Source organism: Microcebus murinus, chromosome 2 (genome assembly GCF_040939455.1).
Source record: "Microcebus murinus isolate Inina chromosome 2, M.murinus_Inina_mat1.0, whole genome shotgun sequence".
In the NCBI taxonomy this organism is placed as follows: Eukaryota; Metazoa; Chordata; class Mammalia; order Primates; family Cheirogaleidae; genus Microcebus; species Microcebus murinus.
In genome coordinates, this window is record NC_134105.1 from 4,510,489 (window position 1) to 4,580,507 (window position 70,019).

A 70,019-nucleotide genomic window follows, 5' to 3' on the forward strand; every position below is an offset into this window, starting at 1 on the left:
GCCACGTATGAGTCACGTGGGATGAGAGCGTAGTCTGTCTTTGAGTGCTGAGGCTTGATTAGTGAGTGTCCAGCAGAGTGGCCGTTATTTTTACTGGTCAGTTATGTGCCCCCTCCCTGCCCCTCCGGCTGAGCTCATCTGCTCCTGATTTCCTTTATCTGCTCTGTTACCACGTTGCTATTCCATACTGGTCTTTACCATGCCCAAAGCACTTCCACACCTGACTTCATTTAGCCCCGGCGGCCACCCTTGGGGACGTTACACGATCCCCAGCATACGGAAGAAGAGACCCCGATGCAGACTCGCCCCAAGGCCCCCAAGGAGTAGGTAAAAGGCCAGGATTTGAACCCAAGCCTTTTGCATCTGCATTCGTTTGACTGCAGAATTCTTCCTTTTCGTTTACTCAACAGGCTTCGTTGAGCACATGCTATGTGCCAGACATGGTGCTAAGTAGGGGCGTGGAGAGACAGGTGAGGGACGGACGATCCCTACACTCCTGAGCTCAAGTCCAGAGAGCAGCAGGGACATTTAAATAACCAGTCACCCTGCGATGGACAGAACGCCGATGTTTAAAACCTCCATGGGAGGGCTGGTGCTTGGCCTGGGTTTTGCAGGCTGAGAAGGGGTTCACCTCGTGAACCAAGGAGGGGCGGGGTACTCAGGCCAAGGGAGTGGCACGTGCCCGTGGGGAGATACACGGGGAAGTGGACACAGTTTGGTGTGGTCGGATCAACAGGTTCAAGGATGCTGGCAGGAGAGGAGGGGTGGCACCCAGGGGGAGGTCAGGCCGTCACCAGTACCTTCTGTGCCACTAAACGGCTTGGATTTTACCCTGTGGGTGATGGCAGCTATTGCAGGGTTTTAGCTGAGGAATGACATGGTGAGATGCATTCTTTCAGCCAGAAATGAGCATCTCTGATGAATGGGAGACACAACAGTGGACAATACGGCCAAGGAGTTTACATTCCTGTCTGGAGAGAGATACTATAAACAAATAAATGAAATGCTCTTGCCTGCATCCTGGGACCCAGCCCTCTCACCCCAAAACTCTATCCCCCAAAGCCATTAGTGATTGCCCTATTTGCAGCAAAATGCTGCAAACAACACAAAGATCTGTCAGTTGGGATTGGTTGACTAAACCAGAGTCATTCACATAATGGGGAACTGCATAAGGAATAATCTGTAGGTGCTATATATATATATTTTTTTAATTGAATTTTTGTTACTTTTTAGAGGTAGGGTCTTGCTATGTGGCCCAGGTTGGCCTCAAACTCCTGGCCTTAAGCTATCCTCCTGCCTCAGTCTCCTGAGTTGCTGGGAACTATAGGCATGAGCCACCATGCCCAGCTATAGGCTATATTTTTAAGTGGAAAAAGCAATGTATAGGACAGTGTATAGGTATGCATGCAACTTTACAGATGGCATAAGAAAAGTTGAAAATCTGAATATATTTAAGTATTTATTTATGTTTTCAGGCACAAACAAGGGAAAAAGGAACCAAAAATTAATAAAAATAGTTACCTAAAAGGAGTTGTCAGGGGAAAGAGTGGGGAGGGTGGGGTTGGAGGGGGGGTTTCCTGGATGCACCTTGTTTGGTAGTTTTGACTTTGGAAACTTGGGTTTTACATAATTATAGAACAAAATTAAATAAAGAAGGAAAAAAACAATCCCTAAAACTTAAACCTCAAGTTAACTTGGAAACATCAAAATATAGTAAAACAATCGAATAGTTGTACATTGATCTGACGGCACAAACCACGCAGAGAAGGATTTTTCCGTGTTGTTTTAAACACAGTATGTTTACCATACACAGCTGGTGAGGTACATCCTAAGGATGAGACGTACCAAGAAATCTTAAACAGCACTCACAAATCTTGTCAGTAATTATAATGGTATTGTTTCAAAACTCTGTGTGTGTGTGTGTGTGTAATTGCTATATTCTATTACTGTATATGTGTACATAGTTATGTTAATGTCCTTAATCATGAGATTTTTAGCATTAAAAAAAGAGATCCAGGCCGGGCGTGGTGGCTCACGCCTGTAATCCTAGCACTTTGGGAGGCCGAGGCGGGCGGATTGCTCAAGGTCAGGAGTTCGAAACCAGCCTGAGCGAGACCCCGTCTCTACCAAAAATAGAAATAAATTAATTGACCAACTAAAAATATATATACAAAAAATTAGCCGGGCATGGTGGCGCATGCCTGTAGTCCCAGCTACTCGGGAGGCTGAGGCAGTAGGATCGCTGAGCCCCGGAGATTGAGGTTGCTGTGAGCCAGGCTGATGCCACGGCACTCACTCTAGCCTGGGCAACAAAGTGAGACTCTGTCTCAAAAAAAAAAAAAAAAAAAAAAAAAAAGAGATCCAAATAAAAATTAAAAAGCAAGATAATTATACATTGGAATGGCAATATCAATATGCATTTATAAATTTCTGTTTCTAAAAAGCATGAATTTCCTAGGTCTGTCAATGAAAAGCCCTAGCAGCAACAACCTAGAAGCAATGAACACCCTTATAACCAGACAGTGGTCTCTAAACACCATTTTCCACTACAGGGACTCAGGGCTCCTGGGAGAAATAGCTGGTTCCAGATCTGGGGCAAGAATGTATACGATGAACCTGGGCTATCTTTCTTTTTAAGCCAGAAAACAAGAGATCTATCTAAGAGTCACGTGGAAAAAATCACTGGGGCCATCTTTAAGGGGCTGCTGGGACAACTTAAGCATCCAAAAGAACAATATCATAGCAAGAGTAATGACTGCAATGGGTTGAAACCCCAGATATGTCGACATGCACGAGCTCATAAGCGTCCTCAAAAAAAAAAAAAAAGAAAGAAAGCTCACTGGTCAGCTCTGGAGGTTGCTAGAGCAGCCCTTTAGTTTTCTGTAAATGGTCAAATAGAGGGGAAAAAGACAAGCATTTATCCTATGTTTCCTGTCCACATGCATTTCAGATTAATTTCACAGTCGGATGTATTAGTTTCCCATGGCTGCCGTAACAAATGACCACAAACTTCATGGCTTAAAAGAGAGGACATTTATTTTCACACGGTTCTGGACACCAGGAATCTGAAATCAGGTGTCTGGCTGGGCCAAGTTCCCTTCCAAGACTCTGGGGAGGGGATTCTCCCTCCATCTTCCATGCAGCGTCTGTTGGTCCTCGGGCGCTGCTGGCTTGTGGCCGCATCTTCTCTGTGTCTTTCTGCTGCTGTCTTGTAAGGACGCTTGTCGTCGGATTTACAGCCTACTCCATAATCCAGGACAACTGCACCTGGAAACCCTCACTTAATTACGTCTGCAAAGACCCTTTTTTGCAATAAGGTCATCTTCACGGGTTCTGGGTGGACATTCTTTGGGGGCAGCCACCATTCACCCCTCTGCAGTTGGTGAGGGAAGTTCTTGGGGGAATCCCAGCTAGTAAGTGCAGAAGGAATTATTCTGCAGCTTCAGTGGAATGAGGGACGCAGGTGATGATCACGATTGGCTCCTAACTCCACCAGATGGGAGATGCATGGGATTTTTATATTATTAATATAATGGATCATATTATAATGGATGCTTCAGGCTGACAGCCTTTGGAAACGCTGAGTAGTGTTAATGTCACTAAACAGGAAACAAGCTGACATTCTTTTTTTTTTTTTTTTGAAACAAAGTCTCACTCTGTTACCAGGGCTAGAGTACCGTGGCATCAGCCTAGCTCACAGCAGCCTCAAACTCCTGGGCTCAAGCAATCCTCCTGCCTCAGCCTCCCAAGTAGCTGGGACTACAGGCATGGGCCACCACGCCTGGCTAATTTTTTCTATATATATTTTTAGTTTGCCAATTAATTTCTTTCTATTTTTAGTACAGATGGGGTCTCGCTCTTGCTCAGGCTGGTTTCCAACTCCTGACTTTGAGCAATCCTCCCACTCGGCCTCCCAGAGTGCTAGGATTTACAGGCGTGAGCCACCGCGCCCGAACCAAGCTGACATTCTTTGCTTCAGGGAATTCAGGGCATAGAATGATGTGGAATTCGCCATAAAGCAGTTAGCTCCACAAGAACCATAAAATCCAAGTACCTAAGAAGAGTATCTGGGCCAGGGGTGGAGGCTCAGGCCTATAATGCCAGCACTTTGGGAGGCAGAGGCAGGAGGATCACTTGAGTCCAGAAGTTCAAGACCAGCCTGGGCAACATATCAAGACCCCTATCTCTACAAAAAGTTAAAAAATTAGCCAGGAGGCCGGGCGCGGTGGCTCATGCCTGTAATCCTAGCACTCTGGGAGGCCCAGGCGAGCAGATCGCTCAAGGTCAGGAGTTTGAAACCAGCCTGAGCGAGACTCCGTCTCTACTAAAAATAGAAATAAACTAATTGGCCAACTAAAAATATATATACAAAAAATTAGCCGGACATGGTGGCGAGTGCCTGTAGTCTCAGCTACTCAGGAGGCTGAGGCAGAAGGATTGCTTGAGCCCAAGAGATTGAGGTTGCTGTGAGCTAGGCTGATACCACGGCACTCACTCTAGCCTGAGCAACAAAGTGAGACTCTGTTTCAAAAAAAAAAAAAAAAAAATTAGCCAGGCATGGTGGTGAACACATGTAATCCTAGCTACGTGGGAAGATCACCTGAGCCCAGGAGTTCCAGGCTGCAGTGCACTATGATAGCACCACTGCACTCCAGCTTGGGTGACACAATGAGAACCTGTGTCTGAAAAAGAAGAGGAAGAGGAAGAACGAGAAGGAGAAGAAGGAAAAGAAGAAGAAAAATAGTAGTAGTAGTATCTGGCACATAATCAAAACATGCTGAATGAATGGATTAGCATCCACATAAAGAAATCCTAAAAATCAGTAAGAAAACAACTAACAACTCAAGAGAAAAATCATAAAAAGGGACAAACCAACAATTTACAGGAGGAGACACAGGGACGATCAATAAATTAATTCACACAGAGACTCCACCTCAGTGGTAATTAAGGCAATGACGAAACTACAATGAGATACCATTTCACAACCCAGACTGTCAAAAACTTTAAAGTCTGATGATAGGATGATACCAAGTGTCCTGAGCATGTGTTGCAATCTTCACCCAGTGCTGGGAGGAGTATCACCAGGAACAACCACTCCAAATCGGTTTGGCAATAACCTCGTAAAGATGAACAGGTGCATCTCCCATGACCCAGAAATTCCACTCTTAGGTATTTATTTTAGAGAGACGTGTATATACGCATAACAAACAAAAATGTTCACAGCAGCATTACTTGTCATTGAAAAGCACAGGAAACAACATAAAAGTCTGTCAACAGGTTGATGTTAAATAATGATATTTTACAGATCATATTATGTAGTAGTAAAGAATGAGTGAACTAGAATTAGAAATATTGGCATGGTAGAAATGTATGAACATAATGTTGAGCAACAAAAGCAAACAGCAGGAGAAATGGATAGCATAATATTTGTAAAAAGTTGAACAGGCTGGGCGCGGTGCCTCACGCCTATAATCCGGGCACTTTGGGAGACCCAGGTGGGAGGATTGCTTGAGGCCAGGAGTTTGAAACTAGCCTGGACAACAAGCAAGACCTTGTCTGTACAAAAAGTACAAACATTTTTAAAAACTAGCCGGGCGTGGTAGCTCATGCCTGTAGTCCCAGCTGCTAGGGAGGCAGAGGCGGGGGGATCGCTTGAGCCCAGGAGTTTGAGGTTACAGTGAGCTGCCTGGGCAATAGACCGAGACCCTGTCTCAAAATAAAACCCCAAATAATGATATCCTATACAGACCAAACATATGATGGTGGGGCTATAAGATTGTAACACTGTATTTTTACTGTACCTTTTCTGTGTTTGGATATGTTTAGATGCACAAATACTCACCATTGTGCTACAGTTGTCTATAGTACTCAGCACAGGAACGTGCTGTACAGGTTTGTAGCTTAGGAGTAACAGAACACACCTGCTAGCCCAGGTGTGTGTGGACTGTACCATGGAGGTTTGTGTAAGTGCCCATGTATGGTGTTCGCATAAGGATGACATTGCCTAATGATGCATTTCTTAGGACCTATCCCTATGGTTAGGTGACATATGACTGTATAATTTTAAGGTGGCTTAATACATAGCAAAGGTAATTAACACCAAATTCAGAACATTGGCTTACATCCATGATGAGGAGGGACGGAAGGAAACACAATCTTTGTGTCTATAATGACATAGGTTGCTTAAGGTGGGTGATGAATATGTGGGTATTCAGCCTTACAATCACCAGGGCATGGTAGCGTGAATTAAATGGCATATAGCAAGTAGTTTAATTGTGGTGCCTTTCTTTTGGGTTTAAAATGAGGGATTGGGCCAGGCATGGTGGCTCACACCTGTAATCCTAGCACTCTGGGAGGAGGAGGCAGGCAGATCGTTTTAAGGTCAGGAGTTCGAAACCAGCCTAAGCAAGAGCAAGAACCCGTCTCTACTAAAAATAGAAAGAAATTAATTGGCCAACTAAAAATATATAGAAAAAAAATTAGCCAGCATGGTGGCACATGCCTGTAGTCCCAGGTACTCGGGAGGCTGAGGCAGTAGGCTCGCTTGAGCCCAGGAGTTGGAGGTTGCTGTAAGCTAGGCTGATGTCACGGCACTCTAGTCTGGACAACAGAGTGTGTCTCAAAAAAAATAAAAAATAAAAAAATAAAAGGATTGGATGAGGAAGAAAGGCAGTGTCAGAGGCGGCTGACTGGGTGAGGGCCTGAGGTCGTCGGATCGGCCACTCTTTCACCCGCGGTGGGGCCTGGCCTCTCTGCCAAAGCTGGAGTTTACAGGGCTTCTCCACCTGAGCCTGGCGGGCCGTGTGGCCGCCCTGCTGAATCTCTTCTCCCTCCTGGGCTCCAGATCCAAATCTGGGAACCCCTGGGAGCCACAGAGGGAGATTTGCAAGGATATCAGTCCAGCTGTCCGTGGAAGGATTGTTCGGGAAGGGGAGGTGCGCAGTGGAGTGTGCTGTGATGTAGCACGGATGCCAAGGTAAGACAGTCCGGGGACCGGGTTCTGTGGGGCAAGGGGGAGCTGCCCGTGTCTGAGAGGGCCTGGCCTGGGACCTCTGAGAGCATGCGTGCAACGGATCAACCTGTGGACCCCACCTTTCCACCGCAGGAAGAGGGAGCCACACCTGGAACTTCTGAGCACCTACAAGGGCCTCGGGGGCTCTGTAGGTACTATTAGTAAAATAAACATAGAATATAAAACTTCTAAATTGTGGACATAAAAATTAAGCAAAGTTAATTAATATAGCAAAAGACTAGAACATTTTTCGTAATGGCAAGAACATAAGAAACAAAGATTAAAATAAGATGCAGGAGAACAAACATCAATTATAACAAATATGGATGTATTAAACTCTGCTATTCAAGGGCAGAGACTCTCAGACTGGGTCTTTCTGAAATGAGACACACAGAGGTTAAAAATGGGGATGAACAGATAGACACGTCCCAGGCAAATGCAAGCAGAGAATCTTGGTGGCAACATAAATGTTAATGCAGCATCCGAGACTAAAAGCATCAAAGATAAGTTGAAAGAGGAGGTGTGGCACGTATTTGGGATGTTTGAGGTGTGATCAGGTTGGCATTTCAATAGCACTGGGGAGGGTGCCAAGCCTGACCTAGAACACCCCTTCCTTAGGGGTCCATGAGGGGCAGCCACTGCACTTTGCCCTCCGACTCTCAGCCCACATGTTTCAGGTGGGGGTGGGCAGCCTGCTCCCTCCTGTTGGCCACCAGGACTGTTTCCAGGGACAGATGTCATCCAAGTGGCCGGAGCAGACTGAACCCCAGAATTTGGGGGGACTCAATCACAACATGCATAAACCCAAACTCATGGTTTTTCCCAAAAACCCTAGTACTTTTCTTTCCTAGTGACCCCGAGTTCAGGAAGTGGTACCACCATCCATCCAACGAAGGATGGAAAACACAGCAAAAAACAAACATAAGGTTTCTTCTGTTTTTTAAGGAACCGTCGCTGAGAGCAGTTTCTGTTAAAGCGATGTGGCTAAGAGTCTGAGGAGGTGAGGGCCTCTCAGGGGCCTGAGAGTGGAGCAGGGGCCGGCAACAGGTAGAAAAGGGGAGCAAGACATGGGGTCTGGGACCGTCATCATTGGTCACTTCTGTCCCCACATCTGGAAGCCATGAGGCTAACTGTGAGGCTGGGAGGACCCACAGGAGCCCGGACTCCCGTCCTCTCCCCTTCCCACCCTTGGTCAATGCTTGGGGCTTGTCCGTCCCAGAGCCCCTGAGCGCAGGGCCGGGGCCTCAGCCCCACCAGACGCCAGCGGAGCAGCCGCAGACTGTCCCATCGCCCAAGAAAGGATGCTCGGCTCACACGCCCGGCACCCGAGGGTGAGGCTCCCCCAGGGCGACGTGATGACGGTGAAGACGTTATTGCTGAGTGGGGTTGTTCCTTTTCTGCAGCCCCTGGGGACAGCAGGTGGCTGAGATGGCAGTATCTCTGGACATCAAGAAACAGACAAACCGAATAAGAACGGGGTGCGCCACGTCTGGGTCCCTCCCTCCAGAAGCGCGGGGGGACATCTGAGACAGGGCGAGGGAACGGGATGGATGCAGAGCGAGCACCAAAGCGCGGGGTTCTCCGAAGGGAGGTTTGGCGTCAGGCCGGGAAGAGGTTCATCAAGCAACAGCTGCTCGCCCTCGCTGTCCCATGCGGGCGTTCGAGCGGACGCCGGCAAAGTGCTGCACGCGGGGCTTAGTTGGGTTCCCCAGAAACAGAGCCGAGCCAAGGACTCGGGGGCAAGCAGCTTGTCTGGGGAGCGGAAGGAAACACCCGTCGGGGAGTGGAGAAGGAGGCAGGGGCCAGTAAAGGTGCGCTCTCAGGCCACCGCCAACAGGTGCCACCTGGGCACTGGGAGCTTTATCCCCAAAAGGCCCCCGGGGATAGTGTGGGATCCCACTCAGGGGGGCTTTGATAACCAGCCCTCACCGGTGGGTGGTGCAGGCTGTCGCTGGGCGTCCGCTGCCCGCATGACCAGCTCGTCCCAGGCTCGGGCCGGGTGGCCTCTGGCGGCTGCGGACACCTCAGGGAAGACGGGAGGGCAGAGGCGACGTGCACAGAAGCCAGAGCGTGCTGAGGGGTCAGACCGGAAGGATCGGGCCGGACACCCGCTACCTGCCCCACGCCCATGGAAACGTGGTGCCCTTTTGAGAGCCCTAACAGGCAAGTACTAGTGCTGTTGTTATCTATCATCCACAGTTTTCAGACTGGAAAATAAGACAGAGAAGTTAAGGAACTTGCTTAAGTGGCAGAGCCAGCTGTCAAAGCCGGGCAGTTTGGATCCAGAGTCCGTACCGGAATGGGCTGTCCGAGAGGTGATGAACTGCCTGTCAATGGAGGCATTCAAGCCGAGGCCTGATAGAAACCGGGAGAATGTTGAAAGAGGGATTCCCACCAGAGGCAGGGACTACAAGACAGGTAAGTTAGTTCCCTTCCAAGGTTGAAATCCAGGAATTTATGAAGAGGCCATGGGGAGTATCTGAAAAGTTGATCCAGGCAGCCCACCTAAGAGGCTCTGAGGTCAGGAGACGGGGGTTCCCCTAAAAGAAACCTCTACTGAGGGGCTCCAAGAGTTCCAGGAGCAAGTCCCTCCCGAGCTCCACAGAGGACTCGCCGGGCCATTAGCCGACACGCGCCCTGGCTTTGCGAGTGGCCTGCACCGGCCAGGCTGCAGGGACCTGCCTGGGGGACGGCCGGCCCCACACTCCCTCAGAGGCCACCGTGTCCACCCTAGAGCTCGATGTCCGTCAGAGCCGAAACCTGACAGAGCCAGCAGCAGGATCGGCCACCCCCAGCCCCCTGCCCTGCACACCCTCCTGATGACAAGGTGGCCTGTCAGCCTCAGGGGACTGGGGCTGGGACCCCCGAGTCGAAGCCAGCTCAGCCTTCTCATCTGCAAAATGGGATGGTTCCTATGGTCCCTCCACCACCAAAGTTCTGTGGCTGTGGGGTTCAGACCAGGAAGTGGAGGCCAAGCCTGGGCCAATCACTCTCGGTGTAGCTGAGAACAGCACAGGCTGGATTATAATAAAAGCCTGAATTATGGCACAATTACAATACATTGAATGTTTTCTTCATTCAAGTGCACAATATATGACCAGTTAATTGTGGGTTTTTTTTGTTTTTTTTTTGAGACAGAGTCTCACTTTTGTTGCCCTGGCTAGAGTGAGTGCTGTGGCATCAGCCTAGCTCACAGCAACCTCAAACTCCTCCTGGGCTCAAGCGATCCTCCTGCCTCAGCCTCCCAAGTAGCTGGGACTACAGGCATGCACCACCATGCCCGGCTAATTTTTTGTGTATATATTTTTAGTTGGTCAATTAATTTCTTTCTATTTTTAGTAGAGATGGGGTCTCGCTCAGGCTGGTTTCGAACTCCCGACCTCGAGCAATCCGCCCGCCTCGGCCTCCCAGAGTGCTAGGATTACAGGCATGAGCCACCGCGCCCGGCTGACCAGTTAATTGTTAATCAACTATTCGCCAGAAGAGGTCCGGAGTCCTGCATTAATAAATTCATAATTAATGTTCAAATCTGCACTATTTTCTTTCATGCCTGCAGACTGAAATGCTATGGTTTCTCGAGTCGGTTTCCTTAGAGGGCTCTCCACTCATCCTGCAAACCGCCCAACTGGGCACATCAAGTCCAGGTGTCCCTGTGAATTGTGAATGAGTGGGCCCTGATCTCCTGGAATGCCACCATGCCCTACCCTGAGACCTTGGCCCTCACTCTTACTTCCTGGGGACCTTGACCCGTTCATCTTGCCTTATCTGTGCAGTCACATTTTCGAAGCACCTAAGCTGAGGCAGAAAGACTGGTGACTCTTGTAAGACAAGCAAAGTACAAAGACCCGCCTAAGTCTTCATTTCCAAGCTAGACAGGAGCTGGTGGCCCGTGGAGTGACTCAGTCTGACCCCAAACCTGGGCAACAAAGTCTGACGAGTTTGTGCAGGGAGGGGCTGCAACTACTGAACTTGGAGCCTCGAGGTCAGTGGACTCCGAATGGAACCCCATCGAGGAGCATGCACCAAACACCTGCTGGAAATGCTTACGAGGCTCTATAAAGTTGGGGACCATCAGGAACTTTGGTCTCAAAGGCTCCCCGCCTCTGCGGGGCTGATGGAGGGAGTGCTCTCCCCCTGCCACTCACTGCCCAGGAAAGAAATGCCAGAGACAGCCGGGGACTGGCTTTAAGGTCACCATGCCTTTGACAAAGTGGAGACTGGATTTCAGACCTCCTGGTTTTTGGGGTCACATCATCTCCCCACCAGGTGCACAATGGCCACGAGACAGTGTGGCTTACTAATGCGAATTTTTAAAAAGTTTTTATGAGCCATTTCTTATCTTATTTAAAATGTACAATTTGATGTGTTTACATACATATACATTCATGAAATTATCACCACAATCAAGATAATAACCTTTTCTATCACCCCCAAAAGTTCTCCTGGGGAACCACTGATTTGTTTTTTATCACTGCAGATTAGTTTGCATTTTCTAGAATTTTATATAGTTGAAATAATACATCATGCACTTTTTTTTTGGCCTGACTCCTTTCACTCAGCATAATTACTTTAAGATTCATTCATATGGCTGTGTGTCAAAAGTTCATGTCTTTTTATCGCTGAGTACAGTTCTGTCACATGGATAAACTGAAATTTGTTTATCTACTCACTTTGATGCACTTTTGTGTTGCTTCCAAGTTTTTGGCTAAGACAAGTGAAGCTGCTGTGAACATTTTGTGCGCATGCCTTTGTTTAGATATATGTTTTTTTGTTTTTTGTTTTTTGTGTTTTTTTTTTGAGACAGAGTCTCACTTTGTTGCCCAGGCTAGAGTGAGTGCCCTGGCGTCAGCCTAGCTCACAGCAACCTCAAACTCCTGGGCTCAAGCAATCCTCCTGCCTCAGCCTCCCGAGTAGCTGGGACTACAGGCATGCACCACCATGCCCGGCTAATTTTTTCTATATATATTAGTTGTCCAATTAATTTCTTTCTATTTATAGTAGAAACGGGGTCTTGCTCTTGCTCAGGCTGGTTCGGAACTCCTGACCTCGAGCAATCCGCCCGCCTGGGCCTCCCAGAGTGCTAGGATTACAGGCGTGAGCCACCGCGCCTGGCCTAGATATATGCTTTAATTTCTTTGAGTCCATACCTGGAATCGGAACAGCTGGATCACGTGATAGACGTATGCTCAACTGTTTAAGAGACTGGCAAACTGTTTTGGAAAATGGTCGTACCACTTTGCATTTCTACCAGCAGTGCAGGAGCGTTTCAGTTGCTCCACATCCTTATCAGCACTTGGTGTCGTCAGTGTTTTTAATTTCAGGCATTCTAATAGGTGTGCTGTGATATTTTACTGTGGTTTTAATTTGCATTTCTCTAATTACTAATTATGTTGAACATCTTTTCATGTGCTTATTTACCATAACGTATCTTCTTTGGTGAAGTGTCTATTCATATATTTTGCCCTTTTTAATAATTGAGTTGTTTTCTTATTGAGTTTTGAGAGTTTCTTACATATTATACATTTATACATGTAGCTGCATGTCCTTTCTCAGATATATGATTTGCAAATATTTTGTGCTACTCTATGGCTTGTCTTTTCATTCTCATAACATTGTTTTTCAAATAGTGGAAGTTATTACTTTTCTCAAAATCTAACTTATCAATATTTTCTGTTACAGATCGTGCTCTTGGTGTTTCGTATAACCTAAGTTCACAGATTTATCTCCTATGTTCTAACCTATAAGTTTTATAATTTAAGGTTTTAATTTGGGTCTATGATCTGATCTGAATTCATTTTTATATATGATGTGAGGTATGGATAAGAGTTTATTTTTTTGTATATGCATGTAATTGCCCCAGTGCATTTGTTGGACATACTGTCCTTTCATTGTCCAATTGCTTTGGTTGAAAATCAGCTGTCTGTATATGTATGGATCTACTTCTGGATTCTTTGTTGTGTTCCATTGATCTATTTGCCACCGTTGCAGTAATGCCACACTATTTTGATTACTCTAGCTTTATAATAAGTCTTGACATCAGGTAATATTATTCCTCCAACTTCATCCTTCTCAAAGTGGTTTTGGTTATTCTAGGTTTTATGCATTTGCACATAAATAATAGAATCCGATTGTCAATTTCTACACCACCCCCCAAAAACCTATTGGGATTTGGATTGGAATTGGTTTTTATTGAAATAGATCAATCTGGGGAGGATTAAGCCAATGTTGCATTCCTGAGATAAACCCTACTTGGTGAGACTGCAAACCAGTTCAACCTCTGTGGAAAGCAATATGGAGATACCTCAAACCCATATAAGTGGATCTACCATTTGATCCAGCAATTCCACTACTGGGCATCTACTCAAAAGATCAAAAGTCACTTTATGAAAAGGACACCTGCACTTGAATGTTTATAGCAGCACAATTCACAGTTGCAGAGTTATAGAAACAACCCAAGTGCCCATCAATTCATGAGTGGATTAATAAAATGTGGTATATGTATACCATGGAGTACTATTCAGCTTTAAGAAACAATGGTGATATAGCACCTCTTGTATTTTCCTGCATAGAGCTGGAACCCATTCTACTAAGTGAAGTATCTCAAGAAGGGAAAAACAAGCACCACATGTACTCACCAGCAAATTGGTATTAACGGATCAACACCTAAGTGGACATATAGCAATAACATTTATCGGGTGTCGGGCAGGTGGGGGGGAGGAGGGAATGGGTATATATAAACACAATGAGTGAGATGTGCAACGTTTGGGGGATGGTCATGCTTGAAGCTCTGACTCGAGGGGGGAGGAGGGCATGGGCAATATACAGGATGTATAAACCTCATAATACATTATTGGATTCTACTTGCTAAAATATGGTTAATAATTTTTGTGTGTGTGTTCATGAGAGATATTGATTTGCAGTTTTCTTATAATGTCTTAGTGTGCTTTTGGCTTCATGGAATGAGTTGGGAAATATTCCTTCCTCTTCAACTTTCTGGGAGAAAATTGTGTCAAGTTGGCATTATTTCTTCCTTACATGTTGGTAGAATTCATCAGTGAAGCCATAGGGGCCTGGAGTTTTCTTCCATTGTGGGAAGGGTTTTAAACTACAAATTCAATTTTCTAAAATTGATTTAGGACAATTCAGGTTATCTAGTTCTTACTGGGTAAGCTTTGGTGCTTTGTGTTTTGTTCATAGCACCCCCTTGTCATCTGTTCCCAGCTGTATTCTATAGGCGAAGCGAGTCAGACTCGTTCAGGCCCAGAACATGCTTCTGCAGTCATGCCAACCACATAGGCCACCAGACCACCTTCTGTTTTACGCCAGAAAGAAGCAAACGTATTTGAATGACACGGGGTCACACGGCCGCGCTCTGGTTGGTGGCTGCTGCACTGTTTTGCTCTCCAGCCACTGAGGGGACGCAGCACTCTGAGTGGGCCGCAGGAGATGGCCTCCAGCGGGGTGTGTGACCTGCGGGGAGGGCTCCTCATTTGGGAATAGTCACACGGACTCCTGGAATTCCTGAATGAGATACCCGAGCTGGCTCAGCCACTCGACCTGCTAGAGCCACACCTTGGACCTCCCGAAGACTTAGTCATCGGCCCCGGGCTCTGTACAGATCCGGAGGCCTGGCGGGGTCCCTGGGACGGGCACGCAGGGGCCACCGCTGTCACATGTACTCCAATAGTAATCAGGAAAATGACCCGTGGCGTTTGTGAAACGCCATCCAATAGTAATCAGGAAACCCATGGCGTTTGTGAAATGCTTCATAGCCAACCAAGCATTTCCACCTGGTTTATATGAGGCAAATGTTATCAGTCTCAATTTAAGAAATGTAGACAATGACGGTAAAAGCGATTAGGTAACTTACTTGCCTAAGGGCCAGAACAGGTGAAAAAGTTGGGATCAAAAGAAAGATCTTGTGGTGGTTTAAAACTACGTCTGCAAATAAATAAATAAATAAATAAATAAATAAATAAAACGACTCCCGCAGATGCTGCGACACTCTTCTGTTCAAAAAGCTGCAGTGTAATTCCCGTCCCCGGCCCTGCTCCAGCGTGGGCCGGAGTTAGTGACCAGCTTCTACTAACACAGTGCGGCAGAACTGATGCTATTTTATGTGGCTTTCGAAGCTGGGGCGAGTGTGTGTGTGTGAGAGAGAGATAGAGAGAGCGTTTCTGTCTGCCTGGCTCTCCCTCTCCTCACCCCCAGGAATCCAATCCAGCTCCCAAGGTGGTGGTGGTAGGAAGTCACGTGTCTGTTTCAGCTGAGCCCCAGCAATGACCATCGGAAAGTGAATGAGCCTTTGGATGATTCGAGTCTTCCAGCTGAAGCCCCAGATGTCAAGGAGCAGAGACAAGCTGTCCCCACTGAGTCCTGTCTGAATTCCTGACCTCCAGAAACCAGGAGACACAATGACTGTTACTGTTTGAACCGCTACATTGCAGTTTATTTGTTACAGGGCAATAGGCAGACCAATAACTAATATGCAAAGTGACAAATACCTCCAATGGAAGGAGGCACAGTGATTCTGGAGCCCAGAGGTGAGGGGACCTCCCTCCAGGTGGGACAGGGGAGATTCTAAAGGCACATTCATGCTGAGTTTTGAGGGCTGGGTAGGGTTTTGGTTATTTGGATGAGGGGTGTGTGAAAGCACCCAGAAAGAAAGGCACAGACGTTTGAAAGTGCAGGGGGTGGTGGCAGGAAACCATGCTATGCCACGGTTACCATCTGGGGTGACAGAGAGCCAACCAAGGACTGCAGCAGGGAATGGCATGATCAGACAGAACGCAGGTGCTGCACATGCTCGCCTTGCGTTCAAGTAAGATGTCCACTGCCCCAGCCCAGGGAGGGCTATTGACTTGGGACTGTTTTTCTGAAACTGGAAACAAGTCGTGCTCTTTTGCCCAGTTGTCCCTGGGATCAACAGCTGTGAACGCTGGCCAGGACTAGCTGTGCGATCTCCATGGCGTGGAGAGAGGAAGCCACCTCGCCAGGAAGGCAGTGGGATGCAGAGCCTTTGATTCTTTAGCCAACATACTGGCCTCCATATCAACCGCTGAACTTGAAAAGTTTTACTTTAAAAAGCGCATCTGCACATCATGCAAGCTGTGGTGCCAATGCAGAATCAGAGAATCGAGTCTGACCAGTCAATGCTCGTGGACCTGCCTGGCCCTGTCTGTCACCCTCCCAGCTGACCACTCCTCAACTAAATCAGGGATTAAACGTTCCGCCGTCTTCCAGCAGCTGCCACTGGCGGCACAAAAGTCTCAGAGCTGTCACCCTTCCCAGGGGCCTGGGGCAGGGAATCCCCTTTGTCATGGCAGGAAGCCTTGACCATGGGCACACGGACGCCGCGCAGAGCCACTAAAAGGAAGTTTGCCTGGTGGCCATTGTCCCAACATGGGAGGTGTCTTCTTCCTTCTCCTCTGGAATCTCCACCCCATTTCTCTTGGCGAAAATGCGGTTTATCTCCACAAACGTTCGGCCCTTGGTCTCAGGAATGACCATGTAGATGTACACAGCAGTGAGGAGGCAGATGCCCGCAAAGATGATGAAGCTGTAGGCGCCAATGGCCTCCTAGACCGAGAGACGAAGACAGCAGGAGGGGAACAGAAAGACACGACGGGAGGGTTCTGGCTGAGGCTTTTGTGAGTCATAAAGGGGTTTCTTGGTGGGCTGGAGAAATAAAACAGCTAGAAAATTGGATCCCCCCCCCCAATATCAAAAAGGAATCCTTGGCCCTTTGACAATAGGGGCTTATGGCCTCTGGGCCCTGAAAGTGCTGAGGATGCAGAGGTCAAGGTCAAGGTCGTGTGCACATCTCAGCAATAGGAAGCAGGCCTCAGGGGATTTGCTCCCTCTCTGGCTCCAGCTTGCTTTTTATTGCCTCTGACCTTCTGGGATCAGAGCCCCTGAATAATCGGCCCCTCACAGTGGAGTGGGGAGCTCCCTTCAGCGGTGGGAAGCTGGCCTGTTCAGAGGGTTTGGCTGCAGCGGGCTCACCTGACCATGTGCTCACCGGACCACGTGCTCACCTGACCACGTGCTCACCTGACCACGTGCTCACCTGACCACTGTGCTCACCTGACCACGTGCTCACCTGACCACGTGCTCATCTGACCACGTGCTCACCGGACCACGTGCTCACCGGACCACGTGCTCACCTGACCACGTGCTCACCTGACCACGTGCTCACCTGACCACGTGCTCACCGGACCACGTGCTCACCTGACCACGTGCTCACCTGACCACGTGCTCACCTGACCACTGTGCTCACCTGACCACGTGCTCACCTGACCACGTGCTCACCGGACCACGTGCTCACCGGACCACGTGCTCACCTGACCACGTGCTCACCGGACCACGTGCTCACCTGACCACGTGCTCACCTGACCACGTGCTCACCTGACCACGTGGCCTTGAACGCGCCTGAGAGCCAAGCACCCTGGCTGACTTCTCAGAGGTTCTTGGCATGAGGGGGCAGGCTGCAGGTTCCCTGGGGTCCCTCCTGCCACAGGGCTGGGCCGGGCCGGCTGGGACAGGGGTGGGGACAGGGCCCTGGCTCACCTGGACCGACGGGAACACGAAGCCCACGATGAAGTTGGTGAGCCAGTGCACCGCGCCGTCCACCACGAGCGCGGCTGGCCGGGAGGACTGCAGGAAGATCTCGGTCCTCACCACGGCGGGGACGGGACCTGCGGGCAGGGGCCGGGACCAGTGGGGCCGAGAAGGCCGGGCTGGGGCGTCCCGAGGGCTGGCGGGACGCGGCCTGTTCCAGCGCCCAGGGGCTGGGACGAGGGCGGGAAAGGAAGCCCACCCACGCCCACAGGGCCAGGGGCGGAGACGGCAGGGGCTGGAAAGGTGCCCTGGGGCTTGGGCTCCATTGCCACGTTTCCTCAAGGCCAGTGAAGGTGTGTAGCAAAGAAGCGAATGGAAACCGTGCGGGGAGCAGCGGGAGGGGTCGCGGGAGGAATGCGCCCTGGGCTCCCAGGGGCTCCGGGCCGGGGTGCTGCCTCCGTCGGGCGGTCTGGGAACGGCAGCGCCTGCCGTTCTGCCTTTCTTCGAGGCTGAGTCCTTTTCTCAACTGTTTTTTCTTTTTTTTTTTTAAACAGTATCTGTTGCCTGCTCACAGCAACCTCAAACTCCTGGGCTCGAGTGATCTTCCTGCCTCAGCCTCCTGAGTAGCAGGGTCTACAGGCATGAGCCACCATGCCCGGCTAATATATTTATATATATATATTTGTTGTTGTTGTTTGTTTGTTTTTTAGTTGTTCAGCTAATTTCTTTCTATTTGTTTTTTAGTAGAGATGGGGTCTCGCTCTTGATCAGGCCGGTCTTGAATTCCTGAGCTCAAGCAATCCTCCCGCCTCGGCCTCCCAGAGTGCTAGGATTTTATAGCCATGAGCCACCGTGCCTGGCCTCAACTTTCTTTATTGCCCCCTTAAGGAGCTTTGTCTAAAATACCTAAAGCCATTTTTTCCCTCACCGCCATCCCATGAAAATGTATGCTGTATATCTGTTTATGTCGCGTATGTATATCTGTGGCTTTATGCACAAAACGAGTAAGATTCAGCCCCTCCCCGCAGTCTCCCGCCCTCTGCTGATATGGTCACGTTGAAAATGCGCGGCCTTGGGGATGCACATGGAGGGGGATTCGGAGCCCCAGAAGGAAGCTGCCCTGGGGCTGTCAGGTGCAGAAGAGAAGGGTGCCTTCCTCGGGGCTCTGCTCCCCGGAGTGGGTGCTTCAGGAAGCTGACTGTCCTGCCTCCCTTTTCTCCACCAGGACAACTGCAACTAAGTGTCCCTTAGGACCTGGCTGAGGATGTCTCATCTGCCTCTGGTCGCCCCTGGTCACCACGTTCCTCCCGCAGGAGCCCGAGGCCTGCAGAGGCAGGTGGCTTGCTCCAGTGGGGGCGGAGGGTTGAGGACACCCATTCATTCTGCAGACATTCACCGCGCACGGCAGGTGTGCCAGGTCCAGGAAGGACAGGGGTGGGGGAGGGGTGCAGTACTCACTGGGCCCGATGGAATGTCCCGAGATGTAGGCGAAGACACAGAGGACGCCGAGGTAGGACAGCTCAGGGACCGTGCTCTGTGGGGAGAGGCGGGGCTGTCTGGGCTGAGAGGGCCTGGCCTGGGACCTCTGTGAGCCTGGGGCTGGGGGCCCCATGTGCGGATCGGCCCACCTGCAGGGCCACTTTCCTGCCCCACCCGGATTTCTGACACCTCCATGGGGCTCAGAGGCTCTGTGGGCAAGAGAGGAAGATGAGAACAAGGGCTGCCTTCTACCGTTCAAGTTCACGGAGGGCTCCCTCCAACCTCACCTAGCATTGAGTGATGGAGGAGGAGGAATACCTAACTTTGATTTATTTTCATGCCAGGTACCATTTTCTGCACTTCACAGGTTTTTGTTTGTTTGTTTGTTTTTGAGACAGAGTCTCACTTTGTTGCCCAGGCTAGAGTGAGTGCCGTGGCGTCAGCCTAGCTCACAGCAACCTCAAACTCCTGGGCTCAAGCGATCCTCCTGCCTCAGCCTCCCAAGTAGCTGGGACTACAGGCATGCGCCACCATGCCCGGCTAATTTTTTCTATATATTTTTAGTTGGCCAATTAATTTCTTTCTATTTATAGTAGAGATGGGGTCTCACTCTTGCTCAGGCTGGTTTCGAACTCCTGACCTCAAGCAATCCGCCCGCCTCAGCCTCCCAGAGTGCTAGGGTTACAGGCGTGAGCCACCGCGCCCGGCCTTGCACTTCACATCCAATCTTGCTGACAGCCCTCTGGAGGAGCATGTGACTGTTTCCGTCCTGCACATGTGTGGTCAGAGAGCCCGGGCACAGACCATGAGGCCCCTCGGTCCCTCAGGGATCAAGCAATGGCCTGAGTCACCCAATCAACAGGTGACGGGCTTGGGATCCAGACTCACTCTGGGGGGCATCCTTGTAGGAGCTCCGGGCCAGGGGAGCCGCCAGACCACCCTGTCTGTCCCCAAAGTCAGGGGAAGGGCTGGCGCAAAACCAGACCAAACGGGGCATTCCCAGATGAGCTCCCCAGGTGACGTGCTAATGACAGCAGTGATGAATGCTATGAGGGAGCAGTTGGCATTGGGGCTGGAAGACGTGGAGGGTGAAGGGCCCCCCTCAGGCTCCCGAGCAAGGGAGTGACATGACCGAATCCATTTCAACAGGAGGCAGGTGGGGGGGGGGGTCGGGGGCATTTCAACACTTGGAGCAAAAGGGGAGCTGCCTAGGCTGGGGGGCCGCCCTGGACCTGGTGCAAGGGGCCGGCCGCTGGCTGTTTTCAGGCAGAGCCCTGGGTCGGACAGAGAAGTGAATGAGAAAAGCCACCGAGGACGCCGCCAAGGTTTCAGAGACGCGCTGGCAGTGCCCTCGGCAGACGACGCTCGTTTTTTGTCCACCCCTTTCCCTCTTGCCCATAGGCCCCAAAGGTCCTTCTGAAAACTTTACATTTGTTTTAAAATTAGAAAAGAGGCCGGGCGCGGTGGCTCACGCCTGTAATCCTAGCACTCTGGGAGGCTGAGGCGGGAGGATTGCTCAAGGTCAGGAGTTTGAGACCAGCCTAAGCAAGAGCGAGACCCTGTCTCTACTAAAAATAGAAAGAAATTAATTGGCCAACTAATATATATATATAGAAAAAATTAGCTGGGCATGGTGGCGCATGCCTGTAGTCCCAGCTACTGGGGAGGCTGAGGCAGGAGGATCGCTTGAGCCCAGGAGTTGGAGGTTGCTGTGAGCTAGGCTGATGCCATGGCACTCTAGCCCAGGGAAGAAAGTGAGACACTGTCTCAGAAAAAAAAAAAAAAAAAATTAGAAAAGAAAGTTCTTTCAACAGGAAGGTTTAATTAAACAGAATCATGAACGTCATGAAGGAGTTCAGAAAAGTTCGCCCCTCGCTATGACTCCTTGGTATTTTGAATTAAAGGCCCTTCGAGATCAAAAGGCACTGGAAGGGGCTGTCCCTCCAGCTGCATAAACCGGACTGACCTGTCAAAAGCACTCCTTTTGGACTCCCTTCCCTTCTCTTTATCTCACTGTACTGCAGGAAAGAAAATCAAGAATGCAGCTAGACCGGGCCCAGCTCGTTTTAAACATAATACCTGTTTAAGGTTGCAAGTCAATCTGTTTCTCCCCATCCATTCATTCTCTCAAGTATCTATTCATCCTCTTCAGCAACCATTTATTGCCCCTAAACAGAATTTATCTGTACTCCTCATCTCTCCCTCCCTGCTAAAAAGAGAGTAAAAAAATATCTGGATCCCCCTGGGACATTGGGTAGTCATGCTGCTATTCTCCCCATGCGAAGCAGGGTAAATAAACCTCTTCCTCTTATCTCTCTGCCTCTCCCCTGCCCCTGTTTGCCTTGCCTGTCCCTCCACAGGCCCCGGATTGCTGGAGAGCCCCTGGACCCGCCAGCTTCCTCCCACAGAGAGGTCTCTGCACTCTCCCGGCCTTACGGAGAAAGTCGCCAGGGAGGTGTACCCCCATAGTATCCTCAGTTAAAAAAATAAATAAAGACATATAAAGACAAAAAAAGATAGCCATTAGGGAGAGGACAGCTTGGAAGAGAAGGAAAAGAACAAAGACCTCGTCTCTAGATCACAGAGTAAACTCTTCCCACACTCTCGAGCTCATGTGTGTACATGCACGACTGTGCTTGCAGCTACGTATTTTTCATCTGAAAGGGTTTCGGTACAGTGGTGCAGTTACTGCAGGAGCAACAACGGCCAAGAGGTATCCGAGCAGACACAAAATGCTGACTGTTTTAAAGATACTTCCTATTATTTGTATCCACTGTCAGTGGGAACGTAACCTAGTACAGCCACTATGGAAAACAGCGTGGAGATTTCTCAAAAAACTAAAAGCAGAATTACCGTTCAATCCAGCAATCCCACTTCTGGGCATCCACCCAAAGGGAAAGAGATCAGTATATCAAAGGGACACCTGCGCCCCCAGGTGTCACGTTCGCTGCAGCGCCATTCACAACAGCAGAGATAGGGAATCTACCTGTCCTTCCGTGGATGCATGGATAAAGGAAACGTGGCGTCCATACGCAGTGGAATACTATTTGGCCATAAAAAAGGAATGAAATCATGTCATTTGCAGGAGCATGGATGGGACTGGAGGTCATTATCTTAAGAGAAATGAGCCAGGCGCAGAGAGACAAATATTCCATGTTCTCACTTGTATGTGGGAGCTACAGAATTTGATCATAGAGAAACCAGCCTGGAAAAGGTGCGTGGGGGGGGGGGGAGGTGATGAAGAGAAGTGGGTTAAAGGGTACAGACACAGAGAGAAGGAATAAATTCAATGTTTGACAGCAGAGCAGGTGACTACAGTTAAGCAAAAGTGTATCGTACTCGGGAGATAGACACCCTGGACTCTCTGACTTGATCACTTTGCATTATATACATGTAACAAAATTTCACATGTACCCTATACATTTGTACAAATAAAAATAAATTTTTTTTTTTTTTTTGAGACAGAGTCTCGCTTTCTTGCCTAGGCTAGAGTGAGTGCCGTGGCGTCAGCCTAGCTCACAGCAACCTCAGACTCCTGGGCTCAAGCGATCCTCCTGCCTCAGCCTCCCGAGTAGCTGGGACTACAGGCAGGAGCCACCATGCCCGGCTGATTTTTTTTTTTTATATTATATATATTAGTTGGCCAATTAATTTCTTTCTATTTTTATGGTAGAGACGGGGTCTCGCTCAGGCTGGTTTTGAATTCCTGACCTTGAGCAATCCGCCTGCCTCGGCCTCCCAGAGTGCTAGGAAAAAATAAATTTTAAATGTTCACATCGTGGCCATGCTATGTATTTTCTTTCTTTCTTTCTTTTTTTTTTTTTTTTTGAGACAGAGTCTCACTTTGTTGCCCAGGCTAGAGTGAGTGCCGTGGCGTCAGCCTAGCTCACAGCAACCTCAATCTCCTGGGCTCAAGCGATCCTTCTGCCTCAGCCTCCCAAGTAGCTGGGACTACAGGCATGTGCCACCATGCCTGGCTAATTTTTCTATATATATTAGTTGGCCAGTTAATTTCTTTCTATTTTTAGTAGAGATGGGGTCTCGCTCTTGCTCAGGCTGGTTTCGAACTCCTGACCTCGAGCGATCCTCCCACCTCGGCCTCCCAGAGTGCTAGGATTACAGGCATGAGCCACCGCGCCCGGCCCATACTATGTATTTTCATAACTTCTGTAGAACACGGTTAATAAATATAGGCTGCAAAACAATTACAAATTAAAACGGTGTATTTCCTGTTTGGGTGGCCTGATGTGTTTTTCAATCTTACTATGACACGATTCCCAACTTCTTTTTAGCCTCTCCCTTTACCATTTCTTTTCCCAGTTTGTCCCGGTCTGGTCTCCAAGATACTTTTTTTTTTTAATTCTGAGTTCATACAACAATGTAGTCTCTGCGATTCTCTTTTTTTTCTTCTGCATATTATGGGGCTACAAATGTTTAGGTTACGTATGTTGCCTTGTCACCCCCTCCCCAAGATACTTTTAATGCTACAGACTGACGTACACCTTGCCATGGGCAGGGTCTCCTGAGGAGAGCCCTGTCACACTCATTACCTGGGGTGTTATTTTAAGGACACAGTTACAAATCAGCCCTAGCTCAGGTGCGAGAACATCACGTTCCTTCCTCCTTCCCTGTAGCCTGACCCTCCCATTCGTCTTGCGTGTTGCTGTTGCTATTTCAATCGAGATTGTTTTCCTTCCTCTTGTCACAGACAAGAGCGTTGGGTCACTAGTTATTTTCCCTGGATGTTTATTCTGTAGTCCACGCCAACCCCTAGCTGTCACTCCTTCTACTTCTTGAACCGGATGCCTCTTTAGGAACAGGTGTTCTCTTAAATCCACACCTGTTTATTGTCAGTAGGTGTTTTCTAGCACAGTTGTGCCCTCCCATGCACATGTGGACATAATGTATTTTATTGCAAACTGTCCTCTCTGTTTCTCCTTTACGTGACAGCTGGGCCGGCGTGTTTTTTTATTCGTCCGCAGGCCTGGGTGTAGGCGAGCCAAACCACCCCCGGCCTCCATGAACTCCAGGGTGGCGGCATTGCAAAGTACCTGTCTACATCTCTCACCTCCACCCGCCGCCCGACCCCCCACCCGGGGGACAGGGGTGAGTTCAGACCTGGAAGAGGAGTGCCAGAGTCAGCACCAGGCAGGCGGAGCCGCAGATGCCGTAGCCGACCAGCAGGAGGCGCCGCCGCCCCAGCCGCTCCACGAGGAAAGCCTGGGGGGGGGGAGCGTGGGCCTTGAGGAGCCTGCAGGGCACCCGGGATTCTTGGGGCGGCCGAGCCTCCACCCCCTCCTACGGGTGCCCCTTTCTCACCTCCCTGCTTGTGCGTGGGATGCAGGCTGCCCACTTTGACACGTGTTTGACACTCGCGCCCTACACCAAGACCCTTCCTACTTCCCGTCACTCGCAGATCTCCCAACTGGAACGACCACATTCTCTGGTCTCTGAGATGCTTTGACACCTTGGGACCTTGCCCGCCCTGGAGGGACTGCCCCTCCCATAGTTAGCCAATTCCTAGAGGGAGCAAACAACGGTCCCCGAGAGAGTGCCTCTCTCCTGTGCACGCCAACCCAGGCCCACCCCCTCCACCTCCTGGGTGGGGCTCGCTCGCTCCGGCCGCTGTGCACTTGGCCGATCACCCAGGGCCACGTCCCCCGCCACGGCACGTCCGCCCAGAGCCTGCCCAAGCTATTTGCTGTTTACTGAGCTGACGCTAAACCTGCCTGCCCTGCCTCGCCCGTTCCGTTCTGCCCGTCCCGTTCTGCAGGAACCGCAATAAAGCGTCTTGCTCACATTTTCCCCTCCGTTTCTCTGTGCCCGACTGGCCCGGAGCTTCCTGTGAGGCCACCGGTGTGGCATGGCCTGCCCCCTCCTCCTGGGAGCTGTGAGTGGCAAACTATCCTTTCAGCAGCAATTGTCTCACCTGTTGGCCTTGCCTTATCTGAGTAACAACAAAACCTGCGTTTAAAGACAGACTCGCCCCTTCCCCGGTGCTCCAAGCTCCGCCGTGCCCCTTCCGGGGCTAGCATTCCTCTGCGTCTATGATAATCCATTTCTGTGTCTGCTCCATCCCTACACTCCGACCCAGGGCCAGGCCCTGCACAGTCACTGCACTCATGGGACTTCCGAGCCTCCCAGCAACCCTACGGACAGGGATTGTCACTGCCATTCGTTGTGCCAGGAGCACAACGGCAATCCCAGCATTGCACAGAAAGTGTCAGGGAGACAGGTCCACCGCATCTCCTGTGCCTGGCGCCCGGATGCTGCCCCTCCACTTCTCTCTGTCTCGGGATTCTCCGAGTAGGCAGGCTGGAGGAAGGTCCTGTCGTGATCATTTACCCTAGAGGAGGAGGGCTCTGAGGATACAGGGTGGATCCTGCCCCAGGGGAACAAAAGGGAGGGGCCCAGGGGACTCGCAGGAGGAAGGGGTTAACAACTGGGCCCCGGGGCCTCCTGCCTCCTCCCCTAATTCTCTCGTTGTCCTCTCCTGCTGTTTTCCTTCACTTTTCCCTCCCTGTCCCCCTAAATCCTCTGTGAGCTGCTTGGGACTTCAACTAGTTCCTGGGAAAATACAAATAAGCAATAAATAATTTCCTAAAAAGACATTGACTCTCACTGGCAACTCAAGAAATAGGAACCAAAGCGGTGTGCAGTGGCTCACGCCTGTAATCCTAGCACTCCAGGAGGCCGAGGCAGGAGGATGGCTCAAGGTCAGGAGTTTGAAAACAGCCTGAGCAAGAGTGAGACCCTCAACTCTACTAAAAATAGAAAGAAATTATCTGGACAACTAAAAAAAAAAAAAATATATATATATATGTATTAGCCGGGCATGGCGACACGTGCCTATAGTCCCAGCTACTCGGGAGGCTGAAGCAGGAGGATCGTTTTAGCCCAAGAGTTTGAGGTTGCTGTGAGCTAGGTTGATGCCACGTCATTCTAGCCTGGGCAACAAAGCCAGACTCTGTCTCAAAGAAAGAAACAGGAGCCAAAATAGTCAGACGCTGACTCGACAACGTGCCAGGTAAGGAAGCGTGACCATCGGCTTTGAGCGTGAGCGCGCCTCTGCGGAGTCTCGGTGACGCGACACCTGCAACGCAGCAAAAGTGGCTCGGATTTTAAACATTAAACTCTGAACAAATAGTACTGTATCAACAAGAAGCAACGCCTACATCAGAACACAGGGAATTGCAATCACCATCACAATGCTTCTCAGGAAGAAACTTGGATTGGAAAATATTTTGAGTCGCCTGGTCCAGGACACACAGGTGGTTAAGTAGGTGCACATCCAAAAGTGCACGTCCTGCAAGTGACCCCAGGATCAGGGCCACGACACTCAGCTAACTCCGTGGGGCTCCTGTCCACCTGGGGACATCTGCTCCGAGACCCTCCAGCAGGCAGGATGCCGCCCGGCCACTCACCGAGGCGACGGTCATCACTATGTTGATCACGCCGGCGCCCACGGTTACGTACTGGGAGTGAGCGGCCTCCACGCCCGCGGCCACGTAGATGATGTCCGCATAGTAGTTGATCTAGACAAAAACACAGGGCTGTGCAGGGAGGCCTGGGCCACTGGCTCAGCGTTCCTGACTCAAGCAGCAGACAGTCCTGAGAGCCTGGGCTGGGGACCCCTGGCCAGGAAGGAGGGAGCAGCTGATGGGCAAGAGCCATGACTGGGGGTCAGGACAGTGAGGACAGAGCCCAGCCCTGCCCCCCTCTGAGCCTCAGGCTCTGATCTACGAAATGAGAACCGGCCCACACGGCATTTGAGAGCACTTTTCCCTCCGTCGCTTTGCTGTTCTGTGAGCTCAGACCCCACAAAATGATTTCTCAGCTCTTACTTTGGGCCAAGTCAACCCCCAACTCAGCTTATCTTCTGGCCAAGCACCAAGCACATTGGCACAAACAGCACTTCTGATAGCCGTGTCGTGCTGTTCCCCATTTGGTGGCCCCCACCTGGGCTGTCCAGTCCTCCCAAGGTCTCTTGTTAAACATCCACGGATCCCTAAAGGCCCAGAGCCACCTCTCGGGCACTTCCCCGGGGGGCACCAACTGGGTTGCCCACCCAACCTCTGACGTTTCCGGAAGGGACCCTCGGTTTTTCTCAGATCTCCACCCCTCCCTTTGCTATGTCCACAGACACGGGTACAGCGAAAGAACCATGTGCACCAGCGTCACTGCTGGTGGACGCTCCCGACCCAGGCTGGGTCCACTGACCCCTGCCCTGGGGACCCGAGATTGGTCCCAGGAGGTCTCCAGGTCCCCTCAGTCTAGGGGTCTCTCGTAGAGAGGGGAAAGAACTGTCGGCTCGAAGCATTTTCCCTAGGGGACAGGGAAGCAAAGGAAAAGGTTCTGTCGCAAGAGAAAAATAAAGCCTACGTGGGGAGAGGCGGAGCAGACAGAACTCAGGTTTCCTCCGGACACTCTGGTCCTGCTTCGGGCTGTCCCTGGGCCCGGTGACCCCTGGCCTTGTGCTGCGGAATTCACCCATTTGCACATCGGATCTGGCTGGTTCTGCTTTCCCCTCCTCGCCAGGTCCCGCGTACCGCGTTGATGCCGGACAGCTGCTGGCCGGCCATGAGCACCACGACGGACAGCAGCTGCCAGCGCAGCGCCCGGAAGGTGCAGAGGTTGAGCACGGACAGGCGGCCCTCGGCGCGCTCCGCCTGGGCCTCCGCTCGCATGTCCTCCAGCTCGGCCTCCACGTCGGCGTGGCCTCGCAGCCTCTGCAGAGCTGCCGGGAGCAGAGCGCCGTCCCCAGCAGCCCGTCCAGCTCGCTGCGGGCTGGACCTCCAGACCCCACCACGCGGCCCACTCTGACCGCGGGCTCGCCTCGCCGCTCCCCTCCGCCTGACCCCAGCCAGGTCCCCAACACCGTGGTTGTGACCCGATCTCCACCCCCACTCCACCCACCCACCCCGACTCCACTTTTAAGCTGCTGGCTCTCAGCCTCAACCCCCGGTGACTCCTACTCTGACCGCGGGCACAGCCTCCGGGCCGCCCCAGGGTGGAGGGGTTGGCGGAGGGCTTCCACGTACCTTGCCGTGCTGTGGCTTCGTCCCCTTTCTGGATCAGGGTGTAGCGGGGGCTCTCAGGGAAGAAGGGCAGGGAGAGCAGCTGAATTAGGGCAGGCACCCCTGTGAGCGCCAAGAGCACCGGCCAGCCTGCAAGGAGCCAGGTCAAGGGCTGAGGGATCCCCCGGGAGGGCTCCGGGCACCCCCTGGCTGGCTCCCTCCCCTGGAAGGGTCGCTGGCCCCTGGTGTTCCTACCCTTGGAGAGAACCCAGGTCCCACCCACAAAGGGGTTCCACATGAAAAATGGAGAAAATAATTATAATTTTAAAAGTACATGTTATTATTTTGCAGGATGAGCACTTTTCTCTTAGGGGTAGGATATGATTTAAAAGTTTGAGCCCTAGGCCGGGCGCGGTGGCTCACGCCTGTAATCCTAACGCTCTGGGAGGCTGAGGCAGGTGGATCATTTGAGCTCAGGAGTTCGAGATTCGCCTGAGCAAGAGCCAGACCCCGTCTCTACCAAAAAATAGAAAGAAATTAGCTGGACAACTAAAAATATATAGATAAAATTAGCCAGGCATGGTGGCGCATGCCTGTAGTCCCAGCTACTCGGGAGGCTGAGGCAGAAGGATTGCTTGAGACCAGGAGTTTGAGGCTGCTGTGAGCTAGGCTGACGCCATGGCACTCTAGCCTGGGCAACAGAGACTTTGTCTCAATAAAAAATAAAAATAAAATAAAATAAAAGTTTGAGCCTTAGAGAAAATGAAACTACGTCTTGTTCCTAATTTTATGGCTGGAATGGACATTAACCTCTGCCCCTCTGGTTGAGGAGCGGGTGGACCCATCATGTGCTGTGTGAGTTCCTTCTGGGAGGCTGGGGTGAAGGGGGGACCCTGAGATCCCACAAAGAGAGCAGGGTCTGCACCTACCACCTCCCGCCCCTGCCGGTAGTGGGGCCTGGACAAGTTGTTCAAGCTCTCTGAGCCTCAGTCTTCTCATCAGTAAAATAAAGATAATAATACTAATAACAGTGTTAACAAATAGCAGGCACGGGGTGGCGAGGGTGGAAGAGGTGCCACGCACCCGCATCAGTGCAGGGCGGCTTTTCCCAGTCGATGCTGCCTAGTTAGTGTGCTTAATATTCAGCTGCAGTGGGCGGTTTGGGAGTCGTTCGTTATTCCTAACGAGTTTTCGTTGCAAGCCCCCGGAGTCTCCTCCCTGTCCCTTCTGGGTCCCATGGGGAATGCAAGGACACAGACCCACCCACTCAGGCATCTGTGGAATGTGGGTCATTTGAGAATGAGTGTGAACCACCCCCCACCCCGTGTTCCCGAGCCCCAAGCCCTGTCTGCTGCGCCCTCTTCTTACTCAGCCCTGCGTGATTGTGTCACACTCTGTCCTAAACCTCCACCCTGTCCCCCACCCTCGCTCTCAGGCAACCACCCCGTCTCCTGTTCCCTGAGAAAATAGAAACCACCAGAAGAAAACGTCTGTAGGCATCAGGAGCCACGCCCGCCCAGGTAATGGTGCACGTGGCTGCACCCGCTCGGCCCATCGGCCCATCAACCCCCTCCCTAGGGACCGTTCCTACAGCAGCCGAATGTGCCAATACTGTTCCTGGCTTGAAGAAAAACCCCTCTTCCCTTGACCCCACATCCCCTTTCAGCTACCACCCACCTTCTCTCCTTCCCTAGGCTGCAAAACTCCTAAGAGCTGTCTACACTGCTCGTCTCCAAGCCTTTGCCTCCCATTCGGGAGCACAGTGTGTCCCCACCACTCCCCAGAACAGCCCTCACCAGGGTCGCCCACCGCGCTGCACACTGCCCAGCCCGAAGGTCACCTCTCAGGTGACCCCCATCCGACCCGATCCATCGGTAACGTCGGGCACAGCCGAGTCCAAGCCTGGACCCCGTGTGCCGTGGCCCCGGCCGTCCCCCGGGACTCCCGTGTGCTGCTGGTCACCTGTGGGGTTGCCCAGGATGGCGTCGAGGCTGAAGATCTGCGCTAGGAAGACTCCGAGGATGACGAAGACCTCGGTCATGGTCCCCAGTGTGCCCCGCAGGTTCTTGGGGGCCAGTTCCCCCAGGTACATGGGGAGGGCGCTGTAGGAGATGCCTGGTTCGGGCAAAGCAGAAATCAGGGGGGCGAGGAGCAGACCCGGCCTCCCGCCGCAGGGGCCTGAGGGTCCATCCAACCCCACTTCCGAACCCCGGAGCGTCTCTGCACTGCCTGCCCCTCTGTGGAGATAGAAATGGGCCCGCCGAGACCGCCCGGCAACAAATCCCTCCAGAATGCTCGGTGACGTCCTGGGGACATCACCACGGTGAGAAGAGGACACCGTTTCCTTTCTAGCTGCGGGGCTGGGCCACTTCCACAGGGGGGGACGCCGAGCTTCCGGGTGTCCCTGGGTAGCGGGGCACGAAGGTAACGTTTTTGCTCCTGTTTATTTTCTGATTTTTCTAAAGCACAGACAGACTACTTGTGTAACTTTTTTTTTTTTAAATAGGAGAAACTGCTCCAGTTAAGCAACCTCGCTCACCTGCTGCCTGAGACCCCAAATTCTGTATTCCTTTCACTTGAAGCCCCTTATCCTCAGTTTAAACTGTTTGTCCTCTCACGCCTGTAATCCTAGCACGCTGGGAGGCCCAGGCAGGCGGATTGGGAGGCCCAGGCGGGCGGGTCAGGAGTTCGAAACCAGCCTGAGCAAGAGCAAGACCCCGTCTCTACTATAAATAGAAAGAAATCAATTGGCCAACTAATATATGTAGAAAAAATTAGCTGGGCATGGTGTTGCGTGCCTGTTGTCCCAGCTACTTGGGAGGCTGAGGCAGCAGGATTGCTTGAGCCCAGGAGTTTGAAGTTGCTGTGAGCTAGGCTGACGCCATGGCACTCACTCTAGCCTGGGCAACAAAGTGAGACTCTGTTTTAAATAAATAAATAAATCAGTAAGTAAATAAATAAATAAATAAAAATAAACTGTATGTCCTTGGAAGATACCTTGTGAGACCTTACTGGTGATACGTACTTCAAGGTAAAAGTGTGTATTTTTTATTTACTTATATTTTTTGAGACAGAGTCTTGCTTTGTTGCCCAGGCTAGAGTGAGTGCTGTGGCGTCAGCCTAGGTCACAGCAACCTCAGACTCCTGGGCTCAGCCGATCCTCCTGCCTCAGCCTCCCGAGTAGCTGGGACTACAGGCATGTGCCACGAAGCCTGGCCAATTTTTTCTATGTATAGTTTTAGTTGGCCAATTAATTTCTATTTTTAGTAGAGATAGTGTCTTACTCTTGCTCAGACTGGTCTCGAACTCCTGAGCTCCAATGATCTACCCGCCTGGGCCTCCCAGAGTGCTAGGATTACAGGCTTGAGCCACTGTGCCCAGCCCGAAAGTGTGTTTTCAAAGGTCATTCCCCGATAAATTTTGTTAAGGGAAGGGAAGGGCTGGAAAGCGTATGGCTTGCAAGGGCCTGGGAAGGGAGACAGGAGGATGCGGCGACAGGCAGTGCCAGCCGGACTCTGTCCACCCTGCCTCTGGCCGAGGAGCCCCTTCCCCCGCGGGTGAGCCTGCGCTGGGCCCCGCCACCTGCACAGACGCCCAGCACCACGCGGGAGCAGATGATCAGCTCGAAAGCCTTGGCCGCCTTGCTGGCCCCCATCAGGACGGCAGGGACGACGGCGAAGACGTTGTTGATCAGCAGGGCGCCCTTCCTGCAAAGACAGCAGGACAGACGCGGCTCATGCTCTCCAGACCCGGCCTCGGCGGGCGGGCGGGGGTGTGTCTGCGCGAGGGCTGGCGGGCCCGGCTGCGCACTGTGTCCCGGATTCATCTGTGGAAGCCCTAGATCCTGATGTGATGGCGACAGGAGGGGGTTGATTAGGTCATAGTGGGAGGATGCCCTCGTGATGGGATTAGTGCCCTCGTACGAAGAGACATGCGAGAAATCTCCTTTTCTGCCCCGTGAGGACACAGCAGCAAGAGGAAGGCCGTCTGTAAGCCAGGGAGCGGCCCCTCACCAGGGACCAAATCCGTCGGCACCTTGATCTTGGGTTTCTGGCCTCCAGAACTGGGAGGAATAAAGGTGTGCTGTGCAAGCCACCTGCCTGTGCTGTTTCGCTACGGCAGCCTGAGCTGGTCAGGACAGGTGGGAAGCGTGAACCGGGAAGCAAGGACAAAAGGAGGGGAGAGTTGGGGTGGCTGGGAGTAGGGCTGGCGGAGGGCATCTTCCTAACAATCGGAGCTGCCGAGAGACGGTAGGGAAGGAAAGAGGAATGGGCTGCCTCAGAAGGTAGGGAGGCTCCCGTCACCGGGGGTAGTCAAGCTGTCACTGGTGGTGTCTATACCATACACGATGATTGGTAGGAATGTTAAGCCGGGGTTCCCACAGCAGGTGGGATGCAGAGCTGGACTAGGTCATTCCCAAGATCCTGTCCGAGGCTGAAAAACCGTTAGCCTCTAGAAGGAAGGGAGGAAAATAGAACTATGTGGGGTGCATCCGGCGCCTTTGTGACCCATCCCATCGTCCTGACTCTGTGCTCTATCCCGATGCGGGTGGCACCAACAGTTCCCTGGCTCCTGCCACCTCGCCTTCGGCTTGGGCTTTGCCCAAGGAGAAGGGCGTGGGCCCGGAGGGAAGAGGGCTCCCAGCTGTGGGGGTGCTGGTGTCTTCTCCCTCCCTCCCTCCTTCCACCTCTCTCTCTCTCTCTCTCCACCTCCGGGCGGTGGTGACTGCTTCTCCCCTCACCCCTTCAGGTCAGGAGGTGCTGAAGCTGCCAGCAGCCCAGGCACGACCTTTGTGATCCCCCTGAGGCCCCCGGGACCCTGACTGATGCAGGTGCCCCGGGTGAGCCGACGGGGAGGCAGGGCCCTGGCGCCAAGAGCAGGGAGTGGGTGGTGGGGTCTCCCTGGCTCAGCCACACTGACAACTTACCAGGGAGTCCACAGACCCGGGAGCCCTACCAGGGAGTCCACCAATGCAGATTGGTGTTCCCAGGCCACTTTTGTCTCCTGGGGCTGCCACACCCCAGAGAGCAGTGGCCAGAGCCCCAACATGGAGAGCGGAGAGTCAGCCAGCAAGAGAATAAGCAGCCCCCATGCGTTCCCACCCTCCTCTGGACCTCCAACCCTGCCGACCAGGAGGCTGTCAGCCTGGGGGAGGGGGGGCGGGCTGGGACCCTCTGGTAAGGAAGGGTCTACCAGATTCCTGGGCTCAGCTTTCTCATCTGCAAAATGGAATGTCCCTATGATCCCTCCACCACCAAAGCTCTGTGACTGTGGGGTTCAGACAGGGAAGTGGAGGCCAAGCCTGGGCTTCTAAAACAGTCCAATCACTCTCAGTGTAGCTGAGAACAGCTCGTAAGCCTGCATTGTGGCATAATTACTAACACAATACATTAAATGTTTTCTTCATTCAAGTGCACACATATGACAAATTAACTGTTTTTTTTTTTTTTTTTTTTGAGACAGAGTCTCACTTTGTTGTCCAGGCTAGAGTGAGTGCCGTGGCGTCAGCCTAGCTCACAGCAACCTCAAACTCCTGGGCTCAAGCGATCCTCCTGCCTCAGCCTCCCGAGTAGCTGGGACTACAGGCATGCGCCACCATGTCTGGCTAATTTTTTCTTTATATATCAGTTGGCCAATTAATTTCTTTCTATTTATGGTAGAGACAGGGTCTCACTCTTGCTCAGGCTGGTTTTGAACTCCTGACCTTGAGCGATCCACCTGCCTCGGCCTCCCAGAGTGCTAGGATTACAGGCGTGAGCCACGGTGCCTGGCCAATAAGTTAGATTTTGAGAAAAAGTAATAACCACAGGCCCGGCCTCATAATTAATTTTCAAATCTGCACTATTTTCTTTCATGCCTGCAGACTGAAATGCTATGGTTTCTCGAGTCGGTTTCCTTAGAGGGCTCTCCACTCATCCTGCAAACCACCCAACTGGGCACATCAAGTCCAGGTGTCCCTGTGAATTGTGAATGAGTGGGGCCTGATCTCCTGGAATGCCACCGTGCCCCACCCTGAGACCTTGGCCCTCACTCTTACTTCCTGGGGACCTTGACCCGTTCATCTTGCCTTATCTGTTCAGTCACGTTTTTGAAGCACCTGAGCAGAAAGGCAGAAAGATTGGTGACTCTGTGTAAGACAAGCAAAGTACAAAGACCCGCCTAAGTCTTCATTTCCAAGCTAGACAGGAGCTGGTGGCCCGTGGAGTGACTCAGTCTGGCCCCAAACCTGGGCAACAAAGTCTGACGAGTTTGTGCAGGGAGGGGCTGCAGCTACTGGAACTTGGAGCCACAAGGTCAGTGGACCCCGAATGGAACCCCATCGAGGAGCATGCACCAAACACCTGCTGGAAGTGCTTACCAGGCTCTATAAAGTTGGGGACCATCAGGAACTTTGGTCTCAAAGGCTGCCCCGCCTCTGCGGGGCTGATGGAGGGAATGCTCTCCCCCTGCCACTCGCTGCCCAGGAAAGAAATGCCAGAGACAGCCGGGGCCTGGCTTTAAGGTCACCATGCCTTTGACAAAGTGGAGACTGGATTTCAGACCTGGCTTTTGGGGTCACATCATCTCCCCACCAGGTGCACAATGGCCACGAGACAGTGTGGCTCACTGACGCGAATTTCAAGTGAGAGCAGCGAACCTTCTGTTTACCTGCCACACTGGTCAGCCAGCAGGCTGACTATCAGCGATCCCAGCAAGCCGCCCAGAGGAAACACGGACACGGTGCAAGACCACAGGAGCAGCATGACGTTCTCGTCCATGAAGGTGGCGTGTCGCTCGAAGTAGGTTTCATTGTAGAACGACTTCAAGACCTGGAAAACATTGCCCCACCCACAGCCAAGAACACTGTGCAACTCATGAGAAACGATGACATGTGCGTTGTCATTGGCCACTTCTCATCGTGCAGAGGGGTATTTCTGCTAATACCTCTGGGACACGATCGAATCTGTTAATTTCCTGCTGTGACCTGACAGTAAACAAATCTACCGTGTGATGGGTTGAGCTGAAGAACCACCACAATGCACAAAGAAAAAATTGTTAAAAAATTCACTGTTAGGGCCGGGCACAGTGGCTCACGCCTGTAATCCCAGCACTCTGGGAGGCCGAGGCGGGCGGGTCGTTTGAGCTAAGGAGTTCGAGACCAGCCTGAGCAAGAGTGAGACCTGGTCTCTACTATAAATAAAGAGTGCAACCCCATCTCTACCAGAAATAGAAAAAATTAGCCGGGCACGGTGGCGTGCCTCTGTAGTCCCAGCTACTCGGGAGGCTGAGGCAGGAGGATCGCTTGAGCCCAGGAGTTTGAGGTTGCTGTGAGCCAGGCTGATGCCACGGCACTCTAGCTGGGACAACAGAGTGAGACTCTGTCTCAAAAAAAAAAAAAAAAAAGAAATTCACTGTTAGAAAATTCACTTTTAGAGCCTTGCTCTGCCAGAGGCAACATAGGAAATATTCTTACTAACTGCATGACTTTAGGCAACTTTACACGGCCTATAAAGCCTTAATTTCCTCATCAGTTATAGAACTATATCTCATAGGGAATTTGTGAGCATTAACTGTGATAAAGAGGTGGGACAATGCTTGACTCAGAAAAGACATTCCATCAATGGTAATAATCATGAGTACACTAATTTATGTACATATGTAATACACTCATATGTGTATGTATACATGTTAATATATGCATATAAGTATATTGGTATGTGCCATGAGCAATTACTGCAGTAGCTCCTATAAAGCAGTAGCTGTAAATTAATGACATTGATTTTTTAAAATACTTAAAAATACAGCAGGACTCAAGTAGCCCCATAAACGATTACTCCACCTGCCCCACCTGGAGGCTAGCTCCCAACCCCTCTGCCCCTTCAGAGACCTCCTCCCTGTGGTTGTCCCCATCTGCCCTGCATCCCTGGCCTTTCCCTCTCTGCTGCTCCCCTCCCATGAGTTCACAACCCGGCTCCTGCCCTAGAAAGACCTAATGTGACCCCTCATCTCCCTCCACTAAGCGTCATTCATTTTTTTTTTTTTTTTTGAGACAGGGTCTCACTCTGTTGCCCAGGCTGGAGTGTAGTGGTGTGATCATAGCTCACAGCAACCTCGAACTCCTGGGCTCAAGTGCCCCTCTTGCCTCAGCCTCCCCAGTAGCTGGGACTATAGGCACTCACCACCGTGCCCAGCTAATCTAAAAATTTTTTGTAGAGACAGGTGTCTTGCTATTGTTCAGGCTGGTCTCAAACTTCTGGCCTCAAGCAATCCTCCTGCCTCAGCCTCCCATGCCCGGCCTAAGTGTCGTTAGTCTCTCCGTGCGGTGGAACTCCTCGGAAAGGCTGCCCGTTTGTCTCTGCTCCTCCCTCCTGTTCTCTCTTGACCCCCCTCCAGCTGAGCTTCTGTCCTCAGCTCTCCCCTCGGCTGACCTTGTGAGGGTCACTCACACCCTGCACAAGGTCAAAGCCGTGGTCAGTCCTCGGTCCCCGCCTGGACTCATCAGCACAGCCACCCCCCCCACACGTTAGTGGGCTGTGGATGCTCCGCCCTCAGGCCCCCACCTGCCTCGGGCCTCTTCTCTTTCCCTTCACTCCCCAGCCCCTGTCTCAATCCCTAAATGCCATGGAGTTCAACCTTTGACCCCATTCTCTTTGTCGTCTCTGAGGGCCTTCCCAGGGTGAGAGCGGTGGGGCTGAGGACGGAAGATGCTGGGCAGGGACTCGAGGTCCCCCTGGGGTCCCAGTGTGCCAGGAGAGGACAACACTCCTGGGAGCAGCACCTCCGGTCACGCCCCGGTCCCCAGAGATGGTCATCCAGGAGGCCAGGGGAAGACGGTGGCCTCCCACCCCGCCAGCCTTGCCCAGCTGCCCGCCGGCCGCCTGTGCCCACCTTGTGCGGCGTGTTGACCACGGCGATGTTGTAGCCGTACTGGAAGGCCGAGCCGAAGGCCGCGCTCAGGGTGGCCAGCACCAGCGTGGGCTGCAGCCGCTGCGGGAGGTGAAGGCCAAGGTCGGCACATGCGGGGTCCACCGTGGTGGAGGCGGGTGGGGAGCCCTGTCCGCGCCCCAGGAAGGAGGAGGCGTTGGCTGGGTGGGGGAGGCGGCCCAGGTGGGAGGTGCTGTGTGGCATGGGGGGTGTTTTAGGGGACATGCCCAGCAGGGCGCTGCCCTTGGGAAACCTATTTTCCAGCGAGGGAGGCCAAAAAAAAAAAAAGACAGGCCGGGCGCGGTGGCTCACGCCTGTAATCCTAGCTCTCTGGGAGGCCGAGGCGGGCGGATTGCTCGAGGTCGGGAGTTCGAAACCAGCCTGAGCAAAAGTGAGACCTCGTCTCTACTAAAAATAGAAAGAAATTAATTGGCCAACTAATATATATAGAAAAAATTAGCCGGGCATTGTGGCACATGCCTGTAGTCCCAGCTACTCGGGAGGCTGAGGCAGGAGGATCGCTTGAGCCCAGGAGTTTGAGGTTGCTGTGAGCTCTGACGCCACGGCACTCACTCTAGCCTGGGCAACAAAGCGAGACTCTGTCTCAAAAAAAAAAAAAAAAAAAGACAAATATGATGATTCTAAACAGTGAGACGCTGTGAGGACAACGAAGCAGGGTGACAGTGGGGTCACAGCCAGTGGGGGCCGGGGCTGTGTTCAGTGGGGGGCAGGGAGGCCTCTCTGAGAAGGTGCCCTGGAGCTGAGCCTGGGCAGTGAGATGAGCAGCCGTGTGGGTGTCTATGGGGAGAACATTCTAGACCCGGAGCAACGTGCAGAGCCTTGAAGACCCACCACCTGCCTTTGGCTCTAGAAAAAGGAGGCTGAGCTCAGGGACGGGGGCTTTCATGGCTACCAGACACCTGGGGCAGCTCAGAGAGGGCTGAGCCCAAGGGCCAAGGTGTGAGGAGGGGCCGGGAGGGCTCGGTGGCTGCCTCCCAGAGCAGAGAAACCAGCTGGTGCCCAGCCACAGCGCTGCACCGGCAGGCCACCCTCTCCCTGCTTGCGCTGCACCATCAGCTGCCTGCCCTGAGCCCGCACTCCCTGTACCGGCCAGACAGAGAAGGATTCGGGCATCGTTCAAAGGCCGAGTCCCCTGTGCCTTTAGGGGAGGGGACAGCTGGGGGAGGGCAGAGGGAGGTGCGTCTGCAGTGCCATCCAGCCCCCACGTCCACTAAGCTCTGGGGTTTGGGGACAGCTGCTTCCCTACACTGCTCTCCCAGGGCGCACTTGCTAGAAGCATCTCCGGGGCCTTCACCTCCCTCCACAGGTTCCCATACCTGCTGGGAAAGGGACGGGGACAGTGACAGTTTCCTTGACTTGGCACTTACCCCCTCCCTGGGTGGGGTGGGCAGAGGGGTTCCGGCCTCTTTGTTCTCCATCCTTGCTCAGGTGGGAGAACAGGTGCGCTCTACCTGCCAAATGACACCTTAGTCCTGCTGTGGGCTGGCCACCTACAGGACCTGCTGTTTCTCCCCTGAGCCCTCCTGGCTTTATGACCCTTCTGCCCTCTGGACTTGCCAACGTTTCCCAGGAGCAAATCTTAAACATGTTGATAAGAAACAGGCTGGTGTTTTGCCAGTGCGCAAATCACACACAGTGTGGATTTCGTCTTTGCCTCCCCCAAGCCCCACACCAGAACCTCCCCAGTCGCACCAAGGAGGGAAGAAACATCATCTGACATTGGTCCCTAGAGATCAGGAGTTTTGGAAATCAAGTCCGGCTGTGGCCTGGATCTGGGAGGCTTCTGTCCTGCCATTTCTCCATACACGCCTTCTCTCTTGCGTTGGGATGAATCGTCCATGGGGGGAAAGAGAAAACTAGGTGGTTTTAAAGAAACACAGTTTTATTATTTCTAATTACACTTAATAGCATTAAATAAGTCCATAAAATATTGGGAAAAGGTGCTTGTTTCAGAATCGTCTCTACAAGCATTAAAAAAGGAGGGAGTGGCCGGGCGCGGTGGCTCACGCCTGTAATCCTAGCACTCTGGGAGGCCGAGGCGGGCGATCGCTCGAAGTCAGGAGTTCACCAGCCTGAGCAAGAGCAAGACCCCGTTTCTACTAAAAATAGAAAAAATTAGCTGGGTGTGGTAGCATGGGCCTGTAGTCCCAGCTACATGGGAGGCTGAGGCAGAAGGATCTCGAGCCCAGGAGTTCAAGGTTGCTGTGAGCAAGACTGACACCATGGCACTCTAGCCCGGACAACAGAGTGAGACTCTGTCTCAAAAAATAAAATAAAATAAAATAAAAAAGAAGGGAGTGAGCGAATTAATTATGACAAGTGAACTGATTGGAACACCAGGCGGCTGTGTCAACGGATAATCATGAAAATCATGTAGGAACCTGCAAACATTATGTGTCGTGTCTTGCATTAACATGGACTTTATGTGAAGGGACAGAAGCAGAGCACACTCAGTGCCATGGATGGTGGCCGGAGGGCCATTGCACGGCAAGGAGGAAGTGAGGTTCTTATTACTCCTGGGCGCCCCTGACCTCTCGGTGTTCTCTTAGGGGATCTGTGTTTTGCCCCTCACTCCCTCCAGAGTCCTCCGCAGCAAGATCATTAACACTCCTGTTTCCACTAACCTCAATCTAGACTTTCCAGAGCTCGTCTCGAAATTCTTCCAGCCTCTTCCCATTGCCCAGTGCTCATGCCATTTCCCTATTTTGAGGTATCTAGATGTTTCAGCAGCACCCACTTCAATACCCAGTAGCAAAATCTCCATCAGTTTTCTGTTTCTGCCATAACAAATCATCACAAACTTAGTGGCTTAACACAACACAAATTTATTCTCTGAGGGCTTTGCATGTCATAAATCTGACACGGTCTCGCTGAGCTAAAATCAAGGTGTTGGGGCTGGACAAGGTGGCTCACGCCCGTAACCCTAGCACTCTGGGAGGCCGAGGCGGGAGGATCATCGCTTGAGGTCAGGAGTTTAAGACCCGCCTGAGCAAGAGCGAGACCCCGTCTCTACTAAAAATAGAAAAAATTAGCGGGGCGTGGTGGCACATGCCTTTAGTCCCAGCTACTCGGGAGGCTGAAGCAGGAGGATCGCTTGAGCCCAGGAGTTTGAGGTTGCTGTGAGCTAGGCTGACGCCACAGCACTCTAGCCCAGGTAACAGAGCAAGACTCTGTCTCAACGACAACGAATAAAAGGTGTCGGCACCCTGCCGTTCTGGAGGGGGAAGAATCCGTTTCTCGCCTTTCTCAGCATCCAGAGGCACCTGAGTTTGTTGGCTGGTGGCCCGGGGCTGTCTTCAAAGCCAGCAGCAGCAGACCGGGTCTTTCTCATGCTGCCCCCTCGCTGGTTCCCTTCCCTGTGATAACACTGGGCCCCCGGATAATCCGGATAATCTCCCCGCAGGGTCAGCTCGTCAGCAAGCTTGATTCCATCTGCACATTTCATTCTCCTCCGCCACGTGACTCCGCATTTTCACAGGTTCTGGGAATGAGGACAGGGACGCACTGGGGACACCATTGTTCTACCAGCCGCAATTGTCTTCCAGTTTGTTTCTAAAGACAACGAATGCCAGTCCAGCAGATCTTTCAGCTTTATCAGCCAGTTCTTTGTTCTTCCGCATGCTTTCCGCACAGCGCAGTGCTCAAGCTGTTCTGGTGACACCGAGCAGGCTCGGCGAGCCTCCTCCGCCTTTCTCTGAGTCCGCCTCAGCGCAGCCAAGCTCGTGGCAAAACCAAGCTCCTTCCCGCTGCTCCTTCTGCTTAGAATACTCTTTCCTCTGGTCCCAGGCCAAATGTCACCTCCTTGGGGAGGACCCGAGAAGGACCACCCTTTCTAAAGCCACCCTCCCATCCTAGCACTCTGGGAGGCCGAGGCGGGAGGATCGCTTGAGGTCAGGAGTTCGAGACCAGCCTGACCAAGAGCGAGACCTTGTCTCTACTAAAAAAATAATAAAAAAGAAATTAATTGGCCGACTAAAAATATATATAGAAAAAATTAGCCGGGCATGGTGGCGCATGCCTGTAGTCCCATCTACTCTGGAGGCTGAGGCAGGAGGATCGCTTCAGCCCAGGAATTTGAGGTTGCTGTGAGCTAGGCTGACGCCACGGCACTCTAGCCCGGGCAACAGAGTGAGTCTCTGTGTCAAAAAAATAAAATAAAAATAAAGCCACCCTCTCATTTGGCCCAGCACTCTCTAATACTGTCCCTGAGAGTTATCTAAAATGGTCTTAAGTATTGGTTTACTTGTCTTTTTGACCATTAGATTCACTACCTGGCACACAGTAGGTGCTCAATAAATATTTGTTGAATAGATGCATGTCCTTAATTCATGATGCCTTCTCCTCTGCTGCCCTCCAGAACACCTTCCCTCCATTCCTGTGCAAATCCCACCCAATCCTGAAGACTCAGTTCACAGTGGACCTCTTCCTTGAAGACCATTCCAGTTACATTCATTCATCCAACATGTGTTAAGTGCCAACAAGGGCCAGCCTCCCTGCCAGGCACTGGAGCTGCTCGGGTGATTAAAATGTGCACAGCAGACCTCCAAACCGTACACAATGTTGGGTCAATTCTTACTTCCCCGTGGTTTCTTTTTGCATGTGGCACTTTTTTTTTTTAAATGTACAAAGAGCAGATGTCATTGGGCAGATCCCTTGGATATCCATTCAAGGAACATCAGTTAGCGCAACATGATGAAGCCTAAGTCCTTCATGTACTGGCAGAAACACTGGCCGTATTTCCAGATCAGATCATGCCAGGTTTGAGCAGAACTGGTGCTATGTATGGCTTGACTGTGTCCCCCAAAGTTCATGCTGGAAAGTGAATCCCCACTGGGACAGTGTTGAGAGGTTGAGCCTTTAAGAGGTGATTAGGTCACATGGCTCTGCCCTCTTGAGTAGATTAATGCTGTCATTGCAGGAGTCGGGCCACTATCTTGAGAGTGGGGTCCTTATGAAGGATGAGTCTGGCCCCCTCTCCCGCTGTCTCGCCCATGTGATGCCCTCTGCCCTATCAGGATGCAGCAGGAAGGCCCTCACCAGACGCGGCCCCTCAGGCACTGGCACTTCCCTGCCTCCAGAACCATGAGCCGAATAAACTTCTACTGCGTGTCAATTGCCCAGGCTGCAGGGTTCTGTCATAGCAGCACGAAATGGACTAAAAGACACCTGGCAAGAGCAGGAACCCTGGCCACATTTTCACACATGGCTCTGGTGAGCCACTCTACTTTTGGGGGTGCAGTGTAACAGAGTAGTCACCCCTCCTCTGATAGATAGAGAAGGGAAATATTGACAGTGGGGAATATGTAACTCAGGGAATGGCCTGAAAAAAAAAAAGGCAGAAAGGTTGTGTGTCTTTTTAAAACACCCCCCACTCCTTTTTGAGAACTAAAACCTGCATCCCTGCCTCAGGCCAGTGGTCAGGAGGGGCAGGGGAATGTCTCGTTCTTTGTGATAGAGGAGATGGCTCAGCCCAGTCCTGCAACGGAGGTCCTGGTGGAGGTCACAGGATTGTCTTCAGTGAGATGAGACTGAGATGGAAGATGGGACGATTGGTGTCATTAACTGCAGTTGAACAGCCATTACCCGAAGCTCAGAACCTGCCCTTTAAAAGCTCGGTATTTCTGCTTGTTATTAGGATGATCGCATTGCAGACAAGAGCCTCCATCCTTCTCATTTGCTGGCAAATGAATAAAACTTTTCTTTCCTTCTCCTCAAACCACTTGTTCTTGTTTTCCTGATGCGGCCTCAAGGACAAGTGCTGAACTTCCCGTGGTAACACAGGGATGCAAAAGGCGCGTGCTCTCCCCGGCCACGCTGCAAGTTCCCGAAGACAGAGACGCCGTGATGTATCGCTTCTGCGTTCCGGGGCAAGGCAGGATGTGGGACGACCAAAGCAAGCACTCAACCCACCGGCTGAGGAATACTAGGAGAGGAAAGGTTCACAGGTAAGAGAATCAGATCTCTCCTATTTTTACCATGGAAGTCGTGCAAATGTGGGTGTCAGGACACCAGCTTCCTGCTTCCTCATTCTTCCCCCAGGAATTTGGGGACAGCCTTGGAGAAAGCAGACCGAAGGCGACAAGACTCTGTCTCACTAACGTTCCGGATTAGAACGTCAGATCTCCATTCCTCCCGTAAGGGAAACAGCCAATGCGCTGCCAGCCCTGCTCCCGGGGTCTCTGCCCCGGTGAGCGGAGCAACGCCAGGATGCAGGCAATGCAGTGAGGTTTCGCAAAGAACAATCTGTTCAATTTAAAGGACTGAAATGCATTCTGCAGTTACATCCTTCCTAGACAGGAAAATGCTCTTTCTTTTTCAATATCTTTTTTCTCATTTTGATCGTTAATGGGAGTCGATTTGCTCTTCGTGTTCTTATTTGCAAAATAAAAAGGAGGCAGCTCTAGGTCACTCCACCACATTTCTGTCTAGTGAAATCCGGAAATGTGGAAACCGCTGGTCAAACCTACCTTCCGACTGCCAGATTTGGGTTGCGAGCCTGTCGCCTCGGGGCTGGCACGGCCTCCCCAGCTCTGCTCTTTCCTGCTCTGCTGCGAACCTTTAAAATCCTCCCAGCGGAGACTCTTCATTCAAAAACCATTTAATGAGCCACTGCTACGTGCTGGCCGCTGTTCCAGACACCGTGAATACAGCGGTGAGCCACGGGTCTGTGACCCTGCAGGGCCCCATCGCTGTCGCCGGCCAACACCCTGACCTTGACCCCGAGGCGGATCTCATCCAGTTCTCCCGAAGTGTCATTTCTCCTCTGCCTTCGCTTATCTTTGCAGCCTGCTTGGCCCCCGATGGTCTCCCAACTTTTCCAATCACGCCTCCTCACTGGTCAGAGAATTTTGACCGCAAACCTCCATTGCACGCATACTTACTTTTTTATATGTAACACACATGTACATGTTTCGTATGTGACAAACACAGGCTGAAACAGGAATAGTACCGGGAGGGAGGGAGTGCTTCAACAACTGGAGCTTCTAATCCATCTTCCTGCCGTGCCCGCGGTCTCCGCCCCAGCAAATGCCCTGCCTGGCCCCTCACACTGCTCTCCCTGGGGCCACCGAGTCATTGAACCCAAGGGGTGCTCCTTTCTGGTCCCAACCAATGGTAGGGCTGGTGGCTCCGTCCTCTCCCGGGGCCCCTTGTTGGATGGTGCGCCACCTCCCACCTCTCATCCTGCCGGTCTGGTCTGTCTGCAAGTGTGGGTCTTTCCCCTCGGCTCAGTCTGGGAAGGATCTGACTTTCTTGCTCCCTCCTGGGCTCCCCAGACTCTTCCCCAGGGAAGCTGAGAATGATGCTTTAAATCGCAGATCAGCTCAGGACACTTTGGCTCAAATCAGCCAGTGGCTTTCTTTCCATCACACTTGAGACCGAATCCGCCACCTGCCAGGCCGCCCTGCTAAGTGTCTGAACAGGGCCGCCATCCTCTGTCCCCAGCCCCTTTCTGCTCCAGCCACTTGCCTCCTATCGTCCCCTGAACCATGGCCAGCCCTCCTCCACCCCGAGACACTGCGCCTGCTGTCCCCCGGCTGTCTGGGCTGGCTCCTGCCCTCCATGCAGGCAGTTCCCCCACCTGCCACCCGAGGCTAATCTATACATTTCTTTACCGTGCCTCTCAGGAGACATGGTTTTCTTCATTGCTGCAGCCTGGAGCAGTGCTGGCACACAGGAAGTGCTGAAGAATTTATGGTTTCCCCCCAAACCTACGTCCCTGCTCCCCTGAGCTCTAGAGCCACACGCCAACTTCCTGGTGGACACCTTTAACGTGTCCCATGAGCTCCTCCATCTCAACATGTCCAAAAATTATATGAACTTTTCTCCCCAAACCTGCCGTCCAGCTCCTTAAGCTACTGCCCATGGGCCCACATTAGAGACCTGGCAGGGTCCCCAGACTCCTCACCTCCAGGGCTGAGTGGTCCTCGAATCCTCCTGTCACTCTGAGTGCCCCTCATGTTTGGTCCCGACCACCACTGGCTTTATCGGACCCTCACCGTTTCTTACCGACGGGTGTCCCTGCCAGGCCCTGCCCTCCATGCCACCGCCAGGCACTCCCCAGACACCAGGACTACTGTCTTGATGATCAAGTCCAACTCAGCTTGGCCCACGAGGACCTGCAGGATCTAGACAGCACTCCCACCTTTCTGACTTCACTTTCAGACCTGACTGCTTGGAGCACCCCCAAAGCTCTCCGCATCTCTGTGCTGTCTCTCAGCCAGAACACTCATGCCTCACCTGCCTACTGCATCTCCTCCAACTGGGCAAATCTTGTCTTTCTGAATTCCTCACCTCCCTTCTATATTCCCATACCCCTCTCCTCCTGCTGGATTTTACTAACCCAGGTATGGACGCTTATCTATAAACATTTCTTTCTTTTTTTTTTTTTTTTTTGAGACAGAGTCTCACTCTGTTGCCCAGGCTAGAGTGCCATGGCGTCAGCCTAGCTCACAGCAACCTCAAACTCCTGGGCTCAAGCGATCCTCCTGCCTCAGTCTCCTCCCGAGTAGCTGGGACTACAGGCATACGCCACCATGCCTGGCTAATTTTTTCTATATATATTAGTTGGCCAATTAATTTCTTTCTACTTATAGTAGAGACAGGGGTCTCGCCTTTGCTCAGGCTAGTTTTGAACTCCTGACCTCGAGCAATCCACCCACCTCGGCCCTCCAGAGTGCTAGGATTACAGGCGGGAGCCACCGCGCCCGGCCTCTAATATAGTTTTCACTTTATCCAAGCACATAGTTTTGGTGAACTGAAAAATACACACCAGTGTTGTGTACAATAAAGATGAATAGTCCCTCCTGAGTAGCAGGGACTACAGACATGCACCACCATGCCTGGCTAATTTTTTCTGCATATATTGTTAGTTGGTCAATTAATTTCTTTCTATTTCTTAGTAGAGGCGGAGTCTTGCTCAGGCTGGTTTCAAGCTCCTGACCTTGAGCGATCCACCCGCCTTGGCCTCCCAGAGTGCTAGGATTACAGGCGTGAGCCACCACGCCTGGTCTCTACAAACATTTCTATATGTAGCCCTCTGAATCTATATTAAGCTGCATGAGTTCATCCCAATGTCTCCAAGTCTAATCTGTTACCATGTGGATCATTCTAGACTCCTTCTTGTTGGTTGTCTGTAACCTCCCATGGCAACAGTGAGGTGGCTCCCACCATGTGCCACTCACCTACCTGACTGTTCCATCCCAGGGTGCCTGCACATGGTCTCTTGCCGAGTCTGACTTGCAGGTTTGTCTTCAGTTGAATGCACATTCCCAAGCCCTTATAAATACCTAAGAGCACCTAATACACGCCAATAATCTCAACACTGTAAACATATAAAGTCATTTAATTCTTACAACAGCCATATGAGACATTTATTAGGTCCATTTAACAGAAAACTGAGGTACAGAAAAGCTAAGTAATTAACTTGCCCAAGTTGCACAAGTATTATGTGGCAGAACCAAGGTTTGAACCTGGGGTTAGATGCCCAGAATCACCAACTCCACAGCCTCCCCATGTTCGAGGTGCTGCAGTCCCTTGCCTTCCGATACCCTCACCTGGCCGCTCCTCAGGGACCACATCTCTGGCTGTTTCTGTGCCCCTTCCACATGGCAGACCCCTGCCTCAGAAGGTCAAGGATGGTTCAACCGCAGTGTTACACCATTTACTCCCTCTGGGCCTTCACTGCTCTTGTGAGTTATTTAACTTGCTGCTGGTGGAGTCCCCATTCCACACCCACAAAAGGTGCTCCCAAGTCCCACTGCCGTCCTGCCCAGCCCCTGGCTTCTGCCTCCCAACTCTAGGAGATGCCACTTCCCACCTTAGGCCATTTGGCACTTTCAAGGTTTTCTCTGTATTTTTGTACACACCATCCTCTTCTCTGTCTGTCACACACACATCCCTTTATTTACATCTCTAAGAAAAGCCTCCAGCTCTGCCATACTCGTGGCGGCCGGGGGTGGGGTGGGGGCGGGGCAACTGTTCCTTCTCCTCTCCCCATCCCCCAGTCTCACCTTCAGGACCCTCAATACTCACCACACACCTGAGGATGTGCAGAGACCTCCCCAGTCTTAAACTCAGAAACTCGCGGCTTTGCTACCACCTCACCTCTCACTCTACCCCTCCTGCAGTGGAGATGCCCGAGAGCCCTGCCAGGCCGGGCCCCTTCCGGGCACTGGAGTTCAGGGATGAACAAAACGGGCCAAGCCCTGTCCCACAAGGAGCTGGCACCCGCAGGAGCAAGGACCCACCTGCCTTCCACCTGCTCCAGGAAAGAGGCACACCTGAGTGAAAAGTGATCAGCTTTCTTTTATTGGCTGTACAGAAGCAATTCCATTTCCCACAGACTATATAATTTAGAATTCTGACTCAGTTACTACCCCACAGGGACCTGCTCCCCAGATTTCTAGATGTCGTTAATTCCGTCCGACCTCGCGGTTTCCAAAACAGGTGTTTCTGGAGAAGGATGTGATACGAGGACGAATGTGGCTCTAAACACATGTCTGTGGCCTCAGAAGTTTCTCTGGTGAAACTGAAATCCTATTTTTGTTATAAAAGCTGTGTCATCGGGAGCCACAGCCAGGCGGTGCGGGAGCCGTTGGCCCGGCTGGGGCGGGCGGGGCCGGTCCGGAGCGAGGCGGCCCGGCTCCCGCAACACACCACGGACGCCCCGGGCAGTCGCGGCCGGGGCTGAGGCCTGCGGTCTGCGCCAGCCTTGGCTTATTTCTGGACGCTCGCAGACAACGAGAAAGTCAGAAGAAAAAACAGGGAGGCCCCGCGCAGGCTCGCTGCGCAGGCTGCTCCTGCCCTGAGTTACTGCTCCGAGCTGACCGGCGGAAGGTTCTTCAGCTCCTCCTTTTCAGGGTGGATGTCTGACACCTTGTTCATCTTGATGAAGATCTGGTTGATCTCCATGAAGGTCTTGCCCTTGGTCTCGGGGACGATCATGAAGGTGTAGATGGTGGTGAGGAGGCAGATCACCGCGAAGACGATGAAGCTGTAGGGGCCCAGCCCCTCCTGCGGGGAGAGGCGGGCAGGGGGTCGGGGCTTGGTGACCGGTCCCCGCTCTACCGAGCTGGGGTGTCAGTCTGGGGCCTGGGGCACACTCACCTGGATGAACGGGAAGATCAGGCCCACCACGAAGTTGCAGAGCCAGTGGACGCTGCCGCCCACCATGAAGGCGGACGGGCGGGAGGACTGCAGGAAGATCTCCGTGATGAGCAGCGCGGGGATCGGGCCTGGGGGGAACGGTGTGGGCGCCAGTCAGCCTGTGCCGGGGCCGAGGCACCCAGGCGACGCCCCTCGCGGCCCCGGACGTGGCCAGGGACCCCCTGCGGGGCCCGCTCTGCCAGGGCACAGGCCGCATGTTTCCCATGCTGTTTTCCCCCCAGTTGTGCTCCGCCAGCCCGCTGCCCCCCGGGAGGGGAGAGAAGCCAGTTCGGGGCTGCGCTGGGGCTGTAGGGGGAGGGGTGCAGCTTTGGTACGTACTGGGCCCGAGGGCGTGTCCCACGACATAGGAGATGACGCAGACGATGCTGACGTAAGGCATCCAGGATATCGTGTCCTGGGGGAGGAGACGGGCGGTTCACACCTGGCCCAGCGAGGGCGACCGGGACGGGGCCCTCAGGACCCTCGGCCCTCTGGGGCAGCCGACCTGCCCTGCTGGGGGGAGGACGGCGCCTGGCCCCTCCTCGGCTGCGCCGCCTCCACCAGCCACGGGGAAATCTGCGGAAAGTGGGCCCTGGGCCACTAGCGGGTGGACACCCCAGACATCTGACTGGTGGTATTTGCTGCAACAAACCCATTCTGATTCCTCTTTCTTTAACAGGGCGGGAGCGGCGCCCCTCACCTGCAGCGCCAGCGCCACCGTCAGCACGCAGCAGGCCAAGAAGCACACGGAGAAGCCCAGGAGCAGCAGCAGCCTCCTGCCCAGCAGCTCCACCACGAACACCTGCGGGGACACTTGCTCAGGGGAAGCCCCTCGCCTGGTCCTTCTGACAGGGCCACGGAGAGGAGAGCTGGGTGGGCCACACGCACCCGCCAGAACGTGCCCCTGGTGGCCAGCGGGGCATCTGGCTGTGCCTCTGGGCCCAGCTGCCCAGACCTGAATGAGACTCCACCCCTAGGGGCTGCTAACGCCTCCAGCCCCAAATCTTAGGGTCCCCACAACACCTGGAAGCCACACACCGGATGCACTTAAGAGTCCAGCCCTCGGGGGCCTGGCTTCCTCGGGGGTGGCCTAGCCTCACTCCAGGTCCTGCCCAGGCTCTGCGCCCAGTGCCGGGGCCCCCAACACCCCTGTCACACTGTGGCCCCCAGCTTGGGTACTTGGGCCCTGCACAGCTGGGCAGCTCCAAATGTGAGACGCCAGAGCAGAGCCACCTTACTGGGCGGGAACATCTGGGGTGGGGGCCACAGGTGACCCCACAGGAGAGCTCAGAGGCAGGGGCGTGGGGCCCTCCATCCGGCCCCCTCCTTGGTCCAACCCTCTCCTCCTTGGTCCAGACAGGCCCTCAGCCCCCGGGGACACTCACAGCGACGATGGTCATCACCACGTTGACGGCCCCCGTGCCGGCCGTCACGTACTGGACCTGATCCTCGGCCACGCCTGCACTCTGGTAGATCTTGTCTGCGTAGTAGTAGATCTGGAAGGACAAGGCAGGGGCTGGGAAGGGGGTGCCGCGGGAGGGCGCTGCCGTCTGCGCCTGGACACCCCCTCTGCCCCAGGGCCCGCGGCCACCCCCGTACCGCGTTGACTCCCGACAGCTGCTGGCCGGCCATGAGGGCGATGATGGACAGCAGCTGCCAGCGCAGGGACCGCATGCGGAACAGCTTCAGCACGGAGATGAAGCCCGCGGCCTTCTCCGCCTCGTCCTCCTGCCGGATCTCCTCCACCTCCGCGTCCACGGAGTCCCAGCCGCGCAGCCTCTTCAGGGCTGAGGGTGGCAACGCAGGGTGTCATGTCGGAGCCTCTGGGCACAGCCCTGCGGCCCTGAGCCCGCCCGCCCACCCGCCCAGGCCTACGTTACCGTTTTTGGCGCCCTCTTCGTCTTTCTTCTGGATCAGCAGGTAGCGCGGGCTCTCGGGGAAGAAGGGCAGCAGGAGCAGCTGCAGCGCCGCGGGCACCCCGGTCAGCCCCAGGAGGACGGGCCAGCCTGGGAGGAAGGCAGCCGCTGGCACGAGAGGCCCCCGCCCAGCCAGCCACTCTCTGCCCCGTGACGCGAGTCCCGACACAGCCTGCGTGAGGGCAGACTTGTCCTCCTCAGCCCGGACCCAGAACAGCGCCTCACGCCTAACGGGCACTCGGGAACACAGCTCCGCCGGGTGGGAACGACCACCCCACACCCGCCGGGCGGACAAGGTGGAAAAGGCTGACAACACCAGCGTGGGCAGAGGGGAAGTCTCCACGTGTCGCTGAGCAGACACGTGGTGTCCCTTACGGCTGCGGCCCACAACCCCCGGGGGCGGACCAGGAGGTGAGCAGCGAGCGGAGCTTCATCTGTATTTGCAGCCGCTCCCCAGCGCTGGCATCACCGCACAAGCTCTGCCTCGTGTCAGGCCGGCGAGGGCGTTGGATTCCCATGGGAGCGCGAGCCCCGCTGTTCACTGCCCACGCAGGGATCTCGGTCGCGGCTCTTATGAGAATCCAATGCCTGATGAGCTGAGGCGGAGATGCTGGGGAGCGGCTGCAAATGCAGATCGTCATTAGCAGAGAGGCCTCACTGCACAGTAAATGTGATGCACTTGAATCATCCCAAACCATCCCTACCTCGCCCAGCCCCAATCCGTGGAAAAACTGTCTTCCATGAGACCAGACCCTGGTGCCAAAAAGACTGGGGACCGCTGCGTTAGAGGACAGCCTGGCAGGGCTGAGGAGCTGGGCGCACTTCCTGCCATGCCCAGAGATGCTTGTGCCCGGGCCGCCAGGACACCGGTCCTGGAACGGTCACAGCGGCACTGGCTACAGAATGAGCAGCAGAGACCACGCAGACGTGCACAGCAACAGTCCGTGCAGGGTGACACCGGGGTCGTGGGGTGCTCATAGAACGGAATTCGATGCTGCGGCGAAAGCAAAGCCTGCCACGGCAGGGACACAGCTCATGCACGCGATGCGGCGTGCAACACTCTACTGCACGATTCCGTTACCCAAAGTGCAGAAATGGGTAAAATTAACCCCATCACTGCCAAAGGTGAAATGGAGGCCAAAGCAAGGAAATGACTGGCGGCACAGAGCTGCACACTCCCAGGGCTCTGAGTCCCGCTGGGGGTGACCCCCTGGGACCTCGACAGGAATCTAGCTTATTCTCTTCTGGTCCACACCGTCTTAAGGTGTGGGTGAGGATGTGGCACCTGAATGTGTGCATGAGTGACAGATGGAAAGTGACGGGAAGGGAGGCCCGGACCCAGGCCTCAGCCGCCGGGCTAGTATCCTAATGAGACTGTTGGCACATTCCCCGGCCCCTCCATGCCCCAGGGCCTGCATCTGTGAGCTGGGTGTCCTGATAGCACAGGCTTTGCAGGGCACGAATCAATATAAAGCCCTGGCACCTGGCCCGTGACAAGCACTTTGTCTGTCTCGCCTGGTGCGATGGTTAATGATGGTTTCCCTGTCTGAGGTTTGAGACTCGAGACAAAGAAAGGTGAGGCCACACAAAACAATGCCAGGTGCGAGTTCCCATGAGCCCAATCCGTGCCAGGCCCCGGCCCTCTTGGGAAGGTGCAGGCAGAGTCTGGGCTGTACTGACCGCCTCACCCACGGGGGCAGCAGTGGTGCTGGAGGTTCCTGTGCACCGTGCCAGGGACGCCCTAAGCTCAGAGCCTGGCACACCGGTGGCTGTCACTACTATGCCGTGGACTTCCGTATGGACAGCCACTGAGCAGTGCCAGAGAAGCCGAATCATTTAAGGCCTCCTCATCCATCTCCTGGGAAGGACTAGAAGACACCAGCCAAGCTATTGCTGCGCTTGTGCGGGGCCTGCCTCCTGCCAGACAGCACCTGGCACTGCAGACTCAGGGCAGTGGGGGGGCCCCAAGGACAGCCAGCCTATCAGAGAGGACAGAGCAGCCCGCAGGAACGCCCCGCCCTGGGGCAGTGGCTTTGGAGCAAGAGGAGGGGCCGAGGAGGGAGGGCCGGGGGTCCCGAAGTGTCCCGAACCCACCTTCTTCGCTTGCGAGGAGATTCCGGAGACCGAAGATCTGGGCCACGAGGATGCCCACGGTGATGAAGAGCTGCGGCACCACGCCGAGAGCCCCCCGCAGGTTTTTAGGGGCCAGCTCTCCCAGGTACATGGGGACAACGTTGGAAGACAGACCTGGGAGGGTTGAAAGAAAAACACCATCAGGAACAATTAGTCTGGCAGGAGCCAGCTGTGTCTTCAAATGTATTTATTCCTCCTTAGCAGTCACGTTATTTGGGCCAGAACTCTCTCAAGACTGCAAACGCCTCTTTTAATTCTTAGCCCTTTTTGCCTCCAGGGAAGAGAAAACGGACCAAAGAAGCCCATGAACAGGGCTCCTTGCTGCCGCACCCATGCTACCTGGGGCACAGGCCAGCCAGAGCTCAGGTCCTCCCCCTGCCTGGCCTGCGTCTCAGAGAGGGGAAGCCCAGCTGTGGTCCAGACACACTCGCTCCTGTCTTGCTCCCTGGGGAAGTCTGTTCATAACAGGCCACGGGGCCTGCCCACAGCCTCGCCTCGTAGGGACAGCAGGAATAGTACCTTACACGACAAGCTAATGCAGAGATGCCTTCATACGCATTTAAGGACAAGCTATGTTTATCAATAAACATTAAACATTTCAACACATATTGTGGCATATCTGCATTTCTGGGATTTATGTAATGCCTGGACTCCTTCTGAACAACTTGTAAATTTTCCGATCATACTAGAATCTGACCCCTTTAAGAACAGGCGGAATTTAATTTTACAGACTCCGAAGCCTTTGCATGTATATTGTCCCATTCCATCCTCCAAAAAGCACACGGAGAGTCTGGGGGGTCTCTGGGCAAGAGCAGAGGGGATGTTACCAGGTACACTACGGTACACCTAGTCTCGGGCCAAGCCGACGTTCAGAAAGACATGGAGGCCCCGAGAGGGAGGCTCCAGCCACCCAGGGAGACTTCGGGGGACAGAGTGTGGGCTGGGGGTGGGTGTTTGACTACACTGAGACAGGAGGGACCGAAGGCCGGGTTTTCCTGCTTGGCAATTCTGCCCAAGGACATCTCTGCTTAGCGTTAGAAGAGACAGCACAGCTCCTTAATACCGACTTTCCCCCCTATTTTTCAGAGCAAAGATGGGAAGTGTCTAAAGCAGCCCGTAGTATGTCCTGGGGGTGGGAGGCCCAGGGCTGCAGAGGAAGGGCAATGCCTTCTGGAAGCACAGAGCCTGGGGGGTGCCAGCTCAGTCCCGGGCACGTGACAACGCTTCTTCATGGCATGTGCGTCTTGCCTTGATCAGGGACATAAATAAAGGGGCAAACCTTGATCAAGGACACAAAGGGGCAAACCTCCGGAGGTTTGTGAAGAGACACGATGGCCTTTATGTTGGTGGACAGCAGTCTCTACTTTTACTTAAAAATGACTCCACCGGGCTCTCCAGCCAGCTTGTTCTGACACTAGAGTCACAGCACAGTGGCTTTTCAAGTTTAAATTCCTTCGAGCCAGTGAATGCCCTCAGTTTTCTGCCCAAGAAGTTGACTAATAACAGACCAGTGAACCGTGAGCCCCGGCCTGGAAGGCCGAGTCGAAGTCGCCCCTGCGCCCCCATCAGGGCAGCTGCTTGCTTCAGTGGGAGGGCGGCCTGGTGGCCCCCGGTAACGTGGGTGGCTTTAACAGGCGCGTCCAGCTCGTCGCGGGGCTTGGTGATCCGCTCCACTGACTTTTAGGACCGACTGCCCGTGGACTTTGCACCCAACGACTCGTGTTCTCGAAGCACAATCTGAGAACCTGGGGGCTCCTGAGACCTTTTAGATGTGTCTGTGAGAGCAAAACTATCTCCGAATGTGCCCGAGATGTTTTCCGCCCTTTTCATTTGTGTTCTCTTATAAGCATGCAGGAGAGTTTTCCAGAAACCACCTGCCAGGTGATGTCACGACTGACTGAACACAGAAGCTGGCCTGCTGACCCAGTTGCCTTCTATCAAGTTAGACATTAAAGAGATTTGCAAAACTGTAACGGGCTGATTTTGTAAGATGAATTGCTACATCTCTCGGCTGCCACTTCTAATGTGGTACCCGCCGGATTGGTGTAACCCACCTGCGCAGCTCTTTGGAGCCCCCATCGTTTCCAGTCTGCGAAATTCTGAGAACCACAGACTGGGAGCCACGCTTACCTAACAGCACAGGTTAGGGTTTCTAACTGAGATTTGTTATCTCTTGGAGCCTGAGATTCCTCTGTGGCAACCAATTCTGAATTATTGGTGGTCAAAGAAAAGTGGCTGGGCCTGCTCACTGCTGACAACTTTTAGGAATCATCCAGTGTTTCAAAAACCTGAGCCCCCTGCGGGGAGAACTGGAAGGCAGAGCCCCCTCTCTGGGAAAGGCCAGCACTATGTGAAGTTGGGGGCCCACCAGCCCCCCTTGCAATGACTTGGTCTCTATTCGGGAAACACTTTCTCTTCTCGCTCTCACTTCTCCGTTACTGCCCATTAACTCCAGCTGAGGGGTTTGCTGATACCTGATTGTCCCCCATCCCAGCATTAGGAAGGAGCACATGAGAGTTCCTTGGCAGTGCTGGGACCTTGGCTGGAGGCAGGCAGGTGAGGTGGCCCAGGTGCCAGTCTCAGCAGGGGCTCACTCCCAGCCGCCCAGCCTGTACCTGCAGGCCCTGAGGTTCGCACCCTAGATGCCTCTCTGCGTCTGGCGCTGGGAAGCACTGCCTCCCGACACCAACTCGGGGGAGAGCCACGAGCGTGGCTTTAACCTCCTCTCTCTTAAAAGAGATCATGGGAGAGTTTTCTAAAACCTGGGCGGCTGCACAGAGCATTCATTAGGTGAGACCTCAGTAAGGAATGCGTATTCTCTTAAAAGCCCTTCGCAAACTTTAAATTGTCCTGTACGTTTGAGTTCGTTGAATTGAAGGGTTGGTGGAGCACAGACAGGGGCGGGGGTGGAGCACAGAAGGGAGGAGCAATGAGAGGCGGGAGGGCTGGCTGAGTGTCCCCAGGGTGAGGGGCATGGGCTCAGGCCAGTGGGGCGGCCTGCCCAGGACTGGCGCTGGCTGTGGGCTTAAATTGTCCTATAAAAGTTGAGAAGTTGCTACTGTTAACACGTCCCTGGTAGAGGGATTCATATATTAGATTGTTTCTCAAGTTTTTTTGACCACGGCCCACAGTAAAAAAAAAAAATACAGAAATGCATTTTACACCGCAACCTGGTTGTCCCCATACATATACAGATAATAGCTGAAATAAAAGTTTCAAAAGACAATACCTATGACACAGTGTGTTCTATTTTTAACAAGAAAATGCTGCTCACTATACAGAGGCCACCACCCACTAACTGGTCTCCACCTGCAGTTTTGAAGTCTTGCACTTCCGAAACTACTGAGATGAAGGAGTGGATTGGAAGGACCCTTCCCAATTTGAGGTTCTGTCTTTTCAGTCTTTCAAAGAACAGCTTTCTTTGCAGCAAACCTCGCAGCAAAGAATGGCAGTAGTAGCGCGGGGCACTCTTTACCTGCACATATCCCCACCAGAAGCCTGGAAACAATGATGAGCTCAAATGACTTCGCGACTTTGCTGCATCCCATTAAGATCGCAGGCACGATGGAAAATATGTTGTTGAACAGCAAGGCCCCTTTCCTGCAGAGGACAAAATATCAGTTAGTTCGGCTTAAGGATTCACTCATCCATTCAGAGGTCCGCGGAGTGTCTGCTGGGTGCCGTCCCCGCCAGTCGCAGCCGTGGGCTTCACTGCTGTGCGTTTAGCACTCTGGGACCTAAGACTGACAGAGGTCAAATGACACGGGAATATTTCCTGCGTGGGAGCAAGTTAAAACGACCAAAGCCCGGGAGGGTGAGAATGGAGGGGAAGTGATCCATATTCAAATACAGTAGAAGGTTTTTTATACTTGGTCTTAGCCAAAAGGCCGAGAAGCGATTGTTACTAAAAGGTTTTTTAAATCATAAGCTAATTCATAATTTTCATGTAATCTTGAAACCCAAACCCAAAATTGTCCTGGGTAAGGACATTAGAAGGAGAAAAAAAAAAAAAAAAAAGCGTGGGCCAATCTCACTTATGGCAACACAGATGCAAAAATCCTAAATGAAATATTAGCAGATTGAATTTAACAGCACATATAAAAATATTTCAATATTTCAATATTTCACCATATTAAAGATCATACTGGGGAAAAATATAGGACTAGCTCAATGGAGGTAGCAAAAATAAGTCAATAAAATTTAATGCTACTATGATTTAAAAAAAAAAAAAAACAGCCTTAACAAAACAGAGGAACTTAGAGGGAATCTATTAAAAACCTATGGCCAGGCGCGGTGGTTCAAGTCTGTAATCCTAGCACTCTGGGAGGCCAAGGCAGGCGGATTGCTCGAGGTCAGGAGTTCGAAACCAGCCTAAGCAAGAGCAAGACCCCGTCTCTACTATAAATAGAAAGAAATTAATTGGCCAACTAATATATATAGAAAAAATTAGCTGGGCATGGTGGCGCATGCCTGTAGTCCCAGCTACTCGGGAGGCTAAGGCAGCAGTATTGCTTGAGCCCAGGAGTTTGAGGTTGCTGTGAGCTAGGCTGACGCCATGGCACTCTAGCCTGGGCAAGAGAGTGAGACTCTCTCAAAATAAATAAATAAATAAATAAATGGAATAGTAAAGGAACAGGAATAATCTAAGATAAATTTGAGAGCAATGGACTTTTCACTTGGAAAAAATTAACTTAGTGCTCTCTCTCATCATTCAGTATATACAAAATAAAATTCCAAATCTGGGAAAAAACAAAATTGTAAAATTAACTTTAAAAATATAGAAGCACTGCATGTACTATTAGTCCTCTATAAATAGGTATGTTTAAAGTAAAGCAACTCGAAACTCTACACAGGGCTTGTTTTCCAAAGAAGAAGTATTGTTTAGAGGAGCAAAATTATAAGCCCTATACCCCTATGTGTTGTAAAACTGTTTTGAAAAGTGAGGCTTGTGAATAGAAATGTAGTGCCCGAGTCACAATCCACTTAAAACTTGTATCAAATACAGATAAGTTAAAAAAAAAAAAAAGTATAGAAGCATATCCTTAAGACTCTAGGAAGGCTGTCTTAAAACACAAAAAGCAAAAAACATAAATTTGAGCACTTAAAATATTAAAATTTTTGCATAAAAAGATGCTGTATGTATGATTAAAAAATAAAGCAATATATTGTGAAGATATATGCCCAAAATAACAGAAGTACAGTGTAGAGTTCACTTCTATGCATGTACAAGTAACATCTACAATCTGCTTATGAACAAGTTGCTCTGTGACGTTCATGGAATTTACACTAGGGAGTGTCATGCCTTAAGAAAACTTTCTTGGAATAAAATACAGAATTTCTAATATTTCTAAAAATAGAGGCAAATATAGCCCTGACTCCGCTGTTTGCTCAGGACACAGAGAGACGTCCTAGGATGACACTGAGTCACACCAAAGTGCCTGACATTAATCTCAGACCTTTCAGAGATTTATAGGAATTCAGTTTGGGCTACACTTTGCATATTACCTGGTCCTAAGGTAAAAGAGAGCAGGAGAGAAGATCATTGTGTTAGTAGTCTATATTGAGCGTTCAAGAACACTAGGTCACGATCTGCACTGTGACAAACACTTTGGCCAAGCTTTTCAGTGTCTGAGAATTTGTAAAGGCAGAAAAATCAAGAAAACAACTGGCTCCTGGTTTTGGTAAGGAAAGTACCTTCGGGGTGAAAGAGCAGAGAGCTTCAAAGTGAGTCCTGGGTCTTGGTAAGTACCGTGTTTCCCCGAAAATAAGACAGGGTCTTATATTTATTTTTCCTCAAGAAGACACCTTAGGGCTTATTTTCAGGGGATGTGTTATTTTTTTTTAAGTACAGTACAACAATCTACATTTATTCAGATATAGTCAAGTCGTCTTCTTCTGGAACATCATCATAACTCTCCAAACCCCGAATTCCATCCTGAATTTCTTGCGACTCTATTTCCTTTAGAACCACTGGCCCCAATCTCTCATGTTGGGCAATAGAGCTCTCATGGGGCAGATGAGAAGGGCTGCTCATCTTCTTTCCCGCTCAGTGACGACATGCACGGGTTGTGCAGATGTGCCGCGTGGCCACGCCCACCACTAGGTCTTATTTTCAGGGTAGGGCTTCTATTGCGCAAATGCTTAGAAATCCTGCTGGGGCTTGTTTTATGGGTAGGTCTTATTTTCGGGGAAATACGGTACGTGGGGATCTTCCCACTTCTGCGTGAGAGCTGGGGATCTTCGGCCACCCCTGCTTCTAACCCCTGAGACTTTGCCTCGGTCCCCAAACACCTAGTCAACGTCTGGCCCTCTTTTTATGACCCCATTAGATAATAAACATGACCACAGTGATTGGTTATTGCCCTAGCGTCACGATGAAGATTTCATTTTTTTTTTTTTTTTTTATATTTTTATTTTTTATTTTTTAAAAGGAGGACCGCAGGGTGAGCAGGTGACAGCAGGGCTGCCACCACCTCCCAGGGCCCCCCAGATTTCAGTTTTAGGTCTACATTTAAATCTCCGATGAGTTTCAGGGAGTTAAAAACTTCACTTTCCCTCACCTGCCAAATGTATTCACCAGGGGGCCGACTAGGAGGGATCCCACGAGGCCTCCGGCGGGAAACATGGACACGGTTAAAGACCACAGCAGCATCAAGGGGAAGGACTCCATGTACTGGCCGGTTCTGTCATAGTGGGTTTTGTTGTAAAATTGTTGCATGAACTAGGGAACAAAGCAAAACAGGACACCAAGATGATTTGATCTCGCAGAAAGAGTAACGTAAACTGCCAGGCCACCCGGTGGGATGACCTGGGCACATAAAAGATTGGTGTCGCTAGCCGGGCGCGGTGGCTCACTCCTGGAATCCTAGCACTCTGGGAGGCCGAGGCGGGCGGATCGCTCAAGGTCAGGAGTGCAAAACCAGCCTGAGCAAGATCGAGACCCCATCTCTACTAAAAATGGAAAGAAATTAATTGGCCAACTAAAAATATACAAAACAAATTAGCTGGGCATGGTGGCACATGCCTGTAGTCCCAGCTACTCGGGAGGCTGAGGCAGGAGGATCGCTTGAGCCCAGGAGTTTGAGGTTGCTATGAGATACACTGACGCCATGGCACTCTAGCCCAGGCAACAGAGTGATAACTCTGTCAAAAAAAAAAAAGATCGGTGTTGCTAAATAGGGGAAAGGGAGTCAGGACGAAGCTTCGAGAGCAGCAGGTTAGCCACAGAACCCATGGGGAAAGCTGCGAGGCCTCAGATTGGCAAACCGCCCAGCGCATTTCTCAATCCAGAAAGGAAGGACTCCAATTTTCCCGTTAGCTGGGAGGGGGGGAGGGCGGGGATCCCTGCTCCCTCCAGACTCTTCTAGCAATTGCAAGGCCACAGGTCAGAGCCCTCTCCTGGAGTCCAGCCCACCATGTGTCCAGCCGGACATGTCCCGGGTGCCCTCCAGGAGAAGCTCAAGTCTGGGGACCTGGGTCTCCCCAAGGGCCCTGTGCCTGCAATGAGCATGTCTCCCTCTCCCTCCACCCGAACATCCCCGGTGTGCACTCACTGTATACACAGCCACATGTTGGCCCGCCACGCCTGGCCACGGGCTGCTCCAAACCTCCCTCCCTGTTTATTCAGGAGCTGAATCTCACTCACCATAGCAACTTACCTCTGCTGGGGAGTTGACAGCGGCCACATTGTACCCATACTGGAAGGACGAGCCAAAGGCAGCGATCAGGGTTGCCAAGGCAAGCACAAGTGTCAGCCTCTGCAGAGAGATTATGCGCTTTGGTCAGGAAGCGGCCCCAGGGGTCCAGGGACCTCCCGCTTTCCTTCAAAGTCTGGCAGGAAGCTGCGATCGAATCTGAAGATCTGTAGTCGTTCAATGACTCCCTACCCACCGTGGGTTTCTCGACCATGGCAGGTTTGACATTTGGGATCTGACAATTCCTTGTTATGGGAGGCCGTCCTGTGCCTCGTAGGATGTTTGCAGCATCTCTGGCCTCTACTCACTGGATGCACTAGCATCCCTCTCCCTGCCTGTGACAACCCAAATGTCTGCGGACATTGCTCATGTCCCTGCTGGGGAACTGCCCTCAGTTGAGAAACACAGGGCCAGAAAAAAACGGAAACCTACCACTCCAATACTCCATATAATGCTTGAAGAGTTTCAGTGACATCCTGCTACACCGCTGTATGTGCTAACTACAGCAAACGGGCTCAAAGGTACACTCCAACAAGTCTTAAAAATTTTAAACAAGTCCAAAAAAATCTTTAAAATTTTAATTATTTAGAGCCACTGACAAATCTCATTTAGCCCCTGCACCCTTGCCTCTAAGAGGTACAGGGCACACTGGAAAAAATATTTGAATATAGATCTCTGGGGACTCTTAACTCAAACAATCTGTGTTATCAGTAATATCGTCCTTGCACAAGAAGGAATTCGTTAGTAAAGTAATGAAAAGAGGGAGAAAAATAGGCCCAGAAAGGTCTTTGCCCTTAGCATCTGCACATCTCATTTGGGGCTTGCCCACGGCCGCTTTCTAGCTTAATTTCTATGCTCTTCAGTTTCCTCATCTCCAAAGTGGACAGTCACACTTGGTCAGAGTCATTGAAGGATTGAGTGTGAGCATGTCCAGCCGTATAGAGTTGGATCTGCTGCGGGGAGTGGGGGGGGCGAGCTTGGGGTGCTGCTCGCTGAGTCCCCCATTGAAGCCCCTTGGTTCACCACTCTGGACGAGACCTCCTTCACGCGGGACAAGGGCTCGTGCTCAACCCTTCCGGGCCCCTCCGATGGCAAGCTGGGGTCCTCACATCTTCGTCTGGGTACTGTACCACTGCAGCTAAGAGGACCTCTCGAGAGGGGCACATGAGGAGGCAGGACAGGAGAGAAACAGGGGTCCTTCCTGCCACAGGGCAGGATGGAGGTGGTGCTGGCAGAGTGGCCCCGGCAGAGTGGCCCCGGCAGAGAGCAGCCCCCAATCCCCAACCAGCTTAACTGTGACTATCATCTCACAATGCATATGCATATCAAAACATCATGTTGTACACTGTGTATACACACAGTTTTTATGTCGATGGCATCTCACAAAAAGCTGCTAAAAAAAGAGCAAAAACATAAGTGAAGCTTTACCCTTCTCCTTTGACTGTGACATTCTTCTCCTTCCATCAAACGAATTAACAAATGGTTAATTCATTAACAATTCATTAATTAACTTATTAAGGACTGAACTGGGGGCTGATTCAGCAGGAATGAGGTTTCTTGGTGAGGAAGATGGCAGCCTCGGAGGCAGCCCCCAAGGGGCGGCGAACTTGGGCCTCAGTGTCTCTGGGGGCCGCAGGGGAACAGGTGAAGGGGCACAGGGGATACACATGCGAACAAAATAGACAAAATCCCTCCCCTACAGCTGTTTTATGGCTTGATTTTGTTAGAAAGAAAGAACAAACAAAAGTAAAGGAGAGAAAGAGATATATAAAATGTTGATTAAAAAGTTCTCATCTTCTAATTCTCTTTCCAGCAAGACAAAAATGCAACAGGTGAAAATACAACAGGTTTTGTTCCTACAGCCAAGAAGATCAACTCCTGACCACTCTCTCAGTACTTGCTTGCTTTGTCTTTTTTTTTTTTTTAACTTTCCAGGATGGGGAAGAGAATTTGGTACTGGGCTGGGTGGGGGGAGGGGAGCGGTGGGGCTGGGGGGAGGGGCGGGGCTGAGGAGGACGTGCAGGTCTCCAGTCAGTTTGCCAAAATGAGAAGCCCTGGAGCTTCCCCCAGATGTGAGCAGTTGGGGCTCTTCTCCCAGGCTAAGGGGAGGGGTCCCGACCCTGAGCCCTGCCCTCAGTAAACCGGCTTCCTCCTCACAATGCAGAGAATCTCATGAGACTTTAGTCAATCAACCACCTTGAGAAACAGAAGAAACGTCTTATCAGAGGAATGCAAGGCCCCTCTAAACGACCAGGACCCGAGCAGCGCTGAAATGTGACAGCCGTCACGTCCCACTCCACCCTCAAGCTCAGAAACCCACTTGCTCTGCGGGCTCTGAGTGTCACCGAGTGGCCAAGCAGTCACCGCCCAGAGCCACACTAGACACCGAAACTCACACCCTGCAGCTCAACAACGCACAGCCAATCACGGATCAGTGCTATTCCCGGAAACCAGTGCCAATTCCTGCCACACTACTTTGGGCATCCCTCCTCTCCTGACTTGTCCTTTTTTCTTAAAAACAAACAAACAAACAAACAAAAAAAAAACCAAAAAAACTCAGCCTCTCCTTCCCATTGTTTCCCAGGCTTCAATCCTCAATTTCGGCCCAGATAAACTCTGCACTGATTTGCCCCCTCGGGAACCTGCCTCTCAGTTTCCGCCCTCAGAGAGACGTTCTGTTCCAGACTTTTCTTCCTCAGGGGTCTCGGGTCAGACTGCCAATATCCCTGGGAAGATGAGCTCTTATGAATCTTAACACTTTAGTCACTTGATCACACGACCGAACTCAAAGTTTCACAAACTGGCAGCGAGGAGAGATAAACGTCACAACATTTTAGAGCTAGAGGTGTGTTAGAGGCCAGCAGTACCCAGCAGGCTCTTATCTTGTCACTGGGGTGGTTTAGAGCACAGCTCTGGAGCCCAGGGCTATGTGGCCTTGTGCAACTTACTGGGCTTCTCTGTGCCTCAGTCCCTTCTCTTTTATTTATTTGTTTAGTTATTTTTTTGAGACAGAGTCTCGCTTTGTTGCCCAGGCTAGAGTGAGTGCCGTGGCGTCAGCCCAGCTCACAGCAACCTCAAACTCCTGGGCTCGAGCAATCCTCCTGCCTCAGCCTCCCGAGTAGCTGGGGCTACAGGCACGCACCACCATGCCCGGCTAATTTTTTATACATATATTATTTGGCCAATTAATTTCTTTCTATTTATAGTAGAAATGGGGTCTCACTCTTGCTCAGGCTGGTTTCGAACTCCTGGCCTCGAGCAATCCGCCCGCCTCGGCCTCCCAGAGTGCTAGGATTACAGGCGTGAGCCACCGCGCCCGGCCTGGAGAGGGGGACTTTATCCAACAATTCTTACGTGGCTGTAGAGTGCTTTGTTGTCTATCTTTTTATTTTTTCCCCACCCATTTTATTTTCTTTCTGGCCAAAAGTCTCTTTTCCTGTTAGAAAGTCCCTGATGCGCATCTGACAGATACCGGGTTTTTTTTCTCTCTACATGTGAGAAGAGCAAAGGCCAGTGAGGCCACGGTCACACAGCCACTGAGGGACAGAGGGACAGTGAGCTGGGCCCTCCCACTGCCTGGCAGCCTCCTCACCAGACCGTGCAGCCTCCGCACGCCCCTCCTTTCTCCTCGGCTGCTAAATCCCCTGCCAGCTTCACTTAATGACCCTCCAGATTCCCACAAGCCACTGGACAGCTTTGTTTTGAAGTCCCCCGAGAAGTCCGGCGTGTGCCCTGGCTCTCTTCCCAAGGGGCAGGCTGCCTTCAGGAAGGGGAAGCTCATCTCCGATTTCACCTTGCCTGGCCGGGCAGAAGGCTTCCCTCCCCAGAGAGCCGAGTGAGCCCAGGATCAGCCCGCATCTCTGCAGATGGCCATTTGAATCGTTTCCTTTCAGGGCTTGCCGCACGTGGGCATTTCCTTTCCTTTCTGCAGCTGCACCGGGGGGCCTGGTGGTCACTGCCCTTCTGTCTGGCAGAGACCAGACCAGGACCTCCCAAACACCTGAGTCTCATCATCTCAGTTTCTTTTCTATAGAGTAGAGGAGATAACACTTCATCTAGCACTTTCCTAGTTGCCAGACTCAAACAAGATAATCCAAGTGAAGGTGCTCAGTAAGCCCTAAGGCAGTGGATTCTGCCCTCTAGGGGACATTTGGTTGTCACACCTTGGGGAAGGTGCTACTGGCATCTACTGGGTAGAGGCCAGGGATGCTGCTAAACATCCACAATGTGCAGGGCAGGCCCCCCCCCCCCAGCTGAGAATTATCCAGCGACAAGTGTCAACAGTGTCTCTAAAGGGTAATGGTGAAGTAAGATTCACAGGAGAATTCACTATGTGCTAGGCACTTCGCATACATTATTTCATTTCATTGTGCCAGCACTCAGTGAGGTGATATGGCTATTATTCCCACTCTACAGACGAGAAAACTGAGGCACAGAGGAGTTAAAGAAGTTGCCCAAGTTCTGGAGCTAGAATAGGATGGAGCAGGGATGAATCCTAGGCGATCCTACCTCCCAGACTCACTCTTCACCTGTGCCCTGCAGAGCGTGTTTCCAGCCTGCCCATGGCCTGGGTCTCACGTCCATGCCTGAATAAGGACTATTTTGCACAAATGTATATTCCTCTTCCCCCACTCTAAATATAAGCCGATGCTATCAGGATGAATAAATTGTCAATAAATCCCTTAAAGCGTTCATAAATCCACGTTGCCTTTCTGTCATTATCCATTTCCCTCAATCAAGAGCATCTAAAAAGTAAACTGCAATTATATGGTGGGAGGTCCACAAAAATCTTTGGTCTCTAAAAAAAAAAGGGTAGCCTCATCATCTAAAAGGTAGGGAAGCTCTGAGACAGATTCAAACTGAATTAAAGTCTAGCAGCACCTTTTCTGAGTTTATCTTGTTTTCATGCAGCTCAGCTATGTTACTTGCTGAAAAGTTTAATGCTCTGAAGCCAAAATCAAAACAAAACAAAACAAAACAAATCTCTCCAAATGTGTAAGCATTTTGTCACCAAACACATTTGGTCGAAGTTGGGACAAATTAACAATTTGAGTCTCTTTAATTCGGTGACAGGTACTGCTTTTAAAGGATGTTCCAGTAGAACGATTCCCAAAAGAGCACTTGTCTCTAAACCTCTCCTCTCCCCTCTGTACAAGTCCAGCTGCTGGGTGGACTCTGAGGGGCAGGTCCCCTGAAATGACCCCTTCTAGCACAGAGCTCCCTCTGCAACACCAGGAGCCCCCAGGGACTCTCCAGGAAGGCTGCACAGGCCCTGGCAGTGGGGGCTGCTCTCGGCCCCTTCACTGGGCAACGCACTCACCCCATCCGTCTTGAACTGAGGCTGTTGCTCCATCTTTGCTCTGGAAGAGCAGAGTGCTGTGTGCCTCCTTCTAGCCAAAGTAACAAACTCGCTAGATGGAGGGAGAAGACATTCTGGGTGCACTTTGGCCACGCGGAGTAACAGCCAATAGCATTTTTATAGCCAGTCCAAGTCAGAATAACCCTTTCAGGAACCTTGTCTTCCTTTCGCTTCTGCTTTTCAATTAAATGTCTGGGGTTTGACTAAGCAAGTGGGTGCCCCCTGGAGACTGCAGGCCCGGCCCCGTCCTATTGGAACAGTCTGCGGCATTTCCTCATTGCTGAAGCCTCCACCCGACAGGCTCGTGGTGAGTGAGTGGAAGAGTTATTTCTGACAGCAACAAGTGGAAAGCAACAGCTGTGTTGTCACTGACCCTACCCCACTAGGTAACACCGGGACAGCAGACGGGGTCAACTGAGACTTCATAGAGGCTGTCCCTGCCAGGAAGCCTGCAGCCAGATCTCCCTAGTGGGGACTCAGGTTTTGCCCAAATAACGTGCAACTGGGAGAGTTTCCTGCTTTCCTTTTTAAGGAACTCAGAGTGGCCCAGAGATGCTATTTTCTGTGTATGCATCACTACTGGGAAATTAGTAAATACTACCTCCAGCTCCCTGGAGAAAGTGAGTCACAGATGCTGGTCCCGGTCCGGCCAGCTCGGGGACCGGCCAGCACCAGCCAGCACCAGCCGCCTGATCTCGGCACATGTTTGGCTGCCCTGGGGCACGCCAGGTCAAGTGGCCAAAATCTAGAGCAACATCTCACAAGTTCCACACGTTTTCATCTTGATAGGACACACTCCCTGTTTTATTTGCTGTGGCACCAGTCCAGGCAATTGAGTGATTCAGTCCTCTCATTCATAGTCAGTGCCTGGGAGCGCACGACGTGTTCGGTACTGTTCCTGGCAACCCCAGCAAACTCCAGAATCACGGCCAGGGCTCCTGGGTGCGGGAGACAGCGAGGATGACGTGCACCAGCCTCTGTGCGTGTGCGCTGGGGGGCGGGGGCTGTCCCTATTCACAAGGGAGGACCCAGCATTTATTTCCTTTCACCAAGTTCGCTTGCTGTCTTGCTGCTTCTGTGTCACGGCCCTAAGACCGTGCTTTGCAAAGAAGATGCAGCAAGACCAGAGATTTCCAATTATTCCAAAGACTTTGAAAAAGTCTCCAAAGAAAATGCACTTTAATGGGGGGGGGGTAGGGGTAGGTCAACTATTGGGGGTGAAAGGCAGGGGACGGGTTGGGCAACCAACCAACCAACCGTTGATTGGTTGACCAATCAACCAATCAACGTGCAGAGTTTGCAATCATCAGTCTTGCCAAATGCAGAGAAATCAAGAGACCGGCTTCTTGGCCCAGATCCCCCACTTCTCCCTGCTTTTGGGCGATGAGAACTGAGGTGTCCGTAGCGGACGCCGCCCTCCCAGCCCCTGACTCGACTTCCCGGATGTGCGGGGGTGGGGGAGGGGGGAGTGGTCGGGCCCACAGGCCAGGAGGTGGGGCCGCAGTACCTGGGGCTTGCCGGGCTCAGGCACAGCCATGGCGGCGTCACCAACGCTCGCCCGGCAGTTTTCGGGGCCTCAGCGCTGGAGGCCGCGGAGCGTGCGGCGGGGAGCGCGGCGGCCCTCGTGTGTCCCTCCGCCTGGCGGGCCTGGGACAGCCCCCACCTGGGCCTGTTTCCTCCGCCCGCCCGGCTCCTCCCGTCAGGCCGGGCCCTTTGCGCTCCACACGGACCTGGGAGCTCGGCCGGTGGGGAGCGGCCCAGGGCGGGGGGCGGGCACCGTCCCTGCCGGGGTCCTTCCCCCGCCTGGATCCCCAGACCCTAGGTGTGCGGCCTAGGCCCTCGCCCACTGCAGGCGACCTTTCTTTAGGTTTTCAGGGCTTCCATATTTATGTGTCACCCACCAGCGCTGCCGCGGGGGTCCACAGCGATGGCAGATTCTGGTGCTGAGCCTCGCCCCAGCCCTGCCCTGCCCTGCCCTGCCCTGCCCTGCCCTGCCCTGCCCTGCCCTGCCCTGCCCTGCCCTGCCCTGCCCTGCCCTGCTTCTGCCCGGGGCCAGGCGGGGCACCTGCCCCGGGAAGCCTATTTTCCCTGCGGGGTATTACATGACAATAATAAACTGATTAACCCAAGGACTTTTTGGTTAATTAAAGATAGCAGGCTGGGGTGTGTCTTGGGAGCACGTACGTTTCCAAGAAGCTGATGTGTTTTGAAACCACTTCTGGTGAAAGCCAAAAAATCACTTTAAAAGGAAAAGCAGTTACAGGACCAGTGCTGAGTGCTGACAGGCTCTCTCTCCCCTGACTCTTCCCCGCTCTACAGTTTGGTTTCTCATGGGGAAATGACATTAGGATTTTGTCATTGTGGGAAAGAAGTTCCGGAAGAGAGCCAATTTTCCTCCTCCTCCTCCTCCCCCCCTTGGGCCACAGCTTTGGTCCTCTTAACCTCTCGGGTTAGATCGAGTTTGAATGGGGAAAGTGCTTGGCCAAGAGATCCCAGTTCTAATATCATCACCACTAACACAAAATGTAAACATGAATGTCAACACACAATTTTAGAACACTTAGGATCTGGAAACATGAGATTATGGATAATTCTGGAATGTGAGATAATTTTAATTTCAGCAATATATTAATATTTCCATTTATTGAACCTCCTGCTGTATTCGAGGGGAAATACAACAGGGTGCAAAAATAGTCTTGGCCTCGTGGGGCTTAGACTCTAGTTGGGGAAACAGAATTTAGTCCAATCAGTAAAGTACAGTGATGAATTTATTATTATTATTATTTTTTTATCCAGCATATTGCGGGGGTACAAATGTTAAGGTTAGGTATATTGCCCTTGCCCCCCTCCTCCCTACTGATGAATTTTTTAACTATAAAAGGCGTTTGAAGCTGTGGTGGGGAGGGGGACAGGGTGGAGCTGCTCAGGGAAGCCTTCCCTGCAAAAGTGACCTTGAGCAGGGATTGGGAGGATCAACAGAGTTTAAAGAGGCAAGGGAGGGTGGGGATGGGCGGTAGAGAAAGCTTCCAGATAGGGAACAGTATGTGCCAAGGCCCTGTGGTAGAAGAGAGTGTGGCCACGGGACACAAAGCAGAGTGGAAGCACGTGGGAGGAGGCTGGTGTGAACTAGAATAAATTTTAAGGCTCACCTCCCCACCAGCTGACTAAACGGAACCCCTCCAGGCCAAAAGAATATCCTAAAATTAAATTGCCTGCCAGGAGGAAGGAAGTCAGACATCCCTTATCATGCCCCCCTCCCTTCTTGGGGACATCCTTTGGAACTCATTAACAGCCCTAAGGGTTTGCAAGACAAACCTACAGATCCTCAGTTTACAGGACAAATATGTCAGGTGTCTTATCTCTGATAAACAGCTCCTATGATAAAACACTGCAAGCCTTTAGACAAAGCTTCATGTCTTACACCAATTACAAGCCAAAGAATCTTTAAACCCACCTTTTTGGGCCAAACCAAGGTGTGCCTCCCATGTATTGATTTATGACTTTACCTGTAACCCCTGTCTCCCTGAAAGGTATAAAACCAAACTGTAACCCACTTGCTCAAGGCTTCTTGGGTGTGGCTCCGGGTCATGGTCCTCAAATTTGGCTCTGAGTAAATCTCTTTAAAATTGGTGGCTCATGGAGTTTGAGGTTGCTGTGAGCTAGGCTGACGCCACTCTAGCCTGGGCAACAAAGTGAGATTCTGTCTCAAAAAAATGTAAAAATTATTTTACAGAGTTTGGGTTTTTTCCCCCATTGACACTGGGAAGGTGGGCAGGGCCAGATTATATTTAGCACTTGTAGATCATGTTGAGGAGCTAGCTTTTTGTTCTAGGAGCATAGGGAAGGCTTTAAGAGTTTGGGAGAGTGTTTAAGTGTTTATGAGTTTGGAGAGTGGTTTTTTTGAGACAGAGTTTCGCTTTGATGCCCAGGCTAGAGTGAGTGCCGCCGTGTCAGCCTAGCTCACAGCAACCTCAAACTCCTGGGCTCAAGCAATCCTCCTGCCTCAGCCTCCCGAGTAGCTGGGACTACAGGCATGCGCCACCATGCCCGGCTAATTTTTTCTATATATATTAGTTGTCCAATTAATTTCTTTCTATTTATAGTAGAGACGGGGTCTCGCTCTTGCTCAGGCTGGTTTGGAACTCCTGACCTCAAGCGATCCTCCTGCCTGGGCCTCCCAGAGTGCTAGGATTACAGGCGTGAGCCACTGCGCCTGGCCCATGTCTGTGCTTTTAAAGTTCACTTTGGCTGCCCAGGGGACAGGGACAACTCGATGAGGGGACAAGAGACCACTGGATTTGGCAATGGGGTGAGAGAGAGGTGGAAGTTTTTTGCTGTAGACACATTTGAGAGATATTTAGCATGTAAATTTGACAAAACTTGGTGATTGACGGGATAGGGGAGGGGAAATAGCAGTGTTCTGTTACTGTTGTAATAAGAAAACAGGAAATAAAAATTATCTTTCCAAAAGTAAAGCTTTTCAGAATTAAAAACAAATGTTTTAATAAGATAAATTTAACTAGGACCTAAAATGTTAGATTAGCACCACACCACACAGCAGGCTGGCAAACCTCTGGGCTGTTCTGAGAGCAGACAATGATGCCAGGACTTCAGTCACTGCTGATCTCACCTCTGCTCAGAATGTTCTGGAATTTTTAAAGTTTGCCACCAACCTCTATTGTACAGACTGCTAGTGTTTGCCCCTCCCCATCCACAAATCCAATTGATCAGTCCCCCTTCTACAGTGATAGAATTGTGGGCAAGACCTGGGCTGCCCAA

The 70,019-nt window shown here is 52.1% G+C and overlaps 2 protein-coding genes across 4 annotated transcripts in view; both read right to left on the minus strand.

Annotated features, from left to right (window-relative positions):
• Nucleotides 1-16,378: 16,378 nt before the first annotated feature.
• SLC2A7 (solute carrier family 2 member 7) lies at nt 16,379-38,411 on the minus strand. The gene is made up of 12 exons (XM_020285550.2): nt 38,361-38,411; nt 36,937-37,035; nt 34,717-34,877; nt 31,651-31,775; nt 30,031-30,183; nt 28,093-28,218; nt 27,601-27,788; nt 26,476-26,586; nt 24,170-24,271; nt 19,031-19,106; nt 17,582-17,709; nt 16,379-16,591 (listed from the first exon to the last, which is right to left on the minus strand). The coding sequence occupies exons 1-12, from the start codon at nt 38,409-38,411 to the stop codon at nt 16,379-16,381; spliced, it is 1,533 nt and encodes a 510-aa protein (XP_020141139.2).
• An 8,024-nt stretch (nt 38,412-46,435) lies between these two features.
• SLC2A5 (solute carrier family 2 member 5) overlaps nt 46,436-70,019 on the minus strand; it is a 31,593-nt gene continuing 8,009 nt past the window's right edge. Inside the window, exons 1-12 of one of the 3 annotated variants that reach the window (XM_012791472.3) lie at nt 66,748-66,903; nt 59,846-59,944; nt 58,748-58,908; nt 55,663-55,787; nt 52,149-52,301; nt 50,019-50,144; nt 49,738-49,925; nt 49,524-49,634; nt 48,839-48,940; nt 48,478-48,553; nt 48,100-48,227; nt 46,436-48,006 (exon numbers count right to left, since the gene is read on the minus strand). In XM_012791472.3, coding sequence (XP_012646926.2) covers nt 47,803-48,006; nt 48,100-48,227; nt 48,478-48,553; nt 48,839-48,940; nt 49,524-49,634; nt 49,738-49,925; nt 50,019-50,144; nt 52,149-52,301; nt 55,663-55,787; nt 58,748-58,908; nt 59,846-59,944; nt 66,748-66,777 — 1,503 coding nt within the window. In that variant the 5' untranslated portion in view covers nt 66,778-66,903 and the 3' untranslated portion in view covers nt 46,436-47,802. Of the gene's footprint in view, nt 48,007-48,099; nt 48,228-48,477; nt 48,554-48,838; nt 48,941-49,523; nt 49,635-49,737; nt 49,926-50,018; nt 50,145-52,148; nt 52,302-55,662; nt 55,788-58,747; nt 58,909-59,845; nt 59,945-65,201; nt 65,474-66,747; nt 66,904-70,019 lie in introns of those variants that run through there. The other 2 variants (XM_012791471.2, XM_075993768.1) reach the window with 2 other exon arrangements.

Bases quoted from the DNA above. Each gene is read 5' to 3' on its own strand.
- SLC2A7 (XM_020285550.2), bottom strand. From the start codon at position 38,411: ATGGAGAACAAAGAGGCCGGAACCCCTCTGCCCACCCCACCCAGGGAG. The intron at 30,184-31,650 runs GTGGCGGGGCCC...TGCCCGAACCAG, and splicing joins GGTGCTGGGCGTCTGTGCAG to GCATCTCCTACAGCGCCCTC. The intron at 17,710-19,030 runs GTGAGTACTGCA...CCCTGCCCGCAG, and splicing joins GGGACATTCCATCGGGCCCA to GTCCCGTCCCCGCCGTGGTG.